This window comes from Symphalangus syndactylus, chromosome 11, assembly GCF_028878055.3.
Source record: "Symphalangus syndactylus isolate Jambi chromosome 11, NHGRI_mSymSyn1-v2.1_pri, whole genome shotgun sequence".
Taxonomy (NCBI): domain Eukaryota; kingdom Metazoa; phylum Chordata; class Mammalia; order Primates; family Hylobatidae; genus Symphalangus; species Symphalangus syndactylus.
The window spans coordinates 64,450,462-64,522,550 of record NC_072433.2 but is presented as its reverse complement, the minus strand read 5'-3'; the positions used below and the strand labels follow the sequence as shown (position 1 = coordinate 64,522,550).

General features: G+C 42.4%; 1 protein-coding gene and 1 pseudogene across 1 annotated transcript; both read right to left on the bottom strand.

The window, feature by feature from the left end:
* Positions 1-31,701: 31,701 nt before the first annotated feature.
* On the bottom strand, positions 31,702-48,513 carry CRHBP (corticotropin releasing hormone binding protein). The gene is made up of 7 exons (XM_055299255.2): positions 48,268-48,513; positions 47,789-47,882; positions 47,297-47,454; positions 45,590-45,800; positions 42,562-42,710; positions 37,973-38,090; positions 31,702-32,754 (listed from the first exon to the last, which is right to left on the bottom strand). Exons 1-7 carry the CDS (start codon positions 48,346-48,348, stop codon positions 32,597-32,599), a joined length of 969 nt encoding a protein of 322 aa, XP_055155230.1. The 5' UTR covers positions 48,349-48,513; the 3' UTR covers positions 31,702-32,596.
* Positions 48,514-52,580: 4,067 nt separating this feature from the next.
* LOC129457931 (uncharacterized) lies at positions 52,581-52,660 on the bottom strand (annotated as a pseudogene).
* Between the last annotated feature and the right edge of the window lie 19,429 nt (positions 52,661-72,089).

The window sequence follows — 72,089 nt, the reverse complement described above, 5'->3', positions numbered from 1 at the left end:
TGTAAGAACCCAGACTAAAGCCATAATGGGAATTAGAGAAAAATTTGGGAAGAAGATTCAAGAAACTTAGAAACTAATTAACTTACAGGGGATGAAGAAAAGGGGTGGACATTATATTAATTCTTTCTCTCCTCCCCTGTCAGGTAGGCAATGATCAGCAAACTGGTACTTTAGACCAGTAGAAAAGCCATTGCTTTAAAGGATCTTGGAGTGAAATTTTTTGCAAAGACAAAAAGCTTTTAAAAATCTCACAAAAATCTCACAAAAAAAAAAAAACAATTTGCAATTGTTCAAAAATCTCACATACTAGCATATGTGAATAATATGCTAGTATATAAGTCAATTTTCTGCACAAAACACACACACTTAGGATAAGTAGCACATTAAAATAATACTTTTTCTGTGTAGCCAGTGCAACTCTAAAAACAACCTTTTGTAAAAGTCAGTTGAGAAAGTTTGGGTTTCCATGAAAGAAAGGTTTAAAAAAGTTTCGTTTTCCAGAAAGCTAAACCCTATTATAAGCTTCCTTGGAAAGTGTTTCCAGTGAAAAAGAGAGAGAAGGGAGAGGTTAATAACTTTGGGAAATGAGCTCCCTAATTGTCCACTTTCAGTTAACTCATAGAGCAGCCTTCCTTTGTTGGGGCACATGGTTAGGGAAATATCTGTGTGACCTCAAATACAGGGGTCTGCCCAAGACCCAGGCAGCCCTGTTCATCAGGAGCCCCTACTGGAGCCAATCATCCTATCAAATCTGGCCCTACTGACTCAGGATTCAGGTTACTTCATTTCATCTTCACCAACAGAAAAGCTAGAATTCAAGCTAAAGGTACAGTAGCCAAAAAGATGTGAACAGAGCAGAAAAGGGCAAAGTTATGCCAGACAGGATGCAGGGGTGTGTGTGTGTGTGTGTGTGTGTGTGTGTGTGATGCATATACATGTATATGTATATGTGTATGTATTTGTATGTTTGTATTTATATGTATATGTGTGTATATTTACATGTATGTGTGCTTTTATCTTTGCACCATGTTTCTATAAACACTAAACGATGCTTGATTAAATTACAATACAATACTTTAAAATACTGCTTTTCTTAAAAGTCTATGACTACACTAGCATAGATTCAAAAACTTTGGGGATTTTTTTACATTATATGAATTTTTAAAGTAGTTATCCATTCAATAACTACTAATCACAGGCTTTACCAATTTGCTGTGGAACAATATAGGGAACATCACTTATTATCAGTTTATTTCTGGCAGGTAATATTAATGCCTCAGAAGACTTTCACAGACATTTAAGTCATCAACAATATAGACTGAGGCCAGGTGCGGTGGCTCATGCCCGTAATCCCAGCACTTTGGGAGGCCAAGGAGGGAGGATGGCTTGAGCCCAGGAGTTCCAGACCAGTCTGGGCAATGTAGTGAGACCCTGTCTCTACAAAAATTACAAAATATCTATATATAGAGAGAGAGAGTGAAAAAAGCAAGTTGTAGAATACGTAGAGTATGATTGTGTTTTTGTAAAATAAAAAAGCTATACAAGTGAATGTGTGTGCATTGATCTCTGGAGAGAGAGAACTGACTCAGGCAGGGAGAGTATGGACCCTACACTCTTTCTTTATAATGGTTTATACCATTGAACTTATATACAGAGAGAGTATGTTTATATGTGTGTTATTTTTCTAAATGATTTTTTAGTTTTAAATAAAGAGAAAAAGAGTTGTATTGTAAAAATTATTTGCAATTGTTCAAAATAAACTTTTCTAGATATGCATAATTAAGTAGTCAAGACCAACAGAGTGATGCTGTCTGTGTTATTGTCCAGTTAGGCTGACCACAAGAGTCAAGGCTTCATATCTGCCTCCTCATATCTAGTGTTCTATAAATAGTAGGCAACCCACAATACTTCAAATCTCTGCTTTATCAGGATATGCCCTCCACAAGTATCAGAGTATGCTCTTCAGGCAGTATGGCTGAATAATCACATGAATCTCACCCCACAAAGCTGATCTTTGAATTAACTGTAAGTACTTCATATTAACTCAGCCCAATAAATGTATTAAAACTAATTGTTCACCAGGAATATAAATGCTTAAAGTGTGTGTAATTTCCAAGAAGTCGTACTAGCTAAATCCAATCAATATGACTTGATCCAAAATTTGGCAAAATTCCTAAGTGAAAATATACAAAGCTATGACTGTTTGATGATATCATCCTTCTCCCAGTACCCAAACCTGTATCTTTGGACTGATTCAGTTCAGTTTAATGCAATAGGAATAAAGGCTCTGTTCCTTTTCTCTGATAATCTTTGAATGTGGCCCATCCTTTGTTCTTCCTGATCCTAGTCTCCAACAGATCACTGAATTCTGCTGAAAGTAGGTTCCTTTTTCCCTTAAGCATTTATCCTGCCATGCCTGGGTGACTCAACTGCCTTCTCACTTATTACCTTGCCTCCAGTGTCTTCCCCAATCCCCTCCACTTCGTGATCAACTAAATCTTTTGTTTTGCTTTTGTGACGGAAACTTGCTCTGTCGCCCAGGCTGGAGTGCAATGGTGTGATCTCGGCTCACTGTAACCTCTGCCTCCCTACAACCTCTGCCTCCAGGATTCAAGCGATTCTACTGCCTCAGCCTCCCGAGTAGCTGGGAATACACGCACCCACCACCACGCCCAGCTAATTTTTGTATTTTTAGTAGAGACGGGATTTCACCATGTTGGCCAGGCTGGTCTAAATCTTGTTAAAATACCATTGCATTTCTTATCATTACAAATTTATTATAAAGATAGAGGAATTTAAAAAGTTTGGTACTTAAGCAGAAATAGCCCAGAAATAAACGCATGTTAAAGATGTTATTTTAAGTTCATGGGAGTAAAATATTGTTTACACAATAGACGGTGTTGGGTTAATTGGCTGGTCATTTAGAAAAAAAGAAGCTGGGCTGGGTGTGGTGGCCGATGCCTATAATTCCAGCACTTTGGGAGGCTGAAGTGGGTGGATCACTCAAGCTCAGAAGTTCAGGACCCGCCTGAGCAACATGATGAAACCCGTCTCTACAAAAAATACAAAAATTAGTGGGGTGCAGTGGTACATGCCTGTAGTTCCAACTTCTTGGGAGGCTGAGGTGAGAGGATTGCTTGAGCCCCAGATGTCAAGGCTGCAGTGAGCTGTGTTCGTGCTACTGCACTTCAGCCTGGATGACAAAGCAACACCCTGTCTCAAAAAAAGAAAAAAAAAAAAAGAAAAAAAAAGTCATATCTTACTCCTTATAGGAAAATCGATTCTGGATGAATGAAAAATTTAAATATAAAAATGAAACCATAAAAGTACTAGAAGAAAACATGAGTAAAACTTTTTAAAATGAAATATTGGATTGGGGAAGAATTTTCTCAGATTAATATAAAATCTAAATTACAAAAGAAAAATAATTAATTTTGCTACTTAAAACTATAAAATGTTGACCTGGCATAAATACCTAAATAAAGTTAAAAGACAAATTACAACTTGAGAAAAATATTTGTCACATACGTGACATAAAAGGGCTAATTTTCTTACCAAAGAGCTCTTGTCGATGAGAAAAACATTAACAACCTAATAGAAAAATGGACAAAGAATATAATCAGTTACAGAATTACAGTCAGTTACTACATGAAAAGCTCCTCGACCTCCTTCATAGTCAGGGTTCCACATTAAACAACAATGATACAGCACCATTACCTGTCAAATTGGCAAGTGTCCCTGAATATAACGGGAGTTTTTAAGTATTTAAAATTTTTAAATGTATTCATTGTTGTGATTGCAAAGGAGATTATGCCACAGTGGTTTTAGTAAGTCAGGATTATCTTATTAAAAGCTAACTCTTTTATTAAAACATCTTTTCTTGAATTGCAAATAAGATGCTTGAGAACACCGACAATGAGAAGTGACTAATGTGATATTTTTAACAGGCAGACAGACAGACCTCCCATGGTGGTCAGTGGGAAGGAGGAAATACACAAGCAGCAAATCCTCAGACCACTATGGCTAAGCACCTGCTTCTGCCCAACTCCAGGAAGCTACCCACCACGTTTTACTTGGTTCACAGTTTTCAAGGGAAGAAGCTGTGGGAAGAGAGCTGTGAAGTCCAGAAATTGCTGCTAAGTGCATCTTTAGAATATACTACCATTCCTGAACCTCCCTACCACAAACAGTCCCTCAGGCCAAAGGGAGCAGTAAAAGTGCTTCCAATGCAACGGATCCACCAGGGAAATCGGGCTGTTTAAACCAGTGCTTCTTAAAATGGGGTCCCTGGTCCAGCAGCATCAACATCACCTGGGAACTTGTTAGAAATGCACATTTTCAGGTCTCACCAAGGTCTACCGAAACAGAAACTCTGGGGGTGTGTTTTTAAAACAAGCTCTCCAAGTGATTCTGATGCAGGATATAGTTTGGGAACCACTAGTTTATTTATTTATTTATTATTCATTCATTTTTTTCTGAGATGGAGTCTCACTGTGTTGCCCAGGCTTGAATGCAGTGGCACGATCTCGGCTCACTGCAACCTCCGCCTCCCAGGTTCAAGTGATTCTCCTGCATTGGCCTCTCCAGTAGCTGAGATTACAGATGCCCGCCACCATACCTGGCTAATTTTTGTACTTTTAGTAGAGATTGGGTTTCGCCATGTTGGCCAGGGTGGTCTCGAACTCCTGACCACAAGTGATCCACCTCCCAAAGTGCTGAGATTACAGGCGTGAGCCACCATGCCCGGCCTAGAGAACCACTAGTTTAAATCAACGTTTTTGTTCACTTTCCTGATGATGACAATCACTTAGATGGGGAGCAGGGAGACAGGAAGCCTGTGAAAAATGCATACTCCCAGGTCCCACCTCAGACCTACTCAATCAGAATCTAAGGAGTGGCCTAGGGATCCAGATCAATAACAACTAACCCAGGTGAATCCATAACTAGGGATGTTTGGAAAACTGGCTTAAGCAATTCCTATTACCAGATGCACAATGTTAGAAAAACACACTTGCCTTACGCTCCAAACACACCAACGTTTATTTTTCTTGTAAACAAACATCCAGGCTTGCCTTACAGCTCAAACAAGATTCTTTCAAATTACCTATTAAACAGCAGCCTTGGCTGGGCATGGTGGCTCACGCCTGTAATCCCAGCTCTTTGGGAGGCAGAGGTGGGGGGGATCACCTGAGGCCAGGAGTTCGAGACCAGCCTGGCCAACATGGTGAAACCCCATCTCTACTAAAAATACAAAAATTAGCTGGGCATGGTGGCGGGGACCTGTAATCCCAGGCACTTGGGAGACTAAGGCAGGAGAATGGCTTGAACCCGGGCGGAGGTCACAGTGAGCCAAGATCACGCCACTGCACTCCAATGACAGAGTGAGACTCCCTCTCAAAAAAAATAAAACAAAGAAAACTAATAAATAAACAACAGCCTCTTCAGGGCATGTTCGGCACCTCTAACCCACAACCGTGTTACTTGGTGTTCTATATCTCAGAGATCTTAATTCAACAGTATTCATAATAAGAAACTGTAGATCATTGAATGTTTGAAACCTGGTGGAATTTGGGAACACGGTGCTGCTTATCACCCTGAGTAATAGCAGGCAGCTCTAAGGGCCTGGGGTGAGAAGCATCTGGAGGGAAGAGTTACAATTTCCTCCACTGAGTCATACCCTGTAGATGATTGAGTGGTTGCATCACTCCTTACCTGCTAAGAAGAGAACTTCCCAAGGCCCAACCTTCCATTCCAAACTCCCTCGTCCCCTGCCTTAGGCTGTGGGGACAGGAAAGTGGAAGTGTGCTGGGTGAATATATTCTAGATCTTAGCACTGGCTACGCACCACATTCTGAAAGCACTCTGAGAAGCTCCTGCCCTGGCAAAGCCCAAAGGCTCCCAGCTTCTCTAGGAAAGCAGCCACAAGCTAATGGAGACTGAAAGGCAGCCCAGTCCAGAAGCTCAGAAGGCAGTATATTCAGGAAAATAGAGGACAAAACTAATTTAACTTAAAGAATATCTTTATATTTCCTATTCATTATATATACTATGAAATAAGCAAAGTCTCCAGCAGTTTTCTTCCAGTTCAGCTGTGCTTCCAAGTTCAAGTGGCTGGTCTGTAGTGTAATATGTGACCAGAAAGATCACAGGCTCCAGAGTTAACATTGTTGTCTTGAGAAACACGAGCAGCTAAGAGCATCGTTGTTGTAGGAGAAGAGGCCACAACTGTTAGAATCAGCCAGTGTTTCTGAATAGCATTGCCCCGTGGACCACCCCAGGGAAGTCTGGGGGCCTATTTATTCTCTGCATAGTCTGATGCAGTCAGCTCTCTTCTTTAGCAGAAAAAATATCATAATGGGAAGACAGGACAGGGCAGGGATGCAATGATTCTGGGGAATTCCTGGGGGTGGGGAGAAGGAGAAACACCAAGAGGAACCTCTGCCTCCACTTGCTGGTGAGTTGGTGTTTTGCTTTTCATTCTGGGCTTATAAATATCTTAGACCTTTTTTTTTTTCATAGTTTCAACTTTTATTTTAGTTTCAGGGGGTACATGTGCAGGTTTGTTACCTGGGTATATTGTATAATGCTGAGGTCTGGGGTACGAGTGATTCCATCACCCAGGTATTGAGCATGGTACACAAGAGTTAGATTTCTAACCCTTCCCCTCTCCTTCCCTCCCTCCTCTTGTAGTCCCCAGTATCTATCATTGCTATCTTTATGTCCATGAGTAACCTTTGTTTAGCTCCCACTTATAAGTGAGAACATGTGGTATTTGGTTTTCTGTTCCTGTGTTAATTGACTTAGGATAATGGCCTCTAACTGCATCCATGTTTGCTGCAAAAAGCAGGATTTTATTCTTTTTTATGGCTGCATAGTATTCCACGGTGTATATGTACCACATTTTCCTTATCTAATCCACCCTTGATGGGCACCTAGGTTGATTCCATGTCTTTACTATTGTGAATAGTGCTGTGATGAACATACACGTACATGCGTCTTTTTGGTAGAATGATTTATTTTCTTTTGGCTATATAGCTAGTAATGGTATTGGTGGGTTAGACCATTTTTCAAAAGCCACTTTTCCGTGCCAATTTGTTCTAGGAGAAAAAAACTATCAAGTTAAACATGGAGCTGTACCGTTGCTCAAGTTCACATGGGGGATACCTCAGAGCTGCACTTCAAACTCTCATCCCTTCCAGTGCCATTCAATAGTCAGGGAATTTAAGATGTTTTTGGTGTAATACCTTTATTCCTGTCTAATTTTACACAACTTGATACACTTTACCCACTAAGAGGACTAAAAATATAAAGAGGCATCTGAAAAAAAAAAGGACAAAGTGTGGCTCCATCCAAAATGAATATAAACTCCATGAGGACAAGGATGTCAGTTTTATTACATAATCCCCAGTGCCTGCCACATAGCAGGTGCTCTATAGGCATTTACTGTGTGAAAAAGATGACACCCTGGTCAAGAGTAGAAGAAGAGGTAATTGACAAATGACAATGGATTCTGCCCTCCATGTTGACACCTGTTTCATTTGCTATACTGAGGAGAATCAACAAATGCCTACATTTGTTTGGGTTTCATGAAATTCCTTTGCATTATTTTTCATAAACTGAATATTGCTTTGTCACTACACATACTTGTTTCACTTTATTGGCACTTTTGTCCTTCACATTTGCTTCAAGTGTCTCCCAGAATATCATGGAACCCTGGGTGTCAGGTGCCCACCCACATCCCTGGGAAATAGTGAAGCTGAGATCAGTAATACAGGCATGGAAGGAACCTTAGCCATCATGCAGTTCAAAATCCTTGGCATAAAGTAAAGATATTGAGTTCCAGAAAGAAACCATCTGCCTGGGCATCCACGGACTGTCTCACTTATTCAGACGCATCTTGGCCCATGAATATCATACTAATATCATAGTTACATTAGCATCACTCCTTTGGCTTTCCAGCTAAACAAAATGTGTTATTCAGGAAAGTTGACTGGTACTGGAATCTCTTAAAATCTTTGCTTCCCATGCTCATTTTAGAGTGGGATTTTTGATGATGGGTTAATGAATAAGTTTAGAGTAGGATTTTTAATATGAATTTGGATTATGAATAAGTTTATCCAGTAAGGTTTAGGAATGGAATGCAGAACAAATTAGTTCTAAGTGGGAACAGAAAGAGATAGAAAAGGTTTTAATTCACTTACAAGAAAAAGAAAAGTTTAACAATCCCTTTGGAGAGGCAGCATAGCATAGACAGCAATGACGTGGGAGCCAAAGCCTGAGTTGAAAGCCCAGCTCTGCCACTCACTAGCTGTGTTACTCACTTGCTGTATGTCTTGGTTTCCTCATCTGTCCTTACTTCTAAATGGGAAACAATAATAGTGGGGCTTGTTATTTGCAAAGAACTCAGTACAGTACCTGTGGGTCTGAGGATTCTAATGTGCAACCAAAGATGCAAACCCCTGCTGTATATAATCGATCCTATTAATCAAAGTCTAACAAGTTCTCTTTTCTTTTTTTTTTTTTTTTTTGAGACGGAGTCTTGCTCTTGTCGCCCAGGCTGGAGTGCAACGATGTGATCTCGGCTCACTGCAACCTCCGCCTCCCAGGTTCAAGCGATTCTCCTGCCTCAGCCTCCTGAGTAGCTGGAATTACAGGCAGCCACCACCACGCCCAGCTAATTTTTGTATTTTTAGTAGAGACGGGGTTTTGCCATGTTGGCCAGGCTGGTCTTGAACTCCTGACCTCATGATCTGCCTGCCTCGGCCTCCCAAAGTGCTGGGATTACAGGCGTGAGCCACCGCGCTCAGCCACAAGTTCTCAATATATGGAAGCTACTGTTTTATTCTCTTCAGGTCTCTTCGGGTAAAACTTTGCTTACATTTGTCACTCATTTCTAGAATAAAACATATTTAGATCTTTGGTGCATGACCTGCTAGTCTTATCCAATTTTATTGTCCTTCTACTTTGACCCAGAGTGGAGGGATGGAGAAGGCGCTGGGTAGAAAACCTCCTGGGATGCCATGTGTGGTGCTCAAGCTAGAGGCTTTGTAGAAGTTAAATTTACATTTTGAAAACTTTCATTTTAATCTATTTTAGGATAGTTTTAGAATTCAGTTTAGTGTTTATTGTTATTACTTTAGGGTTTTGGGGGGATTCATCTAGGGAATGTAAATATAGAGTCTCACAATGCAGATGAGTAATTTAACTAAACAAATATTTGAACTGATATTGAATGCAAGACAGTGTCACATACAAAGGTCTGAGGGATATGAAGATGACTAAGAAACAGTCCTCACTCTTGGGTTTAAACAAGAAATTCTACTGAACAGATAGCTGAATCCGTCTAATGACATTCCTACATAAAAATAGGTGAGGAAAGAATAATTTATAAAAGGGTATTGGATTGGCATGAATTCCTTCCAAATGTCTCTTATCTACTTTGCTTCTAACGTCATAACATTATCCTAAACATCCATCTTTGAGGTTCACTGCCACAGATATCCTCTGGTGAACTGAGAAGAAAATTACATGATGTGGAGATTATTCTGAGTGTCATCTAAAAGAAATGAAGGTTTATTTTCTGATTCAAAAAATAAAGTGACAGTTCCATAAAATAAAATGTGTTCTCTTCTCCAGCTCACGAGGATATAAAGTTCTAAAAGGAAGAGCATTTTCATGTTAGCTGTCTGAGGAATATCCAATAAGACTTTATTTTAAAATTGATTTTTAAAAAATCTTTACATACCTGTAGTTCCAGTATTCATTTGGGATTTTTATTGTAGGCATTAATTGGTTACTCAGACCAGGCACAGTATCTCATGCTTGAAACCTCAGCTATTGTGGAGGCTGAGAAGGCAGGATAGCTTGAGGCCAGGAGTTCAAAACCATACTGGGCAACATAGCAAGACCCCCATCTCTATTAATAAATAAATAAATTAATTAATTTAGTTATGCAGAACTATGGAAAAAACTATATATAAAACTAGAAAAGCGTATCTTTAAATGAAAACATTTTATTACCTATTATTATGACTTTTTCATGTGCATTCTATAGTTGTTTCAACTAGTTTATATATACAATGCTGTTGAACTAGTTTATATATACACTGCTAGTTTATATATACAATATACAATGCGGAGTTCTAAATGCAAGCCTTCAGTGGTAGGTAGCTAGAGAGTAGTATAGCAACTCAGGCATTTTTAGTGCAAATTCTAGTGTGGCATTAACTCACTATTAATCTTTCCATGAATCTTTTTTTTTTTTTTTTTTTTTTTTTTTTTTTTTGAGACAGAGTCTCGCTCTGTCTCCAGGTTGGAATGCAGTGGCGTGATCTCGGCTCACTGTAATCTCTGCCTCCTTGGGTTCAAGCGATTCTCCTGCCTCAGCCTCCCGAGTAGCTGGGATTACAGGCATGTGCCACCGCGCCCAGCTAATTTTTGTATTTTTAGTAGAGAAGGAGTTTCACCATGTTGGCCAGGCTGGTCTCGAACTCCTGACCTCGTGATCCGCTCACTTCGGCCTCCCAAAGTGCTGGAATTACAGGTGTAAGCCACCACACCCAGCCCTCCACAAATCTCTTAATCCTGTGTTTTCCTGTGTAATTAGGTGAAGATACCCATATTCACCTGGTTCACAGAGTCAGGTCTATGCACACTGTAGAGAGTACATAAAGTAAGATGCATGAATGTCATTTATAAAGTGTTAATGCAAATAGAAGGAATTACTCACTATACCTATTAGAGCACAGCATGTGTGCCAAGCAACCTAAATCATACTAATACAGTGGATACAAATATTATGCTATGTTGAGCACATTATATATAGGATCTGACTCTGCCTATCGTAGTGACATCCAAAGAAAGCCTTGTTGACCCATATTATATGACTCATATTAAATAAAATGCTTAATTTTCTTTACTAATCACATCTATTCATTCAACCTATATTATTGTAAATCTTTCCTGTAACAGCACAACCGTGAATAAGATAGACAGGGTCCCTGCCTCCCATAGCTTACCTCCTGGAGGACAACTTCCTATAGACTTGTCTTTCTTTAGCTTTAGTGTGCATATGAATCATCTGAAAATTTGACTTAAATGTGGATTCTGACTCAGTCTAGTGTTGGGCCTGAGGGTCTGCTGCTCCAGTACTCCATTTTGAGCAGTAAAAAATAAGGTAAACATTGTGTTAATCTTCCAGGTAACATGATGTCTTAACTAAATGAAAATATCCTTCTTCAGAAGAAAAGAGCCCTTAAGGACGGACAATAATATTGGAAATGTCAGTAGGTGGCAGTGGAAGAGGAAGTGGAGACACACGAGCAAATGGACTTTCTGTGACCTCTCAATAAAAAGGCTGGCTCAGGCCAGGTGTGGTGGCTCACGCCTGTAATCCCAGCACTTTGGGAGTCCAAGACGGGTGGATCACGAGGTCAAGAGATCGAGATCATCCTGGCCAACATGGCAAAACAAAAATACAAAAATTGGCTGGGCATGGTGGCACGTGCCTGTAGTCCCAGCTGTTTTGGAGACTGAGGCAGGAGAATCGCTTAAACCCAGGAGGCGGAGGTTGCCATGAGCCGAGATCATGCCACTGCACTTCAGCCTGGCGACAGAGCAAGACTCCATCTCAAAAAAATAAAAAGTAAAAAGCAAATAAGGCTGGCTCAAAGCCCAGGAAGTACAAGACTCACAGGCAGTGCTCTGCTCCAAGTTCTCCAGGAGGAAATCTTTGCCCATAGGAAGGCTGCTTTTTTTTGGTTTTGTTTTTGTTTTGAGACAGAGTTTCACTCTATCACTCAGGCTGGAATGCAGTGGCACTATCTCAGCTCACTGCAACCTCCACCTGCCAAGCTCAAGTGATCCTCCCACTTCAGCCTCCTGAGTAGCTGAGACTACAGGCACATGCCACCACATCTGGCTAATTTTTGTATATTTTTGTAAAGACAAGGTCTCACTATATTACCCAGGCTGGTCTCAAACTCCCAAGCTCAAGTGATCTGCCCACCTTGGCCTCCCAAAGTGCTGAGATTATAAGCATGAGCCACTATGCTAAGCCAGGAAGCCTACTTTGATCAATAGGATCAATTACATACAGCAGAGGCTTGCATCCCTGGCTGCAAATTAGAATCCCACACCAAGCTTTGGTGAGGGCAGGTGCCAGGCGTCAGTACTTTGAAAGTTCTCTAAGTGATTCTAATGTGCAGCTAGGACTGAGAAACACTATCTCCTAAGTATGGATGTTCAAGAATTGTTCTTATTTCGGGATATTTTTTATCACTTTATTAAAGGTAAATTGTTAGATTATAACTAAGTACAATTTGTTTTTATGAGTTTTTGTAAATCTTTTTATCTACATCAAGCTTGTCCAACCAGCGGCCCACGGGCCATGTGGCCCAGGACTGGTTTGAATGAGATCCAGCACAAATTCATAAATTTTCTTAAAACATTATGAGTTTTTTTGCGATTTTTTTTTTTAGCTCATCAGCTATTGTTAGTTTAGTGTATTTTATGTGTGGTCCAAGACAATTTTTCTTCTTCCATTGTGGCCCAGGGAAACCAAAAGATTGGACACCCCTGATATACATACATAGGTAAACCAGATAAACATCCTTTTACATAGCATTTATCATAATTTTTAGTTTGGAAAATATGAAAACTATATGGGAAAATAATATCTGTAATATATATGGCAAACATTTACTATCATTAACATATAAAGAGTTCTTTGAAACCTTCAAAGAATAGACAAACACAACAGAAAAATGGGCAAAAGAAATGAACTGGTAGTTCAAAAAGGAAAAAAATGCGTGTGATTAATAATCAGCTTTTAAATGTTTAACTTTATTACTAATGAAATAGATGCAAACTAAAAGGATGAGACTCATAAAAGATAGAGCGTAAACCAAAAAATTGGAAGAAAGAAACTATGGAAGGAGAAAACAAAAAAAGGGGAAAAAAAGGCATCAATATCCTTAGAGAAGGAAGAGAATATCATATTCTTGAAACAAAAAAAACTCTAAGTCATTAAACGTGCTGTCTTATTCACTGGGATTCACACTGTGAAAGCCTTCAGCCACCATATAAAGGGCCTCACTGCCCTGAGGCCGCCAGGCTCTGAGGTAGCCCATGCAGAAAAAACACATGGAGAGGCCTTGGGACTATATGTAAAGAGAAGGATGCCCGAGCCAGGTGCGTTGGCTCACACCTGTAATCCAAGCACTTTGGGAGGCCGAGGCTGGTGGATCACTCGAGGCCAGGAGTTCGAGACCAGCCTGGCCAACATGGTGAAATCCTATCTCTACTAAAAATACAAAAATTAGCCGGTTGTGGTGGCAGGCGCCTGTAGTCCCAGCTACTTGGGAAGCTGAGGCATGAGAATCGCTTGAACCTGAGAGGCAAAGATTGCAGTGAGACAAGATTTGCACCACTGCACTCCAGCCTGGGCAACAGAGTGAGACTCTGTCTCAACAAAAAAAAAAAAAGAGAGAGAGAGAGAGAGAAAGAGATGCCTGGTCAGCCTCAGCTGCTCCATATTCCTGCCATCCCAGACCCAGCCAACATCAGACTACAAACACAAGAAGACACTGAGCCAAAACCTGCCAGTTGAATCCTTTCCAAATCATACACAGAAACTGTGAGAGATAATAAAATAATTACTGTTGCTTTAGGGTGGCTTTTAGGCCGGTAGTTGATTACCAGAAGAGAATTTGGTGCCTTAAGTGAGGTACTGCCATAAGAGAAGCCTAAAGCAAATGGCATTGGCTTTAGGACTAGGTGGTGGAGGAAATTAGAAGGGACCTGAGGGAACCGTTAGCGGAATCACCCCACTGAGTACTTCTCAAATACCCAACTCATAGTAACCATGAGAGTTAATAAAATGATGACTGCTGTTTTAAGCCAGTGTATGTTGAGATGCTTTATTACATAGTAATAGATAACCAGAATACCCCACTTACGACACCAAATTCTAGATTGGTTACACTATTCAAAAGGAGAAGTAGAACCACCATGAGTGAGTGACACATAGGGATAGATATGCAGATGTGGGAGGTGGTTAAGCCATCTATGAAAGAAGGCAGCTTCTGCTTCCGGTGTTGGGCTTGAAATCAGCAGACCCAGCACTTGGGAACGAAAGGTGAATACGAAGCAAGGACAAACTGAAACCTGAGAGGAGAATGTGGAACTCAGGATATAACTAGTTCTACGGGTTCTAGAACAGACTGCCAACCTTAATGATGTCAATAACCTGCAGGATAAGCTCGTGCCCTTCCCTGCAGAGCTGTACATATCTAGAGGGAACTAGCAGATTAGCGACAACGTGCATGAGCTGCAACAGCCGCTAGCCCTGTGTCACACTCTACTATCAACAAAACGGCTGCAGCTGCATTTCTCCTTTCCATCAATTTCCACTCACACATTTCTGCAACTGTAACCAAGAGCCACCAAGAGAAGGAAATTCTAGGGAATACAGTTCCAGCCAAGTTGACACAGTAAAAATGCACCACAGGATTGACTAAATAAATATGGAGGCACATTTGTCAACAAGGGAAAGATATTCACAAAATATAGTTTAGGGAGAGAAGCAGATTAAAAAACAAAAAATATAATTCCATCTTAAAAATAACATATTAATGATATTTATAAATATAGAAAACTCTGACTGGGTGCAATGGCTCATGCCTGTAATCCCAGCACTTTGGGAGGCCGAGGCGGGCGAATCATGAGGTCAAGAGTTCAAGACTAGCCTGACCAACATAGTAAAACCCCATCTCTACTAAATATACAAAATTAGCTGAGATTGCGCCATTGCACTCCAGCCTGGGTGATAGAGTGAGACTCCGTCTCAAAAAAGAAAAGAAATGAAAAATTCTGGAAGAATGTTAGTAATATTAGTAAAAATATGAGTTATTTTTGCATTGATGCTGCTATAAGCTTTTTCTTTATTTTGCTTACCTATTATGATGGTTAATTTCATGCGTTAACTTGATTAGGCCATGAGGTGCAGATATTTCTGGGTGCATCTGTGAGGGTATTTCCAAATGAGATTAGTATTTGAATCAGTGGACTCAACAAAACAGATGGTCCTGGACCCCAATGTTGAGGTATGATCCAATCTATTGAGGGCCTGAATAGAACAACAACAAAAAAAGGTGGAATTAGCCAGGCATGGTGGTGCGTGCCTGTAGTCCCAGCTACTCAAGAGGCTGAGGCAGGAGAATTGCTTGAAAATGGGAGGCAGAGGTTGCAGTGAGCCGAAATCGTACCACTGCACTCCAGCCTGGGCAACAGAAAGAGACTCCGTCTCAAAAACAAAAGCAAAAAATGTGGAAGAAGGAGGAATTCGCCCTTTTTCCTGCTTCACTGCTTGAGCTAGGACATCTCATCTTCTTCTGATATAGAGATATAAATTTATAAATATGTATTATATCTCCTATTGTGTCCGGAATTGGTGGGTTCTTGGTCTCACTGACTTCAAGAATGAAGCCGCGGACCCTCGCAGTGAGTGTTACAGCTCTTAAGGTGGCGCGTCTGGAGTTTGTTTCTTCTGATGTTCGGATGTGTTCGGAGTTTCTTCCTTCTGGTGGATTCGTGGTCTCGCTGGCTCAGGAGTGAAGCTGCAGACGTTCGCGGTGAGTGTTACAGTTCTTAAGGCGGCGCGTCTGGAGTTATTCGTTCCTCCCGGTGGGTTCGTGGTCTCGCTGGCTCAGGAGTGAAACTGCAGACCTTCGTGGTGTTACAGCTCTTAAGGCGGCGCATCTGGAGTTGTTCGTTCCTCCCGGTGGGCTCGTGGTCTCGCTGGCTTCAGGAGTGAAGCTGCAGACCTTCGCGGTGAGTGTTACAGCTCATAAAAGCAGCGTGGACCCAAAGAGTGAGCAGTAGCAAGATTTATTGCAAAAAGCAAAAGAACAAAGCTTCCACAGTGTGGAAGTGGACCCGAGCAGGTTGCCACTGCTGGCTCGGGCAGCCTGCTTTTATTCTCTTATCTGGCCCCACCCACATCCTGCTGATTGGTAGAGCCGAGTGGTCTGTTTTGACAGGGCACTGACTGGTGCACTCACAAACCTCCAGCTAGACACAGGGTGCTGATTGGTGTGTTTACAAACCCTGAGCTAGATACAGAGTGCCAATTTGTGTATTTACAATCCTTGAGCTAGACATAAAGGTTCTCCACATCTCCACCAGACTCAGGAGCCCAGCTGGCTTCACCCAGTGGATCCCGCACCGGGGCTGCAGGTGGAGCTGCCTGCCAGTCCCACGCCGTGCGCTTGCACTCCTCAGCTCTTGGGTGGTCGATGGGACTGGGTGCTGTGGCGCAGGGGGTGGCACTCGTCGGGGAGGCTTGGGCCGCACAAGAGCCCATGGAGGGGGTGGGAGGCTCAGGCGTGGCGGGCTGCAGGTCCCAAGCCCTGCCCCGTGGGAAGGCAGCTAAGGCCCAGTGAGAAATCGAGCGCAGCGCCAGTGGGCTGGCACTGCTGGGGGACCCAGTACACCCTCCACAGCCGCTGGCCCGGGTGCCAAGCCCCTCATTGCCCGGGGCCGGCAGGGCCTGCCGGCTGCTCCGAGTTGGGGGGCCCGCCAAGCCCACGCCCACCCGGAACTCCAGCCGGCCCGCAAACACCGCGCGCAGCCCCGGTTCCCGCTCTCGCCTCTCCCTCCACACCTCCCTGCAAGCTGAGGGAGCCGGCTCCCGCCTTGGCCAGCCCAGAAAGGGGCTCCCATAGTGCAGCAGTGGGCTGAAGGGCTCAAGTGCCGCCAAAGTGGGAGCCCAGGCAGAGGAGGCGCCGAGAGCAAGCGAGCTGTCACCTCTCACTATGTCCCATTGGGTCTGTTTTTCCGGACGACCTTGACCAACAGAGCTATCTGTAGTCAACCTGCAGTATTTATGCTAATAAAAAAGCCTTTTAAGTGTTTAAGAGTAGCACGGCAAAAAGACACAAACAGGAATTTTTTTTTTCTGAGCCATTTTAATCAACTGAAAACTTTGAAAGTGTATTTGAATGAATTTTGAGCTCAACCAACACAAAACACTCCTGATTATAAACTAGGAGAGGCAATCCACCTTAACACCAACGGCCAGATTTCTCCCCAAGCCCGTCTTGTGGCAGAAGTCATATCATTTTTTGTAAAGCAAGGACACTTATCTAAGGTGTTAGAATTCCAAAGAAAAAGTGAGCAACTAGACCGTCTTTACTGTTTAGATGCAATCTCTGTGGCCCAGTTCTAAGATGTCCACTTTGTCTTTCCATTCCTTTTTGTTCCATTCAAACTTTTTTTTTTTCCCTTTCTTGATGATTTACCAAAATTGGTGCTGGCTTTATTCTTCGTGCCAGAACTCCTGTTTTTATTTTATTTTTTTATTTTCATCTTTATTTTTTGGGGGGGTCGGGGTGGGGACGGAGTCTCGCTCTGTAGCTCAGGCTGGAGTGCAGTGGGGCGATGTCGGCTCACTGCAAGCTCCGCCTCCTGGGTTCACGCCATTCTCCTGCCTCAGCCTTCCGAGTAGCTGGGATCACAGGCGCCCGCCACCAGGCCGGCTAATTTTTTGTGTTTTTTTAGTAGAGACAGGGTTTCACCGTGTTAGCCAGGATGGTCTCGATCTCCTGAACTCGTGATCCGCCCGTCTCGGCCTCCCAAAGTGCTGGGATTACAGGCATGAGCCACTGCGCCTGGCCAGAACTCTTGTTTTTAATTGCTAGAAAATGAAAATATGATTTGAAGAAACAGAGAATGGCCGAAAGGATTTTTTGTCCCTTTTTTCAATGCCACAAAATATCCAAAGAGGATCATATTTTTGTCCTCTTGTTTGAAGGTGAAAATCCTGTATTATCGACATCTGCATAGTAGTAGTAATGTAAGAGTTATGTTATTTGATGCCCTAAGTCCATTACAAGTCCATTAAATCCATAGGGTGGCTTTGCTAATTATTCCTCCACTGGATTGTGTTGTATTTGAGAGTGGATGTTTGTCCTAGAGAGATGTAGGGCTGTGTGTGTGTGTGTGTGTGTGTGTGTGTGTGCGCGCACGCGCATATTCACATGTTTATAGTCCCAGAGTTACCCACTGGACCTTCAAAAGAATGACAGTGCAGATCTACAACTACAGGGTAGGAGACCCTGAATAAACCTAAGTTGCCATTGCTTGTTCTGGACATCCTGCTGGAGGTTCTTCCCCTGTACTGTGATTCTGGGCTGGATAATTCAGAATTAGAGAAAAACACAGCTGGGGACTATTATCACAAATTGTGAGGGAAGGGAAATCAGCCCTAGGGTGAGACCAATCCCTAATGGTAGTGAGCGAGATTTCCCAAGAGTCCTAAATGAATAAAATCCCCTACTGGATGGAGATTTGAACTGTAGAGGTTTGAAAAAGATGCTCCCACCGAAAGCTCCGACTTGAGCCTTGAGTAAGGTGAGCAAATGAGGAGGCCTTATTCATTCTTAGGGATTTCTTTTTCCTTAGACAGTAGTGGGAAAGTCATGACTTTCACATAGTTTTAAATTCTTTCCTGCACACCTTTTAATTCCTTTACTTCCTCTTACTCATTGTGTTTGTTTTCCAGGGCTGCCGCAACAAAGTACCACAAACTGGGTGGCTTCAAGCAACAGAAATTTATTTTCTCACAGTTCTGGGGGCCAGAAGTCCAGAACCAAGGTGTTGGCAGGGCCACACTCCCTCTAAAGGCTCCAGGGGAGAGTCCCTCTGTGTTTTTCCCTAGCTCCTGCTAGCTGGCCATCCCTGGCATTCTTTGGCTTGTAGCTGTACCACTCCAGTCTCTGTAGCCATCATTACATGGCCTCTGTGCATCTCCTCTGTCTCTTTGTGTTTTTTCTTCTTACAAGGATACCAGTGATTGGATTTCGGGTTCTTCCTAACCCAGTATGATCTCATCTTAACTAATCACATTTGCAAAGACTATTTCCAGATAAGGTTGCATTCTGAGGTTCTGGGTGGACATGAATATTGGCAGGACACTATACACCCACTGCACTCATCAATAACATCTTCAACTCGATGTGGTGGTGTCATGGAGGGAAGTGAAAGAGAGAGCCATGAGGGGAACTGAGGGCTGCACTGCCCTTCCAAGTGATATCTCACTGGGTGTCAGAAGGGACTGCTGTCCATGAGGCCTCTAGGCCACACCCAAAAGTGAAGGGCCTTCCAGGAGTGGGGAGTGACAGGAAGCCACAGGCTTGAAACAACCTTATTCCCTTCCCCAATTTGAGGCCTTAAGCCTCAAGCATAAAACATGTTACTGAGAGGAACTTGTGTGCCCTTCTCAGTTCTTCATCTAAAAGTAAAAGTCACCGAAGGATAATAAATAGTGAGGAGTTTCCAACCATTCAGAATAGCTAAATGTAGACGTTTTTGTGTGTGATGTGGGTCGGGACTTCTGTTGAGTAGAGATAGATGAGAAGGTGATTTTCCTTCTCAGGAAAACTACATCAACTGTTTGGCTATAAAGGGTCAGGAAGCATACTTAACAAGACAGGGGTATCGATCAGGAAGTAATTGTTTGCTGGAAACGGGCTATCTTTTCATTGGGTAATTAAGATGGTGTCACTTGATAAGGACTCCAGGGGAATCACTCTTCCAGCTCAGTGTCATTAGCCCAGCGTCATGGCAACAGGCCAGCTTGAGTTCTCTCTCTGGCGCTTTCTTTCATTAATGTGTCTCCTGTTCACAAGTTACAGCTTGCTCCTTCCATTGTGTTGCTCCAAACACAAGTGACAAGGTGGAAAGAAAGTGAGGTAGATTTTATTATTTAGCACAAGCCTTCAAGAAAAGCAAAAACAAATAAACCAACCATGGCTAGTTCCACTGAAAGGCAATATTCTTCCTCCACATAGGTCTGTATATCCTTGTGGTTGAGAGACCAGTAGTGTCAGCATCACCCAGGAGCATGTCAGAAATGCAGACTCTCCCCACAAATATAGACACCTACTATGCACCCACAAAAATTTTAGAAATGTGAAAAACACTCTAGCACACTAACATGGATTGACAGCTTCAGAATTTCAACAATAGTGTAATTAATATATATCTAATGCTTTGCAGGTGAATTGACACAGGAAAATAAAAATAAAATACAAGAAATACTGAATCTTAGACCCTACCCAGAATCAGAGTCTGACCTTTCACAGGATCCCCAGGTGATTCGCAGCCACATTGAGGTTTAGGAAATATTGCCAAAAGATTTGCTTTACTCAAATATCATCTGGGAGGGCTGTGCAGCCCTCAGTTCCCCTCATGGCTCTCTTTCATTTCCCTCTGTGACACCACCTCATCGAGTTGAAGACGTTATTGATGAACGCAGTGGGTGTATAGTGTCCTCCCAAAATTCATGTCCACCCAGAACCTCAGAATGCGAACTTATCTGGAAATAGAATCTTTGCAAATGTGATTAGTTAAGATGAAATCATACTGAGTTAGGATGAACCTGAAATCCAATCACTGGAAGTAATTTGCTTTACTCAAAGTCTACTGATTTAAATGTTAATCTCATTTGAAAATTGTCTTCACAGCAACATCAAGATGAGTTTGACTAAATGTCTTGGTTCTATGGCATCGCCAAGTTGACCAAATATTCAATGAGCTATCCCATTAGGCCATTCTGAGAGTTGGAAATTGAATTGATTTGTTACAAAATCTTCAGACAAATACTCTAAAATAACTTTGAATGGTGTGTTTTGACAAAGAAATAAGGACAGAATGCTTTCGGTGTTACTGCCATGCTGGTGGAAACCCTCCCTGAGAGCGGTGCTTCATACTCTATTCCAGCCACAGTCTCTAGCAGAGTAGTGCAGGAATAAAGCTGGCAAGCTTTGATGTCAGATCACTGAAGTCCGAATCCTGGCCCCACTGCTTTCTAACTGTGTGATTTACTTCTCCATGCTTCAGTTTCCCTATCTGCAAAGTGAAGATAGGTTTCAATGCTTTAACGCATAGGAAGTTTGTAGAACAGTGCAAAGAATATACAGGTATACCTTGAAGATATTACGGTTTTGGTTCCAGACCATCGTAAAAAGGTGGATATTGCAATAAGGTGAGTCATACCAATTTTTTGGTTTCCTAGTACATATAGAAGTTATGTTTACAGTATAATATAGTATACTAAGTGTGCAATAGCATTATGTCTAAAACAATGTACATACCTTAATTAAAAATACTTTATTGGCTGGGTGCGGTGGCTCACACCTGTAATCCCAGCACTTTGGGAGGCTGAGACAGTCGGATCATGAGGTCAGGAGATCAAGACCATCCTGGCCAACATGGTTAAACACCGTCTCTACTAAAAATACAAAAATTAGCTGGGTGCGGTGGCACGTGCCTGTAATCCCAGCTACTCGGGAGGCTGAGGCAGGAGAATCGCTTGAACCCAGGAGGCAGAGATTGCAGTGAGCTGAGATCACACCACTGCACTCCAGCCTGGAGACAAAGCGAAACTCTGTCAAAAAAAAAAAAAAAAAGCTTTATTGTTGGCCGGGCACAGTGGTTCATACCTATAAACGCAGCACTTTGGGAGGCTGAGACAGGTAGATTGCTTAAGGTGGCAGGACCTGAGCCTGGGAAGGTCAAGGTTGCGTGAGCTGTGATTGCACACTGCACTGTAGTCTGGGCAACAGAGCAAGACCCCATCTCAAAAAAAGAGAAAAGAAAAGAAAAAGAAAAAGAAAGAAAAGAAAAATACTTTATTGCTAAAAAATGCTAAAGATCATCCAATCCTTCAGCGAGTCATAATCTTTTTGTTAGTGCTGGGTCCTGCCTTGATGTTGACGGGCTGTTGACTGTTAAGGGCAGTGGTTACTGAAAGCTGGAACAGCTGTGGCAATTTCCTAAAATAAGACTTCAGTGAAGTTTGCCACATTAATCGAGTCTTCTTTTTACAAAGCATTTCTCTGTAGCATGCAATGCTGTTTGATAGCATTTTACCTGTAGCAGAACTTCCTTCAAAATTAGAGTTAATCCTCTCAAACTCTGCTGCTGCTTTATCAACTAAGTTTATGTACCATTCTAAATTTGTTGTTATTTCAACAATATTCATAGCATCTTCACTGGGAGTAGATTCCATCTCAAGAAACCGCTTTCTTTGCTCATTCAAAAGAAGTAACTCCTCATGCCTTAAAGTTTTATTGCGAGATTGTCCATGGGCTGCAGAATGGATGTTATGTTAGCAGGCATGAAAACAACATTAATCTTTTTGTATATTTCCCTCAGAGCTCTTGGATGACCAGGTGCATTGCCAATGAGCAGTAATATTTTGAAAGAAATTATTTTTCTCAGCAGTAAGTCTCAACAGTCAGCTTCAAATATCCAGTAAACCATGCTGTAAACAGATGTGCTATCATCCAGGCTTTGTTGTTCCTTTAGAGCCCAGACTGAGTAGACTCAGCATACTTCTTAAGGGCCCTAGGATTTTCAGAATGGTACATGAGCTTGGCTTCTTAAAGTTACCAGCTGCATTAGCCCGTAACAAATCATTCTGTCCTTTGAAGCTTTGAAACCAGGTATTGACTTCTCCTTAGCGATAGAAGTCCTAGATGGCATCTCCTTCCAATAGAAGGCTTTTTTGTCTACATTGAAAATCAGTTGTTTGGAGTAGCCACCTTCATCAATGATCTTGCTGCAGCTTCCACATCAGCACTTGCTGCTTCACCTTGCACCTTTTTTTTTATGGAGATGGCTTCTTTCCTTAAACCTCAAGAAGCAAACTCTGCTAGCTTCCAACTTTTCTTTGGCAGGTTCCCTCACCTCTCTCAGCCTTCATAGAATGAGAATATTAGGGCCTTGCTCTGGATTAGGTTTTGGCTTAAAGGAACGCTGTGGCTGTTTGATGTATCCAGAATACTCAAACTTCCTCCACATCAGCAATAAGCCTGTTTTGTTTTCTTATCATTTGTGTATTCACTGGAGTAGCATTTTTAATTTCCTTCAGTAACTTTTCCTTGGCATTCACAACTTGGCTAACTGTTTGGAATAAGAAGCTTAGCTTTTAGCCTCTGTTGGCTTTCAACATGCCTTCTTCACTAAGCCGAACCATTTCTAGCATTTGACTTAAAGTGAGAAAACCTGGGACTCTTCCTTTCCCTGAACACTTAGAGGTCATTGTAGAATTATAAATTGGCCTAATTTTAATATTCTTGTGTCTTAGAGAATAAGGAGGCCCGAAGCAAGAGAAAGAGAGATAGGGGAACAAACAGCCAGTAGGCGGAGAAGTCAAAACACACATTTATCCGTAAGTTCGCTGTCTTCTATGGGCACAGTTTGTGGCACCCTAAAACAATTACAATAGTAACAACATTTACGATAGTAACATCTGACCACAGATCACCATAACAGCTATGATAATAATGAAAAAGCCTGAAATATTATGAGAATTACCAAAATGTGACACAGACACATGAAGTGAACATGTTGTTGGAAAAATGGCACCAATAGACTTGCTCGACCCAAAGTTGCCACAAACCTTCTACTTGTAGAAAACGTAATATCCGCACAGACCAATAAAGTGAAGTGCAATAAAACAAGATATGCCTGTACTTCGTATTCAATAAAGATTAGCTTTTACTATGATTCAAGAATAAAGCCAAACATTTTCTTATTGTTTATCAATCTTAGAGAGAGATTTTTGAGTTTGTTTTGTTTTGTTTTTAAACCTGCAGCCTTACAGAACGTTACACCAGCCTCACCCCTTCCTACCTTTACCTAGCAGTTGGCGTGTCAGTGTCCCCTAAGGGGCACTCAATGTCAGCGCTGGTTGTTTTTCACTGGAAAGGCCAGGATAGGGAAGGATCATACAGGCCTCTGCTAATAAGCCCGGATGTGATGGGTGAAGGGATTGGCTTTTGCTGAGCAGATGGCAGAGTTGATCTACCATTTTCTTAGCTTTGCCAATGGACCACCCTATTTTAATGAACTGATGAGTAGATACTGTAGAGGTAAGGCCATTTCGAGAAAAAAAATAGCAATTGAATGTTATAAAAACAAGCTATTTTCTCTTTGCCAAATAAATTCTCATCAATTAAGGGAGCCAGCTCTATTTCCTTGAAATAGAAAACATTTTAGTAGCACTTAAGAGAAAATTATATTACCAAAACTTGACTGATAAACAAGTTTTCTGAGAAAGGGACACTCATAGTTATAGTGTCTACCATGTGCCTCGACGGGTGCGTGGTACTTCATGCAAGCCATCGCATTAAAAGGTAGGTGCTCCTGTTATACCTGACATGTAACGAAGCTGCTCAGAGCAGTGCAGGAACTTGCTCAAGGACATACAGCTGGTTAGTGGTTGAATCAGAACTCACCTCTACATTGGGTTCCTGAAGTCTGTGTTCTTCCCTCTCCATTCTGATGACTATACTTATAGGTCTAGATCTTGCTTCTAAGGCTGGGCCCATCCATCTTTCATCCCATCCATTCCACACAGGCAAGATTGCATCCTGGGCTGGTCCTAACAAAACTAAGGAAATACAGTTTGTCTTTGATAACACTCCCGAGTCTATAGCAAACTTTGCTTACCTCTACAAACTTTCAGCCAGCTAGTGGCTTCATCAATACCTTGTTAGTTGTCCAGGTAGCTTTAATGGAGCATTCACCTGGGTCTGTTTGCTTTTCAGCATCTCATACTCTTTCTTTTCCTGCTTATTACCCAATTTATTACAGAGATCTCTTTGATGTAAAAAGAGGGGGTGAGGATGGGTGGGTAGGGGCCAGCATCTTATTATATACAAGATAATAGAGGCCTCTGCTAATAAGCCTGGATGTGATGGGTGAAGGGATTTTGGCTTTTGCTGAACAGAAGGCAGAGTTGATCTACCATTTTCTTAGCTTTGCCAGTGGACCACCAACATATATATATATACAGAAACACACACATATATATATACACACACACATATATATACACATATATATACACACATATACACACATATATACACACATATATATACACATATATACACACATATACACATATATACACACATATATACACATATGTATATATATTATGCGTGTATATATATGTGTGTGTATATATGTATATGTGTGCATATATAGAGATATATATATATATTTTTTGAGACAGAGTCTCACTCTGTTGCCCAGGCTGGAGTGCAGTGGTGTGATCTCGGCTGACTGCAACCTCCACCTCCTGGGTTCGAGCGATTCTCCTGCCTCAGCCTCCAGAGTAGCTGGGATTACAGGCATGCACCACCACATCCAGCTAATTTTTTGTATTTTTAGTAGAGATGGGGTTTTGCCATGTTGGACAGGCTGGTCTCAAACTCCTGGCCTTAAGTAATCCGCCCACCTCAGCCTCCCAAAGTGTTGGGATTACAGGTATGAGCCACCATGCCTGGCCAGGACCTAATACTCTTAATTGCACTCACTACCCTCCCATGTATTTGAGACTTTCCTGCCAATTCTTGTCATGTCATAATGATTAGCAATAACATATGGTCAAATTAATGACTGATTTATAAGTTAGTTCATTAACTAGTTACCACTATATGGTTTGAATCTTTAAAGTAATACATTACTAATGAATTACTTGCTTAATTAAATATACATTTTGATAACAGAAGAAAAAGAGTTGTAAAGGTGGGCATCTCAGTAAAAGGCAGTATTTTCAGTTAAGTGCTATCCCTGAAATCACAGTAGCTACCTGCTGTGCTGGTGTCTTTGGCTGGCTTGATTACATCTGAACCATTAATAACACAAGACATGTTTTCTTAAACTTAAAAAACCTGGAAAGGAGAGTCAATAAGGGGATTGCATTTTCATACTAGGAACCCCCAATATCTGATAATTCTTCTAGTTATAAAGAGCATGGTTATTTCTAGCTCATCCAGCTTTATGTCTTAGTGTTGACATGAAATCTTTCCCCTAAAGCAAAAACACTTCCTGTTTTCAGTTTTTCAGCTGCAGAGGGATTGAGTACATGGTTGTTATCAAGAGCAAAGCCCAGAATCCAATTTCGAGACCTCTATTTCATTATGTTTTCAAATGCTCTAATCAAGCCTCTTTCTCTCACCCATATTTCCTCTCTCATATCTGTTTCTTTTCTCTTTGTGTAGTTTGTCTTAACAAATGAAGAAAAAAACTTTAAAACGCAAAGAAAAAAATGGATGATAATCAGTACAAATGACCCATTAGAACTGATGCCATTCAACCTACTTATTTGAAGATACAAAGGTGTTTCTGTCTTCTGAAATACTTCGCTGCACAGATAAAAGTGTATTCAGATATAATTTCATATGATTACTCTACAATAAGCGTTTCTTTCCACAACTCTCTTTTGGGTGCTTTTGATCACATAAACAAACTGCCTACAAGTAAATCCTGTCCATCAAACCTTTGTTTTCCTTTCATGAAGTTTCTACTTTGCAGACAAACTGGCAATGTTGCCTCCCAATTAAAATAGCAAGCAGCCTCGCGCAGTGGCCCATGCCTGTAATCCCAGCATTTTGGGAGGCTGAGGCCAGCGGATCACTTGAGATCAGGAGTTTAAGACCAGCCTGCCCAACAGGGTGAAACCCCCTCTCTACTAAAAATACAAAATTTGGCCGGGCACAGTGGCTCACGCCTGTAATCCAGCACTTTGGGAGGCTGAGGCGGGTGGATCATTTGAGGTCAAGAGTTCAAGACCAGCCTGACCAACCTGGTGAAACGCCATCTCTACTAAACATACAAAAATTAGCCAGGCATGGTGACACATGCCTGTAATCCCAGCTACTTGGGAGGCTGAGGCAGGAGAATCACTTGAGCCTGGGAGGCAGAGGTTGCGGTGAGCCAAGATTGTGCCACTGCACTCCAGTCTGGGTGACAGAGTGAGACCCTGTCTAATAATAATAATGATTTAAAAAATTAGGCTGGGCGCGGTGGCTCACGCTTGTAATCCCAGCACTTTGGGAGGCCGAGGCGGGCGGATCACGAGGTCAGGAGATCGAGACCACGGTGAAACCCCGTCTCTACTAAAAATACAAAAAATTAGCCGGGCGCGGTGGCGGGCGCCTGTAGCGAGACTCCGTCTCAAAAAAAAAAAAAAAAAAAAAAATTAGCCAGGTGTGGTGGCACGTGCCTGTAATCCCAGCTACTCGGGAGGCTGAGGCGGAAGAATCACTTGAACCCGGGAGGCGGAGATTGCAGTGAGCTGAGATGGTGCCCTACAATCCAGGCTGGGTGACAGAGCAAGACTCCGTCTCAAATAAAATAAAATAAAATAAAATAGCAAGCAAGAAAAGTTTGAAATTGGGAGAAATCTGGAAAAATCTGTGTCACAAAAATTTGTCCTGAGTCAAACATGTTTTCTCTCTAAAGAAAAACTACGTAGCAGATGAAGCAAAACTCATCCGGTAAAAGGCGAAATTAAATAAATATAGAAGCAGAAAGACTAAGTTGTTATTATGGACTTATTTTGCAGCCAAATTCACTAATGAATGTTTTTAACTATTATTGAAGAGAGGGCAATTCAGTGTGAGAAGACTGGTATAAAACTGACTTTCATCCATTACTGAATCCAATAGCAGGAGTTACCCTGAAATCCTTAGATGCTCTTTAGGGGTTTGTGAACTCTCAGGTATTTGCTTGATATTTTTGTATGTATAGGGATTTCTTACTGGAAAACAATTACCAGCTCCTGTCAGATTTTCAAAGAAGTCTAAGGGTCACTCTTCTAAGATTATTTAAAGAATGTGGAAAGGTTGCATATGGTTATATCAATTAAAGCTTCGTTTTCATAAGATCAAAGGTGTGCATTTGAGGTATTCTTCTTTGGAAGAGTCAAGTCAGGCCTGTCTGGATGGTTGCAACAAAAACAGACAGAATAGCTAAGAATTGGATTTAGACAGGCCCATTGTATGAAGTATGAGAATACTCAGTGCTATATATATTTATCTCAGTGGCTTAACAAAATAAAAATTTATTTCTCATTCATACAAAGTCTAGTGTGGATGTGCATAGTCAATAGGCAGCCGTCCACGTGGTCATTCAGAGATCCAGGCTTCTTGCATCCTATGGCTCTGTTTTCCTGTATGGCCTTGGAGTCCTCTGTTCAGGCCTCTGTGTCTAACAGATAGTAGACATGGGAAGAGAGAGGTGTGGAGGATCACATGAAGGGGTGGACATCATGTCTACCCACATTCTTTCTGTGATAATTCAGTCACGTGACCAAGCCTAACTGTAAGAGAGGTTGTAAAGTGAGTTCTGATGAACATATAGCATTTCTGCCCTACCCACTTAAATGAAGCAACAGTACCAGGGAGTAGTTGAAGGTAAAGAAGACATGCTGCTTTATATACTAGGAGAAAGTAGTATCACAGGCAGATCAAGATATTCCATAGATGACAGGCTGGAAGACAGTGGCAGAAGAGGCAGGATTAGAGGAGGTAGTAAAGGATCCAGAAGGCTGGGTGCAGTGGCTCATGCCTATAATCCTAACACTTTGGGAAGCTGAGGTGGGTGGATCGCTGGGGCCCAGAAGTTTGAGACCAGCTTGGGCAACATAGTGAGACCCTGTCTCTATAAATTTTTTTTTTTTGAGACGGAATCTCTCTCTCTGTTGCCCAGGCTGGAGTGCAATGGCATGATCTCGGCTCACTGCAATCTCCACCTCCCAGGTTCAGGCGATTCTCCTGCCTCAGCTTCCCGAGTAGCTGAGATTACAGGTGCCTGCCTCCACGCCCGGCTAATTTTTGTATTTTTAGTAGAGACAGGGTTTCACCATGCTGACCAGGCTGGTCTCGAACTCCCAACCTCAGGTGATCAGCCCGCCTCAGCCTCCCAAAGTGCTGGGATTACAGGTGTGAGCCACTGCACCTGGCCTATAAAATTTTTTTTAAATTAGCCACAGGTGGCATGCACCTGCGGCCCCAGATACTTGGGAGGCTGAGGTAGGAGATCGCTTGACCCCAGGAAGTCGAGGCTGCAGTTTGCTGTCACTGCACTCCAGCCTGCATAATAGAGCAAGACCCTGTCTCAAAAGAAAAAAGAGAAGCATCTAGAAAATTAGACGGTGACAGTGACATAAAACCTATGAGCAAAAATGCTCAGAATTTTAGACATGGAGGCAGGAAGAATTTGGAAAACCAGCTATTGGTTGTAGAAAGCAGATCCCTAGTCACCTAACTGGTATTCAGAAAGACCTACAGGTAGGAGTGAGAGATAAAAACAGGGCCAGACAAGAACTACTACAATGAAATAACCAAGATCTGAAAGATTACAGAGATGGAGAATGGGGCAGAAGGGCAGATAGTCCAGACAATTTATGAGACAATTTGTTCATGACCAGAACATCAGACAAGAGCTATTCAAATTCCTCTTGCCCAAGGTCAGGATTGGTCCTGGAGCAGTGCAGTGCCTGCAGACAGGGGTGAGCTGTGAGAAGAGATGTGTGTGAATCAGATAAATCCTGACATGATCTACCCTCAAATGTTAGGATTAGGGTTAGGATTAGCGCTGGGGTTACTATGCTTCTCAGTGACAGACAACAACCCTAACTAACCCTAGCTTCCTCACAAATGTCCTGGGATGAAATAGTACAATTGAATTAGTGCAAATCCTTCAGTGTACAAAGCAAATGTCCCAATAAGAGTACAGAGGACCCAGAATGGCATATTTGCTTAGAAGAGACAAAAATAAAAATAACAGCCAACACATGTGAGACACAGGTCTTGATTTAAATATATCTAACCATTTAATGTGGCCAAAAACCTTTTGCAGAAGGCACCTTTATCCTTCTGTAAAGGTACTGTAAATTACCCAAATTTTACACATTAAAAACTAAGGAATGGAGACTTAGAAGTGACTTGCTCAAGTCAGTGGTAGAGCTGGGATTCCAAGAGGGTTGGCTGCAGAGTCAATGACCTTAACCACTACGCTATACTTCCTTTCTTAGAAAGTCATATTGTTTCATATAAACTTTTACTCGCTTGATGGATATGCCAGTGAAGACACAACCTATAAATCTCCCCCAGAGATTTCAGTCACCATTTTGTTTCCAGAAAGCTGCCCCATCCTTTTGAAACATAGGCTAAGTAGCAGACAGTCCAAGAATAAGACGTGGACAGTTCACCAGGGTGGACATCCTCTCAAAGAATGTAAGCTGTTGTTCACTAACAAGCTTTGAAGTAAAGCATGTCACAAATGACCACAGAATTTCAGGGCTTAAGGACCACAGGAGCACCTGTCTTACTGCAGAGAGGCTAATCAGCTTGCAAAATATCCCTTAGGAATAAAAGCAAGTTTCCTAACTTTCATGGTGAGATGCAATAGAAAAGTGTGTTTTACTCAGTATGCGGGAGTCATGAAGGTGAAGAGCCAGAAACTTCTGATGGTGATAAAAGTAACTTCCTTAATTCTTGGGTTGCTAGAGTAACTATCTTTTTTAAGAAAAAGGTTCAACCTCCTGCTTCATAGAATTTAGTTTCTATGAAATGAAGAGTCCAATATTTTATATAACTAATCAAGAATTATAGTCATCCGTCATCCATCCATCCATCCATCCATTCAGGCATTTATTCATTCATTTGCTAAAGTAGTCACTCATTCCAGAATACCTACTGGGCCAAAACTTGTGCCAAATCCTAGGTATTGAAACACTTCCAATTAGTTGGTTTTTTTTTTTTCTGCCTGGTTTTCAGATGTTGTGAACAAGCCCAGTGTATAGGATCCCAGTATATTCCAATGAATTTCATATTAAATATGTTTCAGGAACCATAATAAGGCCATTAATTATGGCATAGTTTGAAGCTTTCATCTACTAATCCAAAGTAAAGAGTTCTCTTAAAAGAATTTTCTAGCCAGGCACAGTGGCTCATGCCTGTAATCCCAGCACTTTGGGAGGCCAAGGCCGGTAGATCACTTGAGGTCAGGAGTTTGAGACCAGCTTGGCCAACATGGTGAAACCCTGCCTCTACCAAAAATACAAAAATTAGCCAGGCATGGTGGCGCACATATAACCACAGCTACTTGGGAGGCTGAGGCAGGAGAATCGCTTGAACCCGGGAGGTGGAGGTTGCAGTGAGGTGAGATTACACTACTGTACTCCAGCCTAGGTGACAGAGCCAAGACTGTCTCAAAAAAAAAAAAAAAAGAATTTTCTTTGTAGTTTAGAACCTTGCTTTTTGCTCCAAGATGTCTTTTATATACTACACGCTTAGTTTTTTTTTTTTTTTTTTTTTTTTTTTTGAGACAGAGTCTTGCTCTGTCGCCCAGGCTGGAGTGCAGTGGCGCAATCTCGGCTCACTGCAAGCTCCGCCTCCCGGGTTCACGCCATTCTCCTGCCTCAGCCTCCAAGTTTTAAGCCAAACACAGAACAAGGCTCAGTCAACAGTAAACTGCCTTCAGTATCAAAGAAGTATTCAGATTTCTGCAAACTGTGTCTATGAGAGTTGTAAGGTCCTTGCTGTCTTTGTAGAAATGTATATCGTGACAAAAACATGTATTCTGAGGATAGTGGAAAATGAATCTCTGCACCCGCTTCCCTGCCAGGACCAGTTAGTGTTGCTTGTGCAAACACTGCAATTCTACCTCTCTTCTAAATAATTCTACTTCAATGGCCCAGAGTTCTTCTAGCTCTAAGAAGTCCAAAATGATTTAGTTCAGCATTTGGCTCTGCACCACATGATAACATTATTTTCTGATGGTAACAAGAAAGAGGACTACTCAGGAAAGCAAATAAAGCCCAACATCAAGGTGCCAACATTCTGAATACATTTATTCATGTACGTATTTGTGGATGGAAAAAAATTTTTTTTTTGAGGCGGAGTCTCGCTTTCTTGCCCAGGCTGGAGTGCAGTGGCGTGATCTCCGCTCACTGCAAGCTCCGCCTCCTGGGTTCACGCCATTCTCCTGCCTCAGCCTCCCGAGTAGCTGGGACCACAGGCGCCCGCCACCACGCCCGGCTAATTTTTTTTTTTGTATTTTTAGTAGAGACAGGGTTTCACTGTGTTAGCCAGGATGGTCTCGATCTCCTGACCTCGTGATCCGCCCGCCTCGGCCTCCCAAAGTGCTGGGATTACAGGCGTGAGCCACGGCGCCCGGCCTAGAAAATTGTTTCCATGCTAAAAAGTTTGGTTAAAAACAAGTTGTTACAAATCAATAAATAATTGCTATAACTATTATCTATTGTAACAATAATAAATAGAAAATAAACAGATGCAACTACTTCGCTATACACAAGACTTTTTCCTGTTATAAAACTAATATAAGTGCTGCCACTTTTCTTTCTTTGAGTATTTTCCCTTGAGATACAATTTTTTTATTGCACGTTGCTTTGTGCTTGTCTTACCAGTTTCAGGTTCAGTAGCACATCAAAGAATTACAAACATTTCCATTTAGAACTATGATCCTACCAATCAGGGGCTTATTTTCTGCCATGTGTTCATTTACAGATTACAAACATAAACGAAGCAAAGTACAAAAATTAATGCATGTGTGTGTGTGTATGTGTGTGTGTGTGTGTGCGCGTGCACGCAAGGCTGGGAATACTGACTGGTATGAAAGGCTTTTAACTAGTTGTGCATCAAAATCATACACAATGGCCATTAAAAACTCACTTAGTTATCAGCATGTAAATCATTGGGTTGGTTATTCAAAGACCAGACAAACAGAATTCCCCGATACTGTTTCCATTTGGGTTTTCCAGCTCATACGGTTCCAGCTGACGATACTCAAAAGTCACACGATTTACGTGTTTTCCACTGGAGACCACGCGCACCACAGTGTTGTCACAGCCAACTTTCATCTGGGCTATAATGGATGGAAAAGATAAAAGTTTCCCAGCAGGTTAGAAACCACGCAGTCATCATTTAAATGACGGGATCACTTAAACATAATGAAAGCAAGGAAACCTATCTTCCTCTCATGTACTCAAACCACGCATCTACTATCAGTTGAAATGTTTTTGTTTCATTTTTATTATAACTTATAATTCGTTATAGAATAGTGTAATTGAATTCAGTCTTTCTCCTCATGTGCAAGAACACTATTAGAAAAATAAAACCAGTTGGAATGAGCAAGAAGATGTCTCCTCGGCCTTTTTTGCCTGCAAAGCCTAAGTGGTAAAGGCAGGCAAAGGCAATCAGTCTGGAGTGTGCAGTTGCTCGGGTTCAGGGATTGCAGTGGAAACAGTACTGCCCTCTAAGGACAGGTCGGAAATTTGCAGTGGCAGTTTTTGGTTGTCACCAGATCTAGGGTTGCAAGGGGCATTTAGTCGGGGCTAGAGGATGGAATGTACTGCGGGACATTTATGTAGACCAAAAAAAAAAAAAAAAACCACCCCTTTATCATTTTCTGAATTTAAACAAAAACTCTGTTTTATACATAAACAAAAAGATCATTTGCATCGTATAGACATACACTGAACATACTAGTTTTTGTTCTATTATCCACTTAACAACTTTTCTCTGATTTTTTCTGTACTATTTATATGAAATGGCTTCTGATATGCTTGCTTCTCTTAAATCCAATCTTATTCGGCTGGGCGAGGTGGCTCATGCTTGTAATCCCAGCACTTTGATCACAAGGTCAGGAGTGAGACCAGCCTGCCCAACATAGTGAAACCCCGTCTCTACTGAAAATACAAAAATTAGCCAGGCATGGTGGTGCGCGCCTGTAGTCCCAGCTACTCGGGAGGCTGAGGCAGGAGAATTGCTTGAACCTGTGAGGTGGAGGTTGTGGTGGGCCGAGATCACACCACTGCACCCCAGCCTGGGCAACAGAGTGAGACTCTATCTCAAAAAAAAAAAAAAATCCAATCTTATTCATTATTTGTATAAGATCTGACAACTTTTATATCTCCTCTGTATGGGTTATATATTGAAACTCATATTATTTTTATTAAGAATTACTTTCCTTGTACTTATCCTATTTATTTATCCAGGCTGGTTCCTGAGGCAAGATTTATCTGCCCTACAATAATCATTTCTGCTGTTTTAGTTTTCTCAATCTTTCCTTACTTTGTCTCTATCAGGTGTTTTTAAATTTTAAGAAATGCTATCATTGTCCTTGTGTAATGGGTACCACTCAAACATGTACCGGGTTTAAATGAAGTAAACAGTTCAATAGAGTTATTGAGATAAAAGTCAATTTGATGACAAAATAAATAAAAGCCCTATAATTATTTTAATATAAGTACCAGGGAGTCTAGTTAAGCTTCTACCAGGAGGTCCAAATTTATTTTTCTTTTCCTTTCCTTTCTTTTTTTTGTGGCAGGATCTTGCTCTGTCATCCAGGCTGGAGTGCAGTGGTGCCATCTTGGCTCGCTGCAACCTCTGCCTCCCAGGTTCAAGTGATTCTCCTGCCTCAGCCGCCCCACTAGCTGGGATTATAGTTGTGTGCCACTACTCCTGGCTAATTTTTGAATTTGAATAGAGATGGGGTTTCACCACGTTAGCCAGGCTGGTCTCAAACTCCTGACCTCAAGTGATCTGCCCGCTTCAGCCTCCCAAAGTGTTGGGATTACAGGCATGAGCCTCCACACCCAGCCAAATTTATTTTTCATTAAACAATTTGGAGGTCATTCTTTTTCTGATCTTACTCTGGACTTTAATCTTTATAACATGTCCTATTTTCTTTATTATTTATTTATTACTTTGAACTAATTCCTAACAAAATCCAACGTAAAGGGCAGGGTCCCTAATCAACACTGAACAACTCGGGAGGGGCTCACGGAAACATGATAAAGAAAGAAAACAATTAAGGCAGGAGAATAGGGTCTGGAGGCAGGGAACTTAAGATCAATTCACGCTGAATCAAGGAAAAACATCAAGGCCTGGTGGCTGGGAAACTGAGGCCAATTCGCGCTGACTTCCCAAAGCTGGATTAAAAGAAAAACACCTGGGTCTGGGGGCAGGGAACCTAAAGCCAATTAATGCAAACTTCCTAAAGCTGAACCAAAAGGAAAAACCGCAGCTCCCCCAAGCCCGAGTAGCGAAGGATCAAAGGCTGGTCTCCCTACAACCCTCCCCTTCCACCACATCTCACAAGGAAAGGAAGAGTGCCTTGGACTGGCCATGGGCCAAGCATGGGCTATCTCTTCATCTGCATAGGGTGCCAATTCACCTCAGCCTTTAGCCACAAACCAAATCCTTCATCCAGATAAAGGGTAATTGATAGGAACCTCAAAAGGAGCAGTGGCTCACGCCTGTAATCTCAGCACTTTGGGAGGCCGAGGCGGGCAGATCACCTGAGGTCAGGAGTTCTAGACCAGCCTGACCAACATGGAGCAACCCCATCTCTACTAAAAATACAAAATTAGCCAGGCATGGTGGCACAAGCCTGTAATCCCAGCTACTCGGGAGGCTGAGGCAGGAGAATTGCTTGAACCCAAGAGGCGGAGGTTGCGGTGAGCCGAGATCGCACCATTGCACTCCAGCCTGGGCAACAAGAGTGAAACTCTGTCTCAAAACAAAAGAAAGGAGTAGAACCCAGAAAACTTTTGTAACTGGGCCCTCGAGCTGCTCGCTAGGGTCCACTCCCAGCCTGTGGAGTGCTTTCTCCCTTTAATACATCCCTGCTTCAGCTGCTTCGTTCCTGTGTTTCATTCCTCTGTTACTTTGTGCGTTTTGTCCAATTCTTTGTTCAAAACGCCAAGAACCTGGACAACTTACACTCAAGGTCCTCCTTCCAATAATGGAATAAAGTCTAAAATGAACCAAACAGTGATATAATTCAAGCCTTAAAATTGCCTTAAAAGTGGTTTCAGTTACCTAGGTAATGTAGGCAAAGGTGGTTTTCTGGCTTTAGAATCACCTTTTTATCCTAATTCAAGTTCTATCACCCAAGCAGAAAAATGACTTTGGCTTCAATTACCTAAATTGTAAGGCCTGATTGTTCTTTAATCCTTGGCTTACTTTTTAACCCAGCTGAGGTATATCTCCTCAAAGGTGCTCTCCAATCATAAGCATGGAAGTACTTCAGTGCCTCAGATCATGCACCCAAAAGGCTAAAGAAGCCGCATGCACTGACAGTTTAAACCAGGGCTCAAGTGTCAATTAGCATTAGAGAATCCTCTAGTTTTCAGCAAAGTGGGATTTTGGAAATCTTTTGCCTTTACCTTGATTAGAAAGCTTGCTTTGAGCCCACGCCTACCTTAAATCTCATCTGAAACTTAGAATACAGGTGTATCTGGGGGAGGGTGGAGTGCGTATCAGGCTTTAGTGCTGACTTTTGTATAATTCATCCTTTGGTATCCTCGGGAGATTGGTTCCAAGATGCTCCCCATCCCACAGATACCAAAATCCACAGATGTTCAAGTCCCCTATGTAAATGGCTACCTTTTACCTTTACCTATTTCCATCCTCCCATCCAACTACACACACCCTCCCATATACTTTAAATCATCTGTAGATTACCTATAATACCTAATACAATGTAAAGGCTATGTAAATAGTTGTTATACTATTTTTTTGTGTGTTTTTTTTCCTTTTTTTTTTTTTTTAATTTTATGGAGGTGTGGTCTTGCCATGTTGCCCAGGCTGGTCTCAAACTGCCTAGGCTCAAGCGATCCTCCTGCCTTAGCCTCCCAAAGTTCAGGAATTACACTGAATATTTTCTTTCTTTTTTTTTTTTTTTTTTTGAGACAGAATCTTGCTCTATCACCCAGGCTGGAGTGCAGTGGCACAATCTCAGCTCACTGTAACCACCACTGCCCAGGTACAAGCAATTCTCCTGCTTCAGCCTCCTAAGTAGCTTGGACTACAGGTGTACACCACCATGCCTGGCTAATTTTTTTATATTTTTAGTAGAGACAGGGGTTTCACCATATTAGCCACGCTGGTCTCAAACTCCTGACCTCAGTAATCCGCCCGCTTCGGCCTCCCAAAGTGCTGTGATTACACGCGTGAGACACTGCGCCCGGCCTACACTGAATATTTTCTATTACAATTGGTTGAATCCGTGTATGGGGAACTCACAGTTGAGGAGTGCTGACTGTATGTTAATTCTATTTTAGAGATGTTTTGTCCATCAACTCAGAGACAGAAAATACTGGTGGTCTGGCCTGGTTTTAATTATTACAGGTAATAGCTGATCAAGAGGACTGTCTGCTTTGCAGCTTCATTGCCTAGCTGGTTAATGATCTGCAGTGACAGGAGAGGAAGGAGGCTACAGTAAGAATTAACTGAGATTAGAGACTGCTGTTCTTCTTCTGTTTTGTCTCTTTAATGTTAATCTAGGACTCCTGTGTCTGAAGTAAAGCTATGGGAGTGACCTTTACAGGAATGTTTTATGACTCCTCTCCCCCACCTCCCCCGACTTCATTGAATTGTTTGGTCATGAGGTCATGAAGTCCCATCTATCCTCACCTGACATGAGCATAAAAAAGTGAAAATCCTCACTTGTCTGACATAGATCTGGTTCTATTTGGCATACGCTGTGCCAAATAAACCAGTCTTCTATTACTGGTGACCGCTTTTAGATTTCAGAATTTACCTCTGTTACACCGGCCTTGGAGAGGCTAGTTTAGACGTTAAGAAGTTATAGACTTTTAGCAGTTCTAAGAATTTCTAATAAAGCTTATCACTTTGTTGTTTATTTACTGTGAGTAACACACACACATACATACACATACATAAAAAACAGTTATTTCATTATTATCCTATTACTAATTGATGATACATCTACTCTTTGAACCCTAAGTGTTTCAGTTAGTAAACGCTTTAGTCTCTAGAAAATGAAAGCAGAGACCCCCAAGAAAATGGAAAGAATGCAGATTTTAAAAGCTTTGTCTTTTTCATAGTTTTACTTAAAGCCAACCTTTGTTGCTTCATAGGTTTCTCTCCCAATGTCGGATATTTTGGTAAAGATACTGATGTTATATATAGCCTCAAATCCTCATACTGGCTCAGTGTGAAAAATCGAAGGGTTTTTCGGTGAAACTCGCCTTCCGATGTAGAAAATATTGGGGGAGTGCTTATTTTTTTTAATCTTGATAGGCACATACATAATAATCAAAGAAATACCTCACCCGGGCCATGAAAGGAGTAGCAGAGATCAGCTAAAGGCATCATCTTGGAAGGGTCCAATCCAGTTCCTCCCAGCAGCTCCACAAAGTCTCCTATTCCCTCGCAACCTGCTGAGGATTTCTAAGGGAATAAAGCAGCAGAGAAAGACACATTTAAACCAATTACAGAAGTCAAACCATTTGACCAACAGCGGGTCCATGAATTCACTCAATCAGCCTCAACATCCTGGCAATACCATTTAATTTAACATCTGGGACTCCGGAAATTAAAAGACATTTAAAAGAGAAAAAATCATAAAAATTGCTTTTCTAAATCAGTTGAGTAATCATTTTTTTTAGAAATGTGTGTACATGTTTTTTTCATTTTTTTTAAGCTCAAGGACTGGAATGATAAAATGGAAATCTGTAAACTCCATATAAGATGTGTGGAAATTCAACCAAAAAATGCTTTACTTTTCAAATCATTTGGACATACATACTGAATCACTCGAATTTCTTAATGCATGCAGTCACAGTTAAGCGAAGTCAAATATCTACATTTTATAAATAGGGCTTTCACATCTGTTTTTCCTTCACCTCATCTCTTTTCTTCTTCTTTGTAAAGGAACTTTGTGTACTATTGGAACACCTCATTTCTACCAATAAGAATTTTGATTAATTATGAGTATATTAAAGAAATAATAAAACCCTGATTTGGGGCCCAAGTTAGCTACAGTTACCATGATCTTTCTCCTTTCAACTAAAACAAATTTATTTCAAGCTACTCAAAAGAATTCATTCTAAAGCTTTGTGTGGTCCACCATGATCACCTTTTCCTGCTTCCCTTCATTTTTTTTTTTTTTTAATTTTGTAGAGATGAGTCCTTGATATGTTGCCCAGGCCGGTCTTGAACTCCTAACCTCAAGGGATCCTCCTGCCTTGGACTCCCACAATGCTGGGATTACAGGTGTGAGCCACCTCACCCAGCCTTTTCATTTTTTCCATACTGTCTTGTCCACAGCAATCCCCAGGCCTCACTTTCCAACACAAACAAAGCAACCACTCTCAGTCCCAAAAGTACTTTGAGACCCCATCTCCCATGATCAGGACAGTCTCACAAGTATGCCACCTGTGCAGCCACATAAAGCCAGTGCCTAGAAGAGCTCTATGCTTGGTTTAATGCTCTGCTGCATTTTAATAAAATTGTAATAAGGGCTCCCACATTTTCATTTGTACTGGTCCCCACAATTCTGCCTGTGATCCTCTTCTTCATTGAAGTGTGCTCATTAAGAGATCTAGTGGAATGTGACAAGGTGCTCAGTACTTAACTAGATAGACCTTAACACATAGGAACCAAAATCTAAAATAGAGAACTTAAAACATGCATACACACACCCACACACACACATAAGCACACACGTTCAGGCATTTAGAAGGGCACTGACCGGCATGGTGGCTCATGCCTGTAATTACATTACTTTGGGAGGCCAAGGCAGGTGGATCATTTGAGCTCAGGAGTTCGAGACCAGCCTGGCCAACACGGAGAAACCCCGTCTCCACTAAAAATACAAAAATTAGCCAAGCACGGTGGCACACACCTGTAGTCCCAGCTACTCGAGAAGCTGAGGTGGGAGGATCACTTGAACCTGGGTGGCAGAGGTGGCAGTGAGCCAAGATCACATCACTGCCCTCCAGCCTGGGCGACAGAGTGAGACTCTGTCTCAGAAAAAAAAAAAATAGAAGAGCATTGAAATACAACTGGAACTAAACAGCAAATTGGAAAATAACATAATGGCAACTGCTTCACTAATGAGCAGGGGCAGGTGGGGATATATGTTTTTAAAGGGCCTACCTACTATGTGCTGGGTTTGATGCTTAGAGGCTTTATACATAATTGCATCAAATGATGAAATAGAGGTTTAATTAGCCCCACTGTATACAGGGCTTCATGTTCTTGTATTGAGAGTGGAATAAGCAATTTAGCAATAAAGGAAAAAAACCTTAATTGCCTTTCCCTTGAGTAGAGGACATCCAGGAGGGACATCTCTTAAGACTAAATTTTCCACTTAGTTTTATAGGTTCCAAAATTCAGCAGGTGCTGTTGCAGGGAAAACGGCAGACTCAGGAGAGAGAAGTGGGAAATAAAGAAGCTAGGAAGAAATAGAAACTAAAGCGAAGGGAACAAAACAAAGAAACAAGAAAGTGAAGTGCACTTATTCCTTGCTGTTCAATGATTTTTCTCCCTTCTTTGCAAACCTAGCTTTCTTACAAACAATGGCAGAAACTGAGTTATGCAGGGACCTCTCAAGTTCAGTTCCTCAACACTGATTCCCTAAATTTCTTTGTTGAGGTTCTAAGCCACTACTATCTTTTGCCTAGCCCACAAAAATGTACCAAAAAAGTACCTGGCCAGGAGCGGGGGCTCACACCTGTAATCCCAGCACTCTGGGAGGCCAAGGTGGGTGGATCACAAGGTCAGGAGTTTGAGACCAGCCTGGCCAATATGGTGAAACCCTGTCTCTACTAAAAATACAAAAAAATTAGCCAGATGTGGTGGCTCATGCTTGTAATCCCAGCTACTCGAGAGGCTGAGGTGTAATCCCAGCTACTCGGGAGGCTGAGGCAGGAGAATTGCTTGAGAACCCGGGAGGTGGAGGTTGCAGTGAGCCAAGATTGCACCAGTAGCACTCCAGCCTGGGCGACACAGCGAGACTCCATCTCAAAAAAAAAAAAAAAAAAAAAAGTGCTTACATTCCTTGTACCAAATGTAAGATCCTCACACCAACTTAATGTGCAAAATTGAAGGTTTTTTGGTTTTGGTTTTGTTTATTTTGGTGGAACTCATCTTCCAATACATAGAAATCTGGAAGGTTTAAGAAAATAATCTTGATAGATACATTAATAATAACTAAAGAAACATCTCACCAGGGCCATAAAAAGGGTGGCATGGCCCTACAGCCCATTCATTGCATGGAAGCCACAGTGACGTTTTAGACAGCGTACATCAGATCATGTTGCTTTCCTCCCTGAACTCCTTCAGTGGTTTACCACTGCACTTAAACTTAAATTCCCTAATGTGGCCTGCAGGGCTCACCACACTCTGGCCCTGCCCATCTCCCTGAAGCTGTTTTATGCCTGTCCTCCTCTTCCTTCCATTTCTGGAATCCAACAAGCCCATTCCTGCCTCTGAGCCTCTGCACTGTTCCCTCTGCTCCCTTTTCTCACAGCTGCTGGCTCCTTCTGATCTATCACCCAGGTCTCACTTCTCAAAAGGTTTCTTTCCTGACCACTTTATCATGAGTAGCCCCCCGCCTCTCCATCCACCCCCATGCTCCCAGTCACTGTCTACCACACTACTCTGCTGCATTTTCTGTATAGCACTTATCACCATTTGAAATACATGGCAATTTTGCCTGTCTCATCCCACTTGAATGCAGGGTCCCTGTGAGCAGGACCTGTCTTGTTTATTGCTAATTTCCAGCATCTACAACAGTGCCTTGCACATGGTAAGCATTTAAAAAATATTTTGTGAAGGAACAGATGCCTAGAACACTGTAGGCTCTAAATTGTTCGGGAGGAAACACCAAAATTACCCCCATAGCCCCAATAACTAAAGTGCAGATCTCCCAGTCTGTGCTCACACCTTTCATCTTCTATATTTCACATCAAGAATGACATACAAATAATATCGAGCCCGTAAGACTGTACCAAAGATACCCAAAAATGTCCTTATCAAAGGACTATTCTTCCACTAAGTTCCAACCTAAAAAAAGCAGGCACTAGTCCATGAATTTAGGGCTTAAAGGAAATTGGATATACTCCTTTTCTCAGTCCTGGTTCTATTTATCTGGTTTTCACTAAAATCTGTCTGATTAGGAATTATGACTGCCTTTGATAGCAGCAAATACATGAGTTATCTTAACCTAGTCATGTGAGAAAGTAGAAGGAAATGAGGATGACTCAGAGGGAAAATGCTACCAGTGCAAGAAAATGTGGTCAAACTCAGCATGAATTTTAAGGTCCATACAGAAGTTTATTCAAAAACAAGTTGAGAGGGGTTCTCGGCTAATATTTTTTAGGCAAAATGTATTGAGTTAAATGTCATGCCAAATACTTTTCAAAGCTTTACTGTATTTTGCAATCTAAAAATCCAATTTTGTATTTTATGCTACAGTTAGCACTCCTTCACAACACAGTTCTGTCAATGAGATACTTCCTTCATGTCAAAAGAAAATTCCAATAATCAGAAAAACAGCTGTGTAGATGACTCACACTACGTTCTGCTAGGAGAGAATTTTTGTAAAAGAGGCAAGTACAAGAGAGTTCAATTGTAATTATATACCACAACTTTACCAATTGAAAACATTTCTTACATCACAAGGAAAGTATTCAAGTAGTCAGAAGGGGCACCTGAGTATGCAACTTGCCGCATAACTGAAATAGAAGAGGGGGTTAGTCAAAGCAGCTAGGGCAAACACGTGTGAGATTTAAGAGTTCATCAGAGCAACGTACTACGCCAATTTGCTAGTGTCCAGGTTTGCCCTATATGATTGCTTCTGCTCTGATAAAGTTGTGGCCTTATCAAATGGTTAGGAAGCAAGTAAGCAACTCACCTTTAACTGAAGACCATTTACATGTCCCAGGGTGAGATCAGATATTTTGATCACCACAGGATAAATTATGGAGAAGCTGCAGTTTCGATGCTGGTGTGGAACTACCAGGGTAAACTTTCCATTTGGAGTCTGAGAAATGACATTACAGGCTTTGTAGAAAAGAAAAAAAAAATTCATGTTTCCATTACTTGGTTTGCTGGGTTTTTATAGACATTTATTGTATCTTATTCTAGGGCTCCTGTTCATGATCTAGGGCCTTCTGCCCAGGAAGAGAGCATACATACCACAAAAGCAATTTGGAGACAGGAAGGATTTGGGGAACAAAAACCATCAGTGACATGTGGATATTGTCAGGAGGCCCTGGGCTGTGAGGGGGCTTCTAATGTTAATCTTAGGGGGTTACCTTGTTTATAACAATCACAAGACATAATTCAGCACCCAGACAAATACTAGCTGGTGGTAGTTCTAGGAACACTTGAGTTAACTAGAGTCCAGCTTAAAGCTAGGAATCTAGAAAAATCGAGGCTTAATGGTGAGTCCAAAACTCAAACTCTACTTTTAAATCATAAAGTAAATAATTAATTTTAAGTATTTTCTTTTTCATTCTTATTTTCTTTTTAAAAAAAAATTTAATTTTTATTTTAAAACTGGGGGCCTAAGATGCAGCTCAGCAGCTTCACCATGGCCTCAGGCTTATTTTAAGTATTTTTCTTTTCTTTTTTTTTTTTCTGAGGCGGAATCTTGCTCTCACCCTGGCTAGAATGCAGTGGCACGATCTCAGCTCACTGCAAACTCTGCCTCCCGGGTTCAAGTGATTCTCCTGCCTCAGCCTCCTGAGTAGCTGGGACTATAGACATGCGCCACAACATCCGGCTAATTTTTGTATTTTTAGTAGAGACGGAGTTTCACCACGTTGGCCAGGCTGGTCTTGACCTCCTGACCTCAAGTGATCCGCCTGCCTCAGCCTCCCGAAGTGTGGGATCACAGGAGTGAGCCCCATGCCAGGCCTATTTTAAGTATTTCTCTAACAGTGAGAAAATAGGCTGAGAAAAAAATGAAAGACAGCAGTCTTAAGTCTGATAAATATTTGCTGCATGTTAAGTGATAAGTTAACTAAAAGGTGCATTTTTAATGTTTAATTTACTCCCAAGAACTTCTACAATTTTTTGTTTTATATCTCAAATCTAAATTTACAATACATTGCCCGGGAGTGGTGGCTCACGCCTGTAATCCCAGCACTTTGGGAGGCCAAGGCAGGTAGATCATGAGGTCAGGAGTTCATGACCAGCCTGGCCAAGATGGTGAAACCCTGTCTCTACTAAAAACACAAAAATTAGCCAGGCATGGTGACTGGCACCTGTAATCCCAGCTACTCGGGAAGCTGAGGCAGAGAATTGCTTGAACCCGGGAGGCAGAGGTTGCAGTGAGCCGAGATAGTGCCACTGCACTCCAGCCTGGGCGACAGAGCAACACTCTGTCTCAAATAAATAAATAAATAAATAAATTTACAATACATTAATTAGTCTAGATATGAAACTAGAAGCATCAGAATTTGTACTTTTTTTCTGATTACTGGATGAATCAACATTGATCAGAACAGATCAGAAACACCTCTTGCCTACTTTTCATATTTTTAATTATATTTAACTTTCAAAAAGAACTGAAATTCCTTGATGGTTCTAGGAAGTTTCTTTTTTTAATATACTGTTTTAAAAGTTTTAATACAGACAGGGTCTCACTTTGTGGGCTAGCCCGATCTTGAACTCCTGGGCTCAAGTGATCCTCCTGTCTCGGCCTCCCAAAGTGCTAGGATTACAGGCACAAGCCACCACACCTGGCCCAGGAGGTTTCTGATTTCTAACTAAACAAAATACAGGGGAAACTCTTTATTTTATCTTGTTGAATATTCTGTTGTAGTCCTCAGGAACAGCCTTTTTGGGGGGCTTTTTCAAAAATTCTTATGTTTTTTTCAGAACTAGAAATCAAATGATCAGTAGTACATTATTCTTTGGCAGATAAAGGCCCCATCTTTCAGCCACATGAAGTGTTACTATTAATTCTACTGTATGCAAAAATGAGTGATATGTGTTCCTTTTCTAATTTTTTAAACAGATTTTTCTCTTAATGGGAAAAAAAACAATTAGCAGATGAGTAAACTCATTTTTTTTTTTTTTTGAGACAGTCTCCCTTTGTCACCCCGGCTGGAGTGCAGTGGCGAGATCTCAGCTCACTGCAAGCTCCACCTCCCGGGTTCACACCATTGTCTCCCGAGTAGCTGGGACTACAGGTGCCCACCATCACGCCCAGCTAATTTTTTGTATTTTTAGTAGAGATGGGGTTTCACTGTGTTAGCCAGGATGGTCTAGATCTCCTGACCTCGTGATCCGCCTGCCTTGGCCTCCCAAAGTGCTGGGATTACAGGCGTGAGCCACCGCAGAGTAAACATTTTTAGTAAGATAATATGCTTTAGACCTGGGCTGTTCAGTTGTGTAGCATAAGCTACATGTGTGTCCATCATAAATGAACTAAATTAGAGTGGTGGGCTCAGAATCAGAAGGTAACATTGAGGTGCTATAATCCAACCCTCTGGTCAGGGCATGATATCTGTCTACCACATTCAGGCACAGGCTGAAAGATATAGAGACTTTCAAGCCTGTGCCTGAATATCTCTAAGACTGCAACTTTATATCCGATCGCTCAAGCTTATCCTGGATTAGTGAAATGAATTGGAAGATTAAAGCTTATCACTAAATGCATTGTAGAACCTGAGGAGCTCAGAGCAAGACTTTAGAGAAAAAATAGAATTGTACTCATCATAAATTAGTATACTACCTAACCTGGGAAACAAAAACTGTGATTTGATTTTCATAATAAAGAATAGAAACTATCCTTTAGGTCATTTCTAATTACAAAAAAATTTCCATTCACATCATTCCTCAGTTCAAATTTCTTTAAGTCTGTGCAATGATACTACTTTCAAAAAGCGGGTCTGAATCCCAAGTTCTGCCTTTTGACTGAGAACACTTACGAAAGAGGTTGGGGTCTGTCTTTATGGTTAATGTGAATCCATTTCCTGGTTCATGGACTCGGAAGAAGATCATGGCCACATTCTGGGAAGATCTGATGCTCCTCCTGCTAAGGCCACTCTCACAGAAATCTATGTACCGCTCAGCCGTGGGGAGAGGATGATCCTGGGAACTGGGGAACTTCTCCCCCTTGAGAATCCAACCATCAAATACCTTTGAAAAAATACAGACATAGATGCTATCATTTCCATCAACTCCTGAAGTCTGAAGTGAGTTGAAAAGGGGGGGAAAGTCACCCAGCAATGGGCCTTCAGTCGTAAGTGAGAATTGACAGTCCACACTCTGCCTGCTTGCCTTTTCATTTGCATATATCGGACGGTGAGGGTTGTTTGCAAGTAATAGTATTAATTAATTTTTTATAAGCCTTAAAGCTTCCAAAGTAAGTAAACTTCCTTATACTTTATCATTTCAACCACTTTGGTAAATAAAACCACGGACAATGTACATTTTTACCTTGGTCATATTTTCTACCTCTCACCTTCCGAAGAATTCCACAAAAGCATAATTTGGGTTTCGTGCAGCTTCTCTCTTTCCTCTAGTCATTGAAATGTGAACAAAATATCTTGAAAATAGATAGCAAAAGAAACTGGAGCAGCAATTATACCTGCTAATGGCTATATACACCCATTTTTCTTATTTTTTAAAAATATCATCACATACTACTTTAAAATGTCAAGAACTGCTTCAACAGCCAGGCAATGATGGCTGGTATGCTACCTGGGACATTTTTCCTTCACTTGTTAAAGTTTGCAGTTGAACAAACGGTCAGAGTCTATCGACTTGACCCTCAAAATCACCACAGGTCTCCAGTTTAATGAGTCCAATCTAGTCCACATTAGCAAAATTACCAACAACCCAGCTACAAATTATTTCTAACGCATGTGACAGGTTCCAAAATAATCCTACTTTGGAGATGTTAATCATGATTATTTTAATTGGACAGTAGAGCTCCATCAGCCATCCCACGCTGCCCTGTTACACTTATGGAGTCTGACGACTGGAATCGGGGAGGCAGTGAGCTTAGGGGTCTTGTCCTCCCCTCCCACCTATCTCAATCTGGATGCCCCCTCGGCAGCCAGTCCCCTACTGCTCCAAAATCGGGTCACCAGCGCACTGAAGACAGCCTCTGTGCGCTCGGAATGGCTCTGCCGAGCGTGGACCAGCAGGAGCGAGGCGGGCTCAGATGTGAGACGTGTGGGGCGGGCCTTCTAACCAAGACGGCCCGCTTGGTGAACCCCAGCACTCGAGCTTGTTGGGTTTTAATAATTTTTCCTCGGCTCCGGATTGCGTTACAGCGTTCCGCGCTGCGAGTTCAAGTCTTTAGAAGTTCCTAGGGCCTCGAAAGCGCCTAGAAGGGAATTTAAACCACGGCAGCGTCCAGAGGCACCGGCCCCAGCCCTACTAGATGTGTGTGGGTCGAGGTCTTCGGGTAAGGGCGAGATTCTCGCCGTGTGGGGGTCCTCGAACGCGCCTCTCAGACTCGGGCACCAGCAAAGTGTCTAAGAAGTGCCACTGGCTACCCACGCTCGGCAGCCCCACGCTGGGTGCAGCGCCCCAGCCCTTCCCAACCCTCCCGTGCCGCCCCCCGACCCCCCCCAACCCCGCCCCCCGGCTGGGCTAGCTGGCCTGGCTGGCCGTGGGCGCCTCACCTTCAGGAAGTCGCCGCCCTGACAGTCGATGGAGACCTGGTCGTAGTGGATGGTAATGAACTCCTCGGGCTCGCCGATGAAGAAGGCGGCGCAGTGCAGCTGCGGCCGGTCGGCGGTGAAGGTGAACTGGCCCTGGAGGCTCAGCATGTCCAGGCACTCTGGGGGACAAGGGCACGGGGCAATAAGTCCCGGGCTGCAGCCGCCGCGGCGCAGTCCTCGGGTGGCCCCTCTCCGCGCGCCCCATTCCCGGGCTCTGTAGCGCCCAGCGCTCGGACTTCCAGCCTAGGCTGCGCTGGGTTCCCGCGCCCCGGGCGCCCCACCTTCTTCCGCTCCTGGCGCGCCTCCGCGGACCGATCCTTAGCTAGGGGGACCGCGCCCCCGGCGGTTCCGGCCAGCCCCTTCCCAGAGATGTCCGCGAGCCCCCTGCCCTCCGCACAGAGTCCCAGCTTCCCCGCGTCCCGGGCGCCCGCGAGCCGGGCAGCCTCGACTCACGCAGAGCGCGGCGGTACGGCTGCTCCCCAGCCAGCTCCCGCTTCAAGTTGGCGCTGAAGAGCAGGAAAGGATCGTACTCCGCCGCTTCCCGCAGCTGGCAAAGAACATGGGTCAGTCCGGAAAAGTTCAAGGGCTGGGGATAAAAAAGGGGACCAAGAGCGGGACACCCTCCCTGCCACTCAGCATAGCGAATAAAGAGAGAGGGGTAATGTTTTCCCGTGTCCGGAGAAGACGGGAAGGTCTTAGACCCTCTCCATCAGGCTGGGGTATCCCCAGCGGCCAGAGGAAGGCAGGCAGGCAGTCTGGGATGCTCAGAGGCAAGGAGGGAGAACAGGATAGGGGAAACCAGGGGCAAGAGAGCATCCAGCAGAGAGGGAAGAAACAGCGAACCCCAAAAGGCTGCGAGCAGAGGCAGCCTGCCTGCCGCCTAGGGCTAACACGCAAGGAAGGTGAGATGGGTCAGTGCAGGGGTGGCTCACCTCTAGGTACCGGCTTTCCCCTCTTAAAGCCGTCAGGAAGATGAGAATGAAGTGACACTGAAGTTTGAAGTTGGGCGACATGCTGGCCTTGCCTCTGCAGCTGCTGTGCTCTGCTCCGGAGGTCCTGGGCTTTCCTTCCTACACCCTCGCGCAGACTGAGAGCTAGAAGCTGGTAGGGTCCCTTTGCTGGGTCTCTTTTATAGAGCAGTGGGGAGCGGAGGCTCTCTGCCCCTTAACTGATCGGAGCTCAGTAACCATGGGTTACCCTGTCTCATTGACAAAGTACGTGGCGATGACGAGGGTCCAGCTCTCAGCCACAAATTTTCAGCGTGGCCCAGCATTATTCACCAAGAATGATTTCAGTCACTACAACTTAGCTCACTAAAGTGTTAGAGAATGAGGCGGAGACAAAGAATAAGGGAAGGCATTTTGTTGACCTGCCAAATGCTACATTATACTTCTCTGTGGACATTCAGGGAATTTTCCATTTTGCAAATCAACGTGACAAAGTTACATACATGCACAAAATACCCAAACACATAGAGCCCATATTATGCAGCCTCATCACATAACTTTGGATGAAACCATGCTAGAAATTGTCAAAGAATTTAGTATTCATGCAATTACTCATGCCTCTCAGTAAGAAACTTGAGGCATTTTCAGCTTTAAAGAGAGGTGGAACAGAAGCAGAAGTCTGATTTTGCAGAAGATTGCAGTAATGCAATTATAAGCTTTCTTCCTGCCCTTTACTCTTTGCTTTATCCTGGTCCAGTTTCTTATAGGCATTTCTTTCATGGAAAACTAACTCTGGTGTCAGTGGACTTCTGGATTTTAGCTGAGCTCTATCACTTGACCTGAATGTTTACATGATGTACGCACTCCTAGACCAGGTAGCTGTAGCCATGACCTTCGCATCCATCTGAACCATTGAGAGAAGAGATTAAGTCATTCCATTTCATGCCTTCAAATACCTGGATTACTTTAACACTCTGGTAGAAAGAACTGCCAGGAAGCTTTATTGTAACTGCTCACCAGCAAATTTGCAGGGCTAAAAAGATGACTTAGGGATCCAGAAATAAGTATAAGCTTATCTCTGCTTATCAGGAGAGAAGAGAATTTCTTCTTCGTGTCCAAAATTGTGGGAAACATGAGGATGCTCCACTATTGGCTTTCCTACCCCTTTCCAGTCTCTGCACCAAGCATTGTTATTACAATTATTACAAATAGACCATAATACAGAGTTATAAAGGAAGGAATGGCTATATTTTCAGTTTTAAAATATTCAAAATTAAACAGTAATTACCCTGGCAGTGTCAGAACTTGATTATTTTCATGTCAGAACAATTCTGAGCTCTGGAGAGGCGGCCTCTTTGTTGGTTTAATCAGGAGGCCTTCCTGCCACAGTCCAACTTTGTAAGCAGTCCTCAGGCCATAGACAGTGAGAGGGAAAAGAGTACCTAAAGCTCATGGACACTGGCCACCATGTCCTTCTCATCCCAAGGGCTGTTTAGATGCCTGAATTTTAAAAAGGTTATAAAGAAAGCTGAGAGGAATAAAAGAGGAGAAAAACAAACAACTTAACCCCAACTTGCTGGCCTCAAACATGTCAGGCCATCTTCAGGTCTATCTCCCACCCTTTTTGTGCCTAGAGGGAGCCTCAGGCCCACTCACCAGGCATGCCACAGGCCCCCTTCTCTTTCCCATTGATGTAGCCACAGCCCTTGGCCTGTTCCCAGAATTCAGTCCAGCACCCACCTTGGAGACCTCTGCCTTTACCTCTTCGGGTCACTCCAGCTCAATGTTGCTTTGTTAGCATCACCAAGGAGACATTCTTCTCCAGCCAGCCCCTTTACAAGCATATGCACATGTGCACGTGTGCACACACACATGCACACACGCACGTGCATGGACAACGGTGATGTTCCCACCCTGTTCTCATGATGCCCCCTCCTCAGAAACCACACACAGCAAGAACTGGGACGAATGAGCACTAACATAGTGACTGATTTTACAAACATCACAGCATAGCATCTGATTTTACTTAATCCACAAATTATAGTACAAGATGGACTTCATTCCCACCAAATTCTAGGTGGATAAATTAATGTGTAGTTTTCACCAGTTTGGTAAATATCTACTAAGCCAGTGGAAACTACCTTTTCTAAAAAAAAAAAAAAATTAATGGTAATTAAAAGATGGAAACTACAATCTATGGAGGAAAACTAAGAAGATTAAATTGGAAGACAAGGAGAAGCCAGGTAGCCATTGTCTCTGAGAGAAAGTATTAAAAACAGGTGAGAGAAATGGAAGAGTAATCTGGATTAGGCAGAAGAAAAATTTTCTGGGCAATAAGTAGGCCTGTGTGTGAAGACTAAGGATAAATTATTTGCATGGGCTGCTTTGGTCATTCAAACAATTAGCTTAATATTTGAAAGTTGTTTGTTCAAGCAAACTGGATTTTTTTTTTAAATATGTTCTGGGTAAACTCAGAGTCCCCAAGTATGCTGATTGGAAATTACCTGTATGTTAACCTCCATTATTTTCAAATATTTCAGTTTTTCTCCATATTTTTCCAGATAGCTTCTCCAATGTTGATGTTATATAGTCCCTAATAGGCGTTTTTTGGGTCTTCAACTATTGTTAGGCAGGGTTAATACTTTCTGTTAGGTAGGATTAAGACATTTTTTCTTTCACAAAGCCCCGGAGCAAATTGTCACCTATGTTAAGCCTGAAGGCCAAGGTGGCCACACAATAGCAGATCCATATTCAATCCATGGACATGGGGGCAGGTGCAGAATTTAAAATTGTGCCTAGACTGATGAGACACACACAGAGAACGTCTGACATTTCATGGCAGAGCCTCTACAGGCGGCACTTGGCTTTCACAGTCACATTATAGGCCATGTTTTCAGGGTGACCACAAAATCCCTCTGCATGCAAGTTAGAAGTTGTAATATGACCTGTAATAATAAATTTTTTCTTTTATTTATCACGTCAACATAGAACATCACTAATCCATGCTTTAGATGAACTTCCTTTTTCCTTTCCTAATGAATTAGTTGAAATGTTAGAAAATGGAACATATCATTGCATTCTTTAAGAAATAAAGACTACTGAATAAAACTCATTGTAGTTAGCTAATAACAACCACCAAATAGTTTTCAGTTGCTTTCAAGATGATTTGTTGGAATGAATGTAGCTATTACTTTTATTGTGGTAAGAAGAGTTAAAACATGAGATCTACTCTCTTAAAAGATATTTAAGTGCACAACACAATATTATCAACTATAGCCACAACGTTGTACAACAGATCTCTGGAACTTATTTATCTTGCATAGCTGAAACTTTATACCCATTATTAGCGATTCCCCATTTTACCCTCCTCCCAATCCCTGCAACCATCATTCTACTGTCTTCTTCTACGAGTCTCACTATTTTAGATACCTCATGTAAGTGTAACCGTGCAGTATTTGCCCTTTTGTGGCAGGCATCTTTCACTTAGCATAATGTCCTCAAGGTTCATCCATGCTGTAGTATATGACAAGGATTTCCTCTTTTCTCAGACTGACTAATATTCCATTGTATGTATATACCACATTTTCTTTATTCATTCGTCAACATTTAGGTTGTTTCCACATCTTAGCTATTGTGAATACTGGTGCAATGAACATGGGAGTGCAGGTATGTCTTCAACATACTGATTTCAATTCTTTTGGAAAAATACACAGAAGTGGGCTTGCTGAATCATATTACCATTCTATTTTTATAAAAACTTTTATTTTTTCATTTTTTTTTTGAGATGGAGTCTTGCTCTGTTGCCCAGGCTGGAGTGCAGTCACATGATCTTGGCTCACTGCAAGCTCCACCTCCTGGGTCCACGCCATTCTCCTGCCTCAGCCTCCCGAGTAGCTGGGACTACAGGCGCCTGCCACCACGCCAGGCTAATGTTTTTGTATTTTTAGTAGAGACAGGGTTTCACCGTGTTAGCCAGGATGGTCTCGATCTCCTGACCTTGTGATCTGCCTGCCTTGGCCTCCCAAAGTGCTGGGATTACAGGCGTGAGCCACTGTGCCTGGCTTAAAAACTTTTATTTTAACTTCAGGAGTACATGTGCAGGTTTGTGACATAGGTAAACGTGTGTCATGGAGGTTTGTTGTACAGATTATTTTGTCACCCAGGTATTAAGCCTAGTACCCATCAGTTATTTTTCCTGATCTCTCCCTCCTCCCACCCTCCACCTTCCAATAGGCCCCAGTAAGTGTTATTTCCCTCTATGTGTCCATGTGTTTGTTCTCATCATTTAGCTCCCACTTATAAGTGAGGACACACGGTATTTGATTTTCTGTTCCTCTTGTCAAGGGGAATGTTAACCTTCTCTCCTTTCATACAATACTCTACTTTAATTTTTTGAGGAAAGTCCATACTGTTTTCCATAATGGCTGTGCTAATTGCCATTCCCTCTAACAGTGGCCAGGGTTTCCTTTTCTCCCTGCCAGCACTTGTCATCTTGTATCTTTTTGATGATAGCCATCTGAACAGTTTTGAGGTGATATCTTGTCGTGGATTTGATTTGCATTTTCTTGATCATTGGTGATATTGAGCATCTTTTCATATACTGGTTGGCCATTTGTTTGTCTTCTTTGGAGAAATGTCTATTCAAGTCCTTAGCCCATTTTTAAAATGACTTATTAGGCTTTTTGCTGAGTTGTAGGAGTTTCTTATATATTTTGGATATTAACTACTTATCAGATATATGGTTTGTAAGTATTTTCTCCCATTATGTAGGTTACCTTTGCACCCTGTTGATCATTTCCTTTGCTGTGCAGAAGCCATTTATTTATTTATTTATTTATTTAAAGACAAGAGTCTCACTCTGTTTCCCAGGCTGGAGTGCTGTGGCAGAATCTCAGGACACTGCAACCTCCGCCTCCCAGATTCAAGCAATTCTCCTGCCTCAGCCTCCCCAGTAGCTGAGATTACAGGTGTGCACCACCACATCCAGCTAATTTTTGTATTTTTAGTAGAGACGGGGTTTCACCTTGTTGGCCATGATGGTTTCGAACTTCTGACCTCAAATGATCCACCTGCCTCAGCTTCCCAGAGTGCTGGGATTACAGATGTGAGCCATGGCTCCCGGCCTGCAGAAGCTTTTTGGTTTGATGTAGTCCCACTAGCCTATTTTCGCTTTTGTTGCCTATACTTATGGTGTCATATCCATTAAATCATTGCCAAGACCAATGTCATGATGCTTTTTCCTGTTTTCTTCTAGGAGTTTTATAGTTTCAGGTCTTACACTTAAGTCTTTAATCCATTTTGAGTTGATTTTTGTGTAAGATTTAAGGTAAAGTTTCAATTTTATTATTTTGCATGTGGATATCCAGTTTTCCCAACACCATTTGTTGAACAAATTATCCTTTCCCCATTGTATATTCTTGGCACCCCTGCTGAAGATGAGTTGACCATATATGTGTGGATTTATTTCTGGCTCTCTGTTCTGCTCAATTGGTCTATTATGTCTGTCTTTATGCCTGTACCATATTGTTTTAACTACTGTAGATTTGTGATATATTTTGAAATCAGGAAGTGTGGTGCCTCCTGCTTTGTTTCTTTCTCAAGATTGTTTTGGCTACTTGAGGTCTTTTAGGTTTCATATGAATTTTATAATTGTTTTTCCATTTCAGTAAAAAAAGGATTTAGCTATTTTTAATGCAACTGTTTTTAATAGATAAGATTTATTTTTCATGTGTGTTTGAGATCAGGAAGGAAGAAACAAAGCACATACCCTTTGGGGAACTAGTATAAATCAGCTTTTGAATGAAATTCTAATGTGCCAGCTATTTTCAACCCAAACGATGATCAACCGTTGGTAAAAGTTCAGACTTTTCAGGGTTGCAAGTGACTGATAACAAACTTGAGCGTAAGCCAAAAGGGAAAATTTTTATCAGGACACGAAGACGTCTTCCAGAATACATGGGGGTGGGGGCAGGACGTGGGGGATTAAAGGCAGGAGCGTGAATACCACTCCCCAGTCTCTCTGTCTGCTAGCTGACTTTACTGACATCTGCAGTCCCTGTGCTGGTAAACAGGCCACCAAACAATTCTAAGTTTTACATGTTACTGTTAGACAAATAAAAATAACATAAACTAATGTGCTTCACAAAATTGTAGGACGAGGCCCAGAGGCCAGGGGGTAGGATCTTGTCACAACAGGACTGTTCTCAATGCAGCCATAGGGATAGAGAAGGGAGAAGCAGTTTTCAGAAGAGGATGCTGAATCCGCAAAATAATAGGTTTCCACAAAAGAGTAAAACAAAACAAAACAAAGGCCCACCTCAATTCAATGTCTTTGATTGTAAATTTTCTCACATGTGAAATGGTGATATATACTAAGAATTATTGTAGGGATCAAATATTATAACATATATAAGACATAGAGGATGTATTTCAATGGTAACTGTTATTGAATTATACCAACCATATTGTATGTCTTTATCCCTAGGGTTTTACTTCTAATAATAATAGTTTTATATGAGTGCATGCATAGGGTATGTTTTTCATATTATTATTAAATCAGAATGAATGACTTCATATTAGAACATTAACAGACTTTAAAAGCCACAGTTAGAAAAAGAGGGAACTAAGTTAAAATATAATTACAGAACTGCATTTCAAAAGATTAGCTAGGAATGGGTCCCATTAAAGATTATGCACCATAATATAGTAGTTTAGCTGCATCAGAGAGAAGAGCTGAAATGTAGAGTGTAGTGAAATTGAGAAGATTGAAGAAAGGGGGAACTGGAAGTTATAGAGCAGAAACAGAAAATAGAATAATTAGGAACTGCCCAAAAGAAGTAGTATTTTGATCCCATATCAAGGATTGTTGAATGACATCATCTATTAAGGCCTAGGAACACTGGAAATAAAGTAGTGATTTGGCAAGAAGGCTTTTGAAGAGTAATGATGGGAGGAAAGGGTGAGAGATTAAGTGATCTGTCTACCCAGATTATTGCAGTGAGTCAGAAACAAAGTCCAGACTAAAGAGATCCCTGTGTCCAGCCAGGTAGTCAGTCCTTCACAGACAATAGCCTTGGAAATTAACCAAATGACTAGACTAGCAGCAAAAACATGAGATGGTGCAGCCTAAAGCAAGATGCCTGCAGATGGATAACTGTGAAGGAGACAGGGGATTGTTAATGTTTGCACAATGGCCTTTGGAGTACCTCAACTCCTGAAGGGGTGGCCTGCCCCTCCACACCTGTGGGTATTTCTCGTCGGGTGGGACGAGAGACTGAGAAAAGAAATAAGACACAGAGACAAAGTATAGAGAAAGAACGGCGGGCCCAGCAGACCGGTGCTCAGCATACGGAGGACCTGCACCGGCACCAGTCTCTGGGTTTCCTCAGTATTTATTGATTACTATTTTCACTATCTCAGCAAGGGGAATGCGGCAGGAGAATAGGGTGATAGTGGGGAGAAGGTCAGCAAGAAAACATGTGAGCAAAGGAATCTGTGTCACAAATAAGTTCAAGGGAAGGTACTATGCCTGGATGTGCACGTAGGCCAGATTTATGCTTCTCTCCACCCAAACATCTCAGTGGAGTAAAGAGTAGCAGAGCAGCATTGCTGCCAACATGTCTCGCCTCCCGCCACAGGGCAGTTTTTCTCCTGTCTCAGAATTGAACAAATGTACAAGCAGGTTTTATACCGAGACATTCCGTTCCCAGGGGCAGGCAGGAGACAGTGGCCTTCCTCTATCTCAACTACAAGAGGCCTTCCTCTTTTACTAATCCGCCTCAGCACAGACCCTTCACGGGTGTGGGGCTGGGGGGATGGTCAGGTCTTTCCCATCCCATGAGGCCATATCTCAGGCTATCACATGGGGAGAAACCTTGGATAATACCCGGCTTTCCAGGGCAGAGGTCCCTGCAGCTTTCCGCAGTGCATTGTGCCCCTGGTTTATGGAGAATTGAGAATGGTGATGACTTTTACCAAGCATACTGCCTGTAAACATTTTGTTAACAAGGCACATCCGGCACAGCCCTAGATCCCTTAAACCTTGATTCCATACAACACATGTTTCTGTGAGCTCAAGGTTGGGGCAAAGTTACAGATTAACAGCATCTCAGGGAAAAGCAATTCCCTTTCTTCAGGGTACAGGTCAAAATGGAGTTTCCTACGTCTTCCCTTTCTACATAGAGACAGTAACAGTCTGATCTCTCTTTCTTTTCCCTATAACTCCCTTCAGCCTTACTCTAAAATATGCCATGACTAACATCTAGCCAGTAGATCATAATGAAATGCCATTTAACATCCCTCACTGCCTGCATCAAAGGGAAAAGTACTGCCAGGTCCAGAACCGTTGGTGTGTCTGTCGTTAAGTAGTGGTGACGCATGGGCACGTAACATCAGCCTCTTCCCTGACAGCAGAGAAATGAAGTGTAAAGAGCCTCATTCCTTAGTGCCTTAGAATAGATCTAAAAGAGAAAAGTCTGCCAGCTACGTGCAGTGACAGAAGAGGATCTAAATAAGGACAGCAGAAGAGAAAACTGCAAGCTAGCCGGTGTTTAGTTATCTGTGGTGCCTCCTAACCTCACCTTGGTGGGACCTGCCAGCAGCCATCCTGCTCCTCCTCTCTGCCAGCCTACCCCTTCCTACCAACCCTCCTTCCTTCTTTGAACAAACTCTGAACAACAGATTTAGTTGTGTACTCAGCATTTTTTATACAGCTTGAAGAGCCTTTGTCATATTTTATTCTAACTTTTAATATGTCTGTTTTCCACCCTAAATGCAAATGCCTCCATGTTCCACCATGCATCTCACCCATCTTCCTCCAGAGCACCAGGCACACATACACCTGGCACTCTTGGAGGTGCCCAACAGAAAACTGAATAAAGGAGCTTTTATTTCCACCTAGTTACAAATTAGGGATTCGTCACCACTAAAATGCTGCTGACAGCATCCGAAGTTGTGGCACCCACCAGGCAATGAGAGTTCAGTGGTAAAACCTCAGGAAAAGGAGGAGGTGCTGAAAGGATTCCTGGGTCCCCTCTAAAAGCCCAAGCCAGCTCTGCAGTGTGGTAGCAGCGCAAGGTGGGGAGCAAGCTGGAGGGATGGGGCTGGGATAGGGTGAGGCAAGTAGGGGACTCCCAGGGACACAAAAGTTAAGGGAGTGCCAAAAAAAAACTCAGTCATGATAAATAATATTATAATGCAATCTGTTATAAAACAAAAATTAATGCAAAAATCCGTGCTGAAAAAAATGTCTAAGTTTTAAATAAATGCATTGTGTCAGTGACTTTTCCTTTTGCCTCAGGCCCCATTCTGGTTTCTGCATGTGTTGGCTAATAGAATGGAAACAAAAGGACCCTGGATTGGATGTCCCAAGTCCTGGACCCCTGGCTGGGAGCATGGGGTCATTCTCCTCATCTCTAAGATGAAGGACATGGGAGTAACTATCAGAGTCACTGCAGGAGACAGATGGTGTCTCAAATTGGGTAAATTGAGGAGTTGAATAACAAAGGTTTGGGCAGTGTGCAGGAAAAATGCAAAGAAGCATGCAGTATCCCAGGACCAAGAGCAGAGAGGAGCTGTCACTCAGCCTCCTGGGCACAGAACGGGTAGGAGGGCACAGACAGGAACAGAAGGGGCAAAGGAAGACATCCGGCCCTGCAGCTATCAGGTCTCTAAGGTCCTGCCATGGTTTTAAAACTTGTCTGCAGATTCTTTGACACTCTTCTCACAAAAAGGTAGAGGCTAATTCTCTTTCCATGTGACCTCTTAGGCTAAGTTAGAAAAAAAAAGCAAAATGCCTTCAGCCTGGAGTTTTCTCTCTCTCGTGTGATATGTGCCTTTGGTACCCTGAGCCACCATGAAAGAAGTCCAGCTACCAGGAAGCCACTATGCTGGAGAGGTCACATGGAGAGACCACATACAGGGAGATGCCCTGGAGCCCTAGCTGTTTCGGTCCTCAGATATTTGATCATCACAGTCTGGGTACCAGATGGGTGAGTAAAGAAGCCCTAGAGGTGACCCGGTTCCAGCCACCATCTGACTGCACCATCATGAGAGAACCCAAGCCAGAACCACCCCACTGAGTACTTCCCAATATCCAACCCATAGGAACCATGAGAGATAATAAATGGCTGTTCTTTTAAGCCACTAAGTTTTGGAGTGATGCATTATTCAGGAATAGATAACTAATACAGGCCCTTTCCATTTCTAATTTTCTTCATTCTCTGGGGCTCTGAATTGGGGAGTCCCCAAGTGCTCCAGCTATATGACAACCTTTGTCTGTGAAACCCTTGAGCTGAATCACCATCTGTGAGGCATAGCCTTGGGCCCAGATGGCTATTTCTAAACTGAATCAACATCTGTATAAACAAGCTGACTGGTGCCAAGCTCAACTTGTGGGGGCATAGGAAGTGGCTGAAGAGCTGATACTAAACACCCCAGTGTCTCAGCCCTGAGCCCAGCACACCCTCACCAGCTGGTGTTGGAATTATGTATGAAAGATCAATAAACCCTGCTCCCTTTTCAATGCTGACATTTTAACATTTCTAATCATTATTATTGTGCAAACAAACAACGTTCCTCTAAGTCATTTAGGGGAAGACAGTCATTTAATATTAAAGAAATTACAGGTTTTTGCTTTTTTTTTTTTTTTTGGCCAATATAATAGCTATACTGGGCTGGGTATGGTGGCTCATGCCTGTAATCCCAGCACTTTGAGAGGCTGAGGCAGGTGGATCACCTGAGTTCAGGAGTTCGAGACCAGACTGGCCAACCGTCTCTACTAAAAATACAAAAATTAGCCAGGCACAGTGGCAGGCGCCTATAGTTCCAGCAACTCGGGAGGCTGAGGCAGGAGAATTGCTTGAACCCGGGAGGCGGTTGCAGTGAGCAAAGATCGCACCACTGCACTTCAGCCTAGGCAACAAAGCAAGACTCTGTCTAAAAAATAATAATAATGATAAAACAATAATAGTTATATAGTAGGTCCCATTCATGTTTTTAAATATCATGGTGGCCGGGCGCGGTGGCTCACGCTTGTAATCCCAGCACTTTGGGAGGCCGAGGTGGGCGGATCACGAGGTCAGGAGATCCAGACCATGGTGAAACCCCGTCTCTACTAAAAATACAAAAAATTAGCCGGGCGTGGTGGCGGGCGCCTGTAGTCCCAGCTACTCGGAGAGGCTGAGGCAGGAGAATGGCGTGAACCCGGGAGGCGGAGCTTGCAGTGAGCCGAGATCGCGCCACTGCACTCCAGCCTGGGTGACAGAGCGAGACTCCGTCTCCAAAAAAAAAAAATATAAATATCATGGTATAAAACTCACCAGAACACTGAATACCTTTAGAGTTAAAAAATAAACATCCAGAACCAACTGAAAATGCTCTCAATGGCCAAAATTGGAACAATTTGAGCAACAAAATAAAGTAATATTGGATTATAAACCAGTGAATAAAATAAATTTCTACAAATCCATACTAATATAAATAAATGATTGAATAAATTAATAAATGGGAAGAAGAGACAAGTCTCCTGCCCAGAAGAATCCCAAATAATTTATCTTGATTCTCTGCCATCAAGGGGGGGAGCATAACTCCACGCTCCTTAGAAGTGCACTTCACATAGTGACTTCCCTCCAAAGAGGATAGCATGAGAAGGGGGAAGGGAGGGGCGGAGTGGGTGGGGAGTAACTCTACAGTGGAGAAACCTGACAAACGCTATCTCAATCCCAGTCAACATCAACAGTGATGAATCACATTGGCAGCGTCTACCCTTGTGTACTAGTCTGTTCTCACGCTGCTAATAAGTACATACCCAAGACTGGGTCATTTATAAAGAAAAAGAGGTTTAATGGACTCACAATCATGGCCGAAAGTGAAGGGGGAGGAAAGGCACCTCTTACATGGCGACAAGCAAGAGAGCATGTGTAGGGGAACTGCCCTTTATAAAACCATCAGATCTCATGAGACTTATTCACTATCGCAAGAACAGCATGGGAAAAACTCACCCCGTGATTCAATTACCTCCCGCCGGGTCCCTCCCAGGGCATGTGGGGATTATGGGGGTGACAATTCAAGATGAGATTTGGGTGGGGACACAGACAAACCATATCACTTTGACATCGTAAAAGGAAAACAAACATCTTGGCACCCCAATTCACCATGCCAAAAGGAAAAAAATTAAGCTGAAAGTTGAGTCATGCAAGAAACTGTCTTTCCTTTTGTTCTTGCATGTACAGCCTGCAGAACGGTGAGCCAATTAAACCTCTTTTCTTTACAGATTACCCAGTCTCAGATATTTCTTTACAGCAAGGCAAGAACTGTGTTAGTCAGGGTTCTCCAGAGAACCCTGGAGAATGGACTAATACACACCAGTAACCCAATCTAATCATGAGTAAAACAGACAAATTCCAACAGAAGGGCATCCTGACTAGTACTTCTCAAAATTGTCAAGATCATCAAAAACAAGAAAAGTCTGAGCAACTGTCCTAGTCAAGGGGAACCTAAGGAGACACAACCAGCAAATGTAATGGAGTATCTTAGGTGGGATCCTGGACCAGAAAAAGAACATTTGGTAGAAACTAAAGAAATCTGAATAAACCATGGACTCTAGTTAATACTATTACATAGAGATTGGTTCATGAGGCCGGGCATGGTGGCTCACGCCTGTAATCCCAGCACTTTGGGAGGCCGCGGTGGGTGGATCACTTGAGGTCAGGAGTTCAAGATCAGCCTGGCCAACATGGTGAAACCCCTTCTCTACTAAAAATACAAAAATTAGCCAGGCATGGTGGCAGATGCCTGTAATCCCAGCTACTCTGAAGGCTGAGGCAGGAGAATCACTTGAACCCAGAAGGTGGAGGTTGCAGTCAGTTGAGATCGTGCCGCTGCTCTCTAGCCTGGGTGACAAAGCAAGGCTCCATCTCAAAAAAAAAAAAAGAAAGAAAAAAAATTGCCACTTAATTCCATTCACCTATCGTTTCCCTGCATTTTCCTCAGCCTCCTTTGCTCCGGCTTTCATCTCCACCAGGCTGCAAAACCTTCTCTCAGTTAGGTTACTCCTAATTTTTACATCTACTGATCACTTTCTTTGTTCCTTGACTTCTCTGCATTTTTTGACAGTTTCTCTTTTTCTCTTTTTGGAATTTATTCCTTTGGTTTTAGGTAAATTTGATTTTTTTTTTTTTTTTTTTTTTTGAGATGGAGTCTTGCTCTGTTGCCAGGCTAGAGTGCAGTGGCGTGATCTCGGCTCACTGCAACCTCCGCCTTCTGGGCTCAAGTGATTCTCCTGCCTCAGCCTCCCGAGTAGCTGGGACTACAGGCGTGTGCCACCATGCCCAGCTAATTCTTGTATTTTTAGTAGAGATGGGGTTGCACCACGTTGGTCAGAATGGTCTCGATCTCTTGACCTCATGATCCGCCCGCCTCAGCCTCCCAAAGCCACCGCGCCTGGCCCTGTAAACCTGATTTTTTAAAGGAGTCAGACATGTGCCAATTTTAAAAACATTGAGAAAATGAATTAGGCTGAGCGTGGTGGCTCGCGCCTGTAATCCCAGCACTTGGGAGGCTGAGGCAAGTGGATCACCTGAGGTCAGGAGTTCGAGACCAGCCTGGCCAACATTGTGTAACCTGGTCTGTACTAAAAATACAAAAATTAGCCGGGTGTGGTGGTGTGTGCCTGTAATCCCAGCTACTCAGGAGGCTGAGAGAGGAGAATCGCTTGAACTCAGGAGGCAGAGGTTGCAGTGGGCCAAGATCGCACCATTGCACTCCAACCTGGGCAACAAGAGCAAAACTCCATTTAAAAAAAAAAAAAAAAGTTAAACACCAATTTTGTTTCATATTATTTCACTCTTTATATGATATATAAAATTTGCAGCCCCAGGCTGGGCGCAGTGGCTCACACCTGTAATCCTAGCACTTTGGGAGGCTGAGGCAGGCGGATCACAAGGTCAGGAGATCGAGACCATCCTGGCTAACACAGTGAAACCCCGTCTCTACTAAAAGTACAAAATATTAGCCGGGCGTGGTGGTGGGCGCCTGTAGTCCCAGCTACTCAGGAGGCTGAGGCAGGAGAATGGCATGAACCCGCGAGACGGAGCTTGCAGTGAGCTGAGATCACGCCACTGCACTCCAGCCTGGGTGACAGAGCAAGACTCCGTCTCAAAAAAAAAAAAAAAAAAATTGCAGCCCCAAACTTATTAGTTGGTTTTATTTACATCTTAGACATTGCAAGAGCAGAGCAGTCAAAGAATAATAGTGCCAAGGCTTTTTTCCTTTCAAAATCTATTTTTTCTCTAATCTGAAAATATGATCCTAAAGAAATATATCATTTGTAATTGTCTGGGGTGGGTAGCGGTCATAATAGGTGGTCCTTAAAGTTACTGGCCATGTCATAGGGAAGCAGTGAGATATGAAGACAGGGATGCATATTTCAAAATTTCAAGTTTAGGTTAAGAATTTTTTTTGCATGATGAGCAAATAAAAGGATAGAGGCACATTCTATTAGTTTAAAAACATGGGGCCCTGGAACAACTTGATATTTATGTGGGAAAAAAATCATGATCTCTACTTCACACCATACATAAAAATTAGTTTGAGATGGGTCACACACATAGACATGAAAACTAAAACTATAAAATATGTAGAAGGAAACATAGGGGAATACCTTTGCAATGTTGGGACAGGTAAAGATTTCCTAGGTTACAGAAAGCACTAACCACTAAAAAACTAATAAATTAAACTTCATTAACATTAAACATTTCTGTTCATCAGAAGACACTGTGGGGGCTCAGAAAGTGATGCCCCAAGTGAAGGCTTCAGAAGCAGCCTCAAAAGCAAAGTTCCTCTGACTCTCTCCTGCCTTCCTGTCCTTCATCTCTCATTCTTCTTCAAGACAAGCCACAGAAACTAGAATTTCTCTTCTGCAAAGTGGTTCATAAAAACCAGAACCCCAAAAATCCATAAAACAAAATACTACTCTAACCTTCCCCCGCCTTTTTGAGTAAGAACTGGACATAAAGAAATTCTCTTACCTACTTTGTTTGATTGTAGGTCATGGAACTACCTTTCCACAAAGGGTCCTGGCCCATACCCAGGAGGAAAGAGTGAGGCCAAGAAGAATCTGAATAGACAGGCCTGGTCTGTCTGTTCCCATTAGGTCATACCTTTTTGACCAATCACATTTCTTTTTTTGTTTGTTTGTTTTTTGTTTTTTGAGACAGAGTCTCATACTGTTGCCCAGGTTAGAGTGCAGTGGCACGATCTTGGCTCACTGCAACGTCTGCCTCCTGGGTTCAAGCTCTTGCCTCAGCCTCTCAAGTAGCTGGAATTACAGGCATGCGCCACCATTCATGACTAATTTTTGTATTTTTAGTAGCGACAGGGTTTCACCATGTTGGCCCAGCTGATCTCGAACTCTTGACCTCTATAAAGTTCTAGAAAAGAAAAAGGGAATGAAAGAGCAGCAGAAACATAATAGGGATGAAAAGAAGAAAGGGAGAAAATCACGCAGAAAGGAAGAGGTCTTAGGTTGCCTACTTTTTCTTTTTTTTTTTTTTTTGAGACATGGTCTTGCATTGTTGCCCAGACTGGAGTGCAGTTGCGCAATCATGGCTTATTGCAGCGTTGACCTCCTGGGCTCAAGCAACCCCCCTGTCTCAGCCTCCTGAGTAGCTGGGACTATAGGTGTGTGCCACCACATCCAGCCATTTTTTTATGGTAGAGACAAGGTCTCACTATGTTGCCCAGGCAGATCTCAACTCCTGGGCTGAAGCGATCTGCTCACCTCGACCTGCCAAAGTGCTGGGATTATAGGCATGAGCCACTGCACCTGGCCTACCAACATTTTGTGAATTGTAAAATATATAATATGTAGGGAAGAATATATAAAATGCACATCTAAAATTTAAATAAGAATGACAAAATGTATTATTATACTATCTATATTCCTATCACTCTAGTTCTTAAAAAAAAAAATCAAACATTACCAGGGTATTACCCCAGTTGCAACCCCTTCCTCCTCGTTACATAGGGCAAGAGTATTCATTCCCGTGCTTTTTTTTTCTTTTGGTTATATCGCCTACATATGTGTCCCTAAGTGATATGTTGCTTAATTTTGCAATCTTGAGGGGCAAGCATAAATTTAGCCTTTATGAAGAAGCCATTTCCAATATCTTATCTGGAAGGGTCAGAGTCTGGCTGTTGGTGTCCTGGACCTGAGTGGAAAGGTCAGGGAGGGCTCTGCAGCAGGGATTTGCTGAGCATAAGATCACTTATTCTTTCGTTTTGTGTATGACGATCAGACTTTCAACTGTGTCTAGTGTCCATAATACAGAGAATAAGCTTTCATGCTCCTGTTGGGTGAAGGATGAGGGGCTCAAGGGCTGAGGAATGATGAAGGAGAGACCGTCTCTTGAGATCTCACAGCTTCTCAGACAACCTTTCCCAGTGCTCCTTCTTTCGGTGCCCTTGCCTCTTCCCTCTTCCCATCTCCATCCCCAGTGGCAATCCCGGGCAGGATTATGCAGCCTAAAGCAGCTTGGTTCATTTGCCCACTGCGGCCTTGAGGTTAGGCTTTTGCGAGCCTACCAAACCAGTTTCCAAAATGTTTCCAGCTTCCAAAGCATTCTTGCTGTTGTTTCCTTCATGGTTGTGTGTGTGTGTGTGTGTGTGTGTGTGTGTGTGTATGTAGGAACTTTAACAGAGTTTTAGGAGAGAGTAAATTGGATGCTGATTCAATCTGCCATCCTCACTTCACAAATATTTTTTGATTGACTTTTTTCTCTATTATACCAAAAAATTATATGTTCATGGTTTTAAAAAAATGTTTAAAATATAAATAAAAAAGAAAAACCATAAATCAGCCTTAATCCTACCATGTAGATATAACCATGGTTAACATTTTGATATTTATCCTTTCAGATATGTACATATTTTTCTTATAAAAATAAGCTTATAGTGCACATACTAATTTGCAATATGATTTCTCATTTTTATTGTTATTTTTCACAGATGCAATATGATTTCTTCATGTCACATATCACAAACACGTTTTTATGTCATTAAATGTACTTTTTCCATGTCATTTAAATAGGCACACAGCATTTTACTGGCATACGATATTATTTTATCAGTTCCCTATTGATAAACATTTCTATTGTTTCTAATAGAGTAATTTACTATTGTAATCAAACTGATATATAATTTAAAAGTCATTATTTTGGCCGGGCATGGTGGCTTACGCCTGTAATCCCAGTACTTGGGGACGCCGAGGCGGGCAGATCACCTGAGATCAGGAGTTCGAGACCATCCTGGCCAACATGGTGAAACCCCATCTCTACTAAAAATACAAAAATTAGCCGGGTGTGGTGGTGCGCACCTGTATTCCCAGCTACTTGGGAGGCTGAGGCAGGAAAATCGCTTGAACCCGGGAGGTGGAGGTTGCAGTGAGCTGAGATCATACCATTGCACTCCAGCCTGGGTGACAACTGGTGACAAGAGTGAAACTCTATCACAAAAAAAAAAAAAAAAAAAAGTCAGTATTTTGAGTCTTTAGACTTAAAGCTAAAGGCTTAAGCAAATGAATTCTCAAAGGTGATATCCTTTGAGTCTAGATTCAAGGATAAATCAACAGACCAGGGAGAAGGCAGTACCACATCTAATATCAGAGGCACATTAGATCAATTACTTTTCCTAAAATTTTGTACACTATGAATCAGATATGTTCCCCAATATTCACTCATTGCCTTCTTTTCCATTTAGAGGAGAGATGGAAAGAAAAGGAATAGAAACATGAGGCCAGACTGAGCAGAGTGGTTGCTTACTTTATGATGCTAAGAGGGTGGATTTTAGATTGCATTTCACAGCACACTGTTCTGTCTGTGAAGACCTCTGGGTATTCTGAGATCGAGAAAGGTCAAATTAATCTCAATGATGTGTCAAATTAGTAATCATATTAATTCCATATTGTCACCTGCTCTTTGGCAGGTTTGATCAACCACGTGTTAAATTGATTATGCAAATAATTTTAGCTAAATTAAAACATCTGTTCCACACATCACCAGATTTCAAGGTGAAAGTCTTCCTGAAGGTGAGTTTTTAGTCCCACATTAAATACGACATGTATTTTGGCTATGTTGTGCATTGGTTTGCCAGCATCACAATTCACCATTTGTGTCTTTCTTTTCTTATGCCAGACATTGAGATGCTACATTTTGGCAGCATTTGACAAAAACCTAGTTTGTTTTTCATACATAATACATATTGACATAAACTGTAAAATTTGGAATGAAAAATATGGCATGACTATAAGAGATGTATCTTTTCACTTCATGAAAGGATGAGTCGTGGGGCTACAAAGGACAAATAGGGTGGACATGCTGGAAATCCCTCCAGGAGACCCTAACAAAATATATAGGCATTTGACAACTCCTAGAGTCTTATTGTCTTAGTCTGTGTTGCTATAACAAAATATCACACACTGGGTAATTTATAAACAATAGAAATTTAAATTCTTACTGTTCCGAAGTCTGGGAAGTCCAAGATCAAGGCACCAGCAGATTCAGTGTCAGGCGAGGGCTGCTCTCTGCTTCCATGATGGTTCCCATTGCTGCATCCTCTGAAGGGGAGGAACACTGTGTCCTCACATGGTGGAAGAGACAAAAGAGCAAGAGAATGCTCCCTTCCACCTTCTGCCCTCTTATAAGGGTGCTAACCCCATTTATGAAGGTGGAGCCTGCATGATTTAGTCACCCCCCAAAGGCCACGCCTCTTAATACTGTTGCATTGGGAATTAGGCTTCAACATGAATTTTGGAGGGGACACTATTATTCAAACCATAGCACTTGCCTACTCATTTCTCTCTTTCCATGAGATCACTTGGCCTTGAGTTTGTAACTATGTCTTCATTTTCTCTGCTGCGATCTTTCTTTAGTTGCATTTTCAATGGAGAAGAATGAAGTAATTCACAAACTTTAGTTTTGCATAAGAATCAACTGGGGAATGTGTTAAAAGTATAAGGATCATCATTTAGTAGGATTATCTTAGTAGGGTGGAGACCAGAAATCTGTATTTCTTAAGCACTCATGGTCATTCTGATTTAGTGGCCTGTGGTCTGCATTGGGAGAAACACTTGGTAGAGGATGATTAAGAGCATGGACCTTGGAGTGTGACATCCCTGAATTTGAATTCTTCCTCTGTCACTAATTCTTCTGTGGTCCTGGGCAAGTTATTTAATATGTCTCAGTTTCCTAGCCTATACAATGGGATACTACAACACGGATGAAACTTGAAAACACTAGGCTAAATGAAATAAGCCAGAAATATATGATTCCACTTATACGCAGTACCTGGAACAGGTAAATTCATAGATACAGAAAGTAGCCTTGTGGCTACCAGGTGGTTGGGGGAAGAAGGAATAGGAAGTTTTTGTTTAATGGGTACAAAGTTTTTGTTTGGGATGGTGAAAAAGTTCTGGAAATGGGTGGTGGTGATTGTCCCACAGCATTGTGAATATACTTAATAGTGAATTGTACACTTAAAATTTTGGTAAAATTTTGTTATGTATATCTTACCACAATCAAATGAAAGCTGTGGCCATGAAGAAATGAGAATAAATTTTCAAGTTGTATTCTTAAAAATAGGAACAATAATTCCTGTTCCCTAAGGTTGTTGTGAATATTGAGTGAGATAATACAAGAAAAGTGTTTACTTAGTACAGGGCCTCACATGTAACAAATGCTCAGGGGATGGTAGGTAGCTACCACCAAGTAACAGGCCACAGCTCCTTCTGGGATTCAGCAGCACGTCACGGGCCGTTCTGAGCAGGTGAGTGGTTATGTGCCTAGACTCAGCACATGAGGCTGAGACTCTACCAGGTCAGAGACTGCTCATCTCTCTAGGGTACATTCACACTGTTGGAGGTGATTCCTCCACCCGCCGGGTCCCAATTCTTGAACTCCTCTCGAAGAGGCCGTCTCATTCCACAGGCTTCTCCCCTGTTCCACTGTACTGACAGAAGAGATACCACTGGAACAACGTTTTTCTTTCCATGCTGTCCCTTGAGGGAGGCGAGAACTCCATTCAGCAACACAATAGAGAATAGGAGACGGGAAGCCTCATCCGGGCACTCCGCCTGGCTTCTCTGAAGCTCTGAATCCCCCACCACCTGATACCCCTTCCTCTTTCTCTCTCCTTTGAATCATCTCAATTTTATACCAGACTTGGAATACTGTGGACTCTAAAACTTTATCCTTAAACATCCTTTTGAAAATAACTCCCACAGTTGCAAATAGCGAGAGTTGAGATTATGACAGTAAGTTAAATTTAATTACAAAAATACCTCTTTGTTTTCCCTTGGATTTATTTTAGCATTGATGAAGCGAATATAATTTTGATTTTAATTAGTTTCAGCTCCCACTGGTGCTAAGCCGCTTTGTTTGGGTGTTAAATGGTACAGTCATTAAAGGCTTTTCTTACACTTTTTTAATCTTTCTTCCCAAATCCCATCAGAAAAAAAGTCTAGCTGTATTTTGTTTTTCTTTTTAAAGTGTTGATGAATAAATAAATGAATTTTCTTTGTAAAAGGTAATGACGAAGTCATTCATCTGTGGATGGGAAGGGGTCGGCCACTCAGTAGGAGACATCTTCCTAACTGGAGTTTCAAAAATGGTCTTCACAGCCAGGCACGGTGGCTCACACCTGTAATCCCAGCACTTTGGGAGGCCGAGGCGGGCGGATCACTTGAGGCCAAGAGTTCGAGACCAGCCTGGCCAACATGATGAAACCCCGTCTCTCCTAGAAACACAAAAATAAGCTGGGCGTGGGAACAGGTGCCTGTAATCCCCTCTACTTTGGAGGCTGAGGCAGGAGAATTGCTTGAACCCGGGAGGCTGAGATTGCAGTGAGCTGAGATCACACCACTGCACTCCAGCCTGGGCAACAGAGTGAGAGACCCTGTCTCAAAAAGAAAACAAGTCTTCACTTTGGTCTCTCCTGAGAAGGGCATAAAAATCTTGTGCTGTTGAAAGCCTAGGAGAAAGCTCTGCAAAGTGCTTATTTTCCAACTTAACCAAATTATATTACTTAGGTTGTGCCTATAAGACATCAAAATAACTTGTCAGTCCTGCGCAAAAACCAGACAGACAACAGCAACAAATCTCCTATCTTTTCACTGGGGAGAAAAACAAGAATTTAAATGCTTGAGTTTACAACCTATGATTTTGAAAGATGCAGACACAACACAAGTGACCTTTGAAAATGACTGATATCTTATGAAAAGATATATTGGAAAGTTTTTGTTATAAAATTATATATATAAATAATAATCCATGTTAGAAAAATCAGCACTAGTGGTCAATTAAAAAAGATAAAATAACATAATTTTGCCATCCAGAGATAACTACCATTATGGATGTTACCCCTACTATGTTCCTCTGTCTCTCCTCATATGTGTGTGTGCATGTGTGTATATGGACATCCTGGTGTCAAATTTTACACCCTGAGACTTATGTGTGCACCAAAAAAAAGGAAGAATAAAAAAAACCCAAATGTTCTTTCTTTCCTGTAAGTGATCTCATCTTGTTCTTAAGATTCAGCCTACTTCTGGATATTAGACTTCCGCATCAGTGGCCTCCTAATGCAACCTTAATGTTCTCAGATTCGCTATCCATCTGGTCTTTTCTATAGCACTTCTCCATCCCTACCAAGGTTCAACCACGCTACGGGGCTGAAGGTAAGGACACCTCCTATTATGGACTGAATGTCTGTGCCCCTCCCCACTAATTCACAGGCTGGAGCCCTAATCCTCCATGTGATAGTGTTTGGAGATGGGACCTTTGGAAGGTAATTAGGTTTAGATGAGGTCATGAGTGTGGGGACCTCATGATGAGATTATTGTCCTCAAATAAGAAGAGAAAGAGGAGCCGGGCATGGTGACTCACGACTGTAATCCCAACACTTTGGGAGGCCGAAGTGGGTTGATTGCTTGAGCTCAGGAGTTCAAGACCAGCCTGGGCAACATAGCGAAACCCTGTCTCTACAAAAAAATTTTTTTTTTTTTTTTTTTTTTTTTTTTTTTGAGACGGAGTCTTGCTCTGTCTCCCAGGCTGGAGTGCAATGGCGCGATCTCGGCTCACTGCAAGCTCCGCCTCCCGGGTTCATGCCATTCTCCTGCCTCAGCCTCCCGAGTAGCTGGGACTACAGGCGCCTGCCAACACGCCCGGCTAATTTTTTGTATTTTTAGTAGAGATGGGGTTTCACTGTGTTAGCCAGGATGGTCTCGATCTCCTGACCTCGTGATCCGCCCGCCTCGGCCTCCCAAAGTGCTGAGATTACAGGCTTGAGCCACCGCGCCCGGCCAAAAAAATTTTTTAAAAAATTAGCCGGGCGTGGTGGCACATCCCTGTAGTCCCAGCTACTCGAGGGGCTGAGGCAGAAGGGTCACCTGAGCCCAGGGAAGTGGAGGTAGCAGTGAGCTGTGATCATGCCACTGCACTCCAACCCTCGATGACCGAGTGAGACCCTGTCTCAAAAAAGAACAAAAAGAAAGAAAGAAAAGGAAAAAGAAAGAGAGACTAGAGCTCTTTCTCCCTGCTCACCCACCTACAAGCCAGGAAGAATACCTGTTCCACACCCCACTGCCCCCACTCCTTCAGGCAAAAAAAGCTGTTAACTTTGCCGACCCCATTCTAGCTCTCATAGGTTGCTCTCGAATTGATTTAGGCGTCCATTTCCACAAAACCTCTGCCAAGCTAGAGTTTTAAAATATCTTCTCCAATGGACTCCTGCACAATTTCCCAGATGGGTAATATTCCAGGAAATCATAGGGCCTCAAACACCCTTCTTCTCTTTGGATACCCGCTTTACCCTACACTTCAGACATAATGGTCAATTCCTCAAAAACATCAGTGCTGAGTCAAACCCAGTGATCAGTAGAACAGAGTTCGGTGGTATTAAATAGAATTATAACCTAAAAGTAAAATTAAAGCAGCCCCAGATGACAAGCTAAGAGGGAATTTTCAGAGTCGAGTGATTGCATCTTTTCTAAGGTATCGAGCTGCAGAACTTCTTGCTGAGGATTGAATAGAAGGGTTTGGTCCCATCACCTACTGCCCTAAGCAACCAAACCTTAGGCCTTGTGGTCCTGAAACCCACGCTGTGAGATGTGTGCCTCCTTACCATGGAAATTAAATAAGATTGGATTTTTATGTACTTGAGACCTAAGTTCAGTCCTGGTTCTATTATGTTCCTAGGGACCTTGGGTGTGTCATTTCTGTGCACCTGTTTTTCTTTTTGGTACAATTTGGATGTGCAATCATCATGTTGCCAGACCTGCCCAAGCCTCAGCATAAGCAGGGAGCTTGCTCAGTAGAGTGATCCCAGCTATTTCTCTGGAGATGCTGTGAGAGTCTGACAATCTATATCTAACACACATCACAGATAATTCTGTAACACAGAAGAATTTAGGAAACACTGAATTTGGAAATCCCTGGCTGTTTTCTAGCCTTCAGATTTCTTTGTTTTAAAGATTTAAAGATGAAAAACTACTCTTGGTGGGAATAGAAGATATCTTCACTGCAAACACCTCACCATGTTGTAGGAAAATCAGACCAGCAGCTGCAACAGTAGAATTTTAGGATGCTGATGCACAAGATGTTTTTATTAACATTCTCCTCTTCACATGAAGGTCTACAAATCTCTCGTGCACATGCCTGTCTCCTTTCCTTTTACCTGTTTCTGTTAGCTCCTATTAATTGAGCCTCTTTCCTTTTGTGGAAGTGGGTTGGGATCTCAGATCAATTGAACAATGTGTCCCT

Bases quoted from the DNA above. Each gene is read 5' to 3' on its own strand.
- CRHBP (XM_055299255.2), bottom strand. From the start codon at position 48,348: ATGTCGCCCAACTTCAAACTTCAGTGTCACTTCATTCTCATCTTCCTG. The intron at 45,801-47,296 runs GTGAGGCGCCCA...ATTTTTTCAAAG, and splicing joins AGGGCGGCGACTTCCTGAAG to GTATTTGATGGTTGGATTCT. The intron at 32,755-37,972 runs GTGAGGTATTTC...CATCCATTATAG, and splicing joins CTACTCCTTTCATGGCCCGG to CCCAGATGAAAGTTGGCTGT.